Source organism: Megascapheus bottae, chromosome 18, assembly GCF_031878675.1.
Source record: "Megascapheus bottae isolate mThoBot1 chromosome 18, mThoBot2.hap1, whole genome shotgun sequence".
Taxonomy (NCBI): Eukaryota; Metazoa; Chordata; class Mammalia; order Rodentia; family Geomyidae; genus Megascapheus; species Megascapheus bottae.
In genome coordinates, this window is record NC_143526.1 from 20,645,264 (window position 1) to 20,717,352 (window position 72,089).

The following is a 72,089-nucleotide window of genomic DNA, read 5'->3' on the forward strand; positions in this document are numbered from 1 at the left end:
CATTTTCTCCTTTTTATGAAACAGTCTAGATAGATCCATCTTTTCAGCATAACCTCCCAGCCTGTAAGGACTGGATGACAATACATTTAAAATACCTAGGTCCGTCTCATTAATTATTCCCCTGTCTATTTATTGAACAAGTAATAATGCAATGTATCCTTTTTGCCTGTTGATATGCCCAGATCTTTTCCATATCTTAATTAATTTCAGGCACATTCTTCTCAAGAAGACTCACAGCATCCTAACTCTGCTGTGAAACCGAAGGCTTTCATTGCTTTAGATGTAAATACCAGAAGGGAAAAATCACATGCAGTTAAGAGCACACAAAATCTCCAGATCTGACATCTTTCCTGTGATTGGATGGGAATCTTAGGGAAATGGACAACCCATAGACTTCAAGGCATCCTGTCTTAGTTAAAAGAGATACAAATTGCTTCACCAGTGCATCTTCTCAGGGGAGCTTCCAGCATAAAATGCTGAGCTTGCAAGAATCTATCTTCAAGCAGAAACCTGAGGGAGACGCCATTATTTTTCATGTCATTTTAATGGGCTTGCTTTAAAAAGACAGTGGCATGTTTGTGCTGGGTTTCTTAGTATTTTACAGTGGGTTCTGTAATAATTGCGTATGATTACAGAATAAGTGGAACCAAATGTTACTGAAGTATTTATTAGGAGTCTCCTTCCATGTAGTTACTCATTCTTCTCTCCTCTGCCTTCCTTTTTTTGTGGCTCAGAAATATCACTTTTCATTCAATCATAAGTCAACAAATTTTTACAGAATACTTGACATGTGTGGGACTCTGAGGGTACCCTGGAGAAACTGGCAATATATGTATGAACAGAGTCACTGCCTCTGCCTTGAAAGAGGCTTACTTTGAGGCTATGCTTTACCTCTTAAATTATTAATCACTCTCACACACAATGAACTTGAAGACTATTAAGCATCCATCTCAGCATCCTAGTATGCTTACAACAGATGGCTTGTGGCAAGGAGTGGATGCCCAGCCCATTATTGTACGGATAAATGAATACTTCAAAATAGTTTGCTTTTGTATTATAAAGGAACACTCTACTTTTTACTTAACACAAACAGGCTCATCTTTGTGGCCCAGGACTTGAGGATAAAGAATAAAAGGATTGAAGTACTCTCCCAGAAATTCTCATTTCAGGAACATATTCATTCATTCATTTATTCAATAAATACATTATGATTACCTTTCTATATGCCAAGATTGTTCTGGGTCTAATGCAGACAACTGACAAAGCTCATCTACATTTTTAAAAAATTATTATTTTAGTATTAATAATGTAATACCAAATTAATTAATGAACAGTACAGTATTTGACAGTAGTAAGAAATACTAGCAAAATAAACAAACTAGACCTATTACCATTGAGACATAACAAACCAAGGAAGATACTCATTCATTCATTCATTCATTCAATAAATATATTATTGTTACCTGCTGCATGCCAAGATTATTTTGGGGGTACTGCAGACAGCTAATACAGACTAATAGCACTCATCTACATTTTAAGGAGGATAGAATAGAACAAATTAATAAACAGGGCAGTATTTGACAGTGGTAAGAAATACTAGGAAAATCATTGGACCTATTGCCATTGAAACACAACAAACCACCATAACTTGAGACAACCTAGGAAAGACTAAATGTCTCCACAGTGGACTCCCTGTCCACCTTTTCTTCTTAGAACAGCTTCCCTTTTAATCAGTGTTGACTCTATATTTAATGAATGCCATGTTGAAATAAAACATTACCAGATTTCCTGAGTGCTTACAGGTCATGCTTCAGAGCTGGTTTTCCTGCTATCTGAGGCCAAGACGCCAAAAAAATTCCCCCACTGCACTGTAAGCTTTGGAGTGGGGTAGCCTGAATTTGGTGCCAGTTCAAGACAGAAGAGAATTCATGTCTAAAAGTTTAATCTTCTCATTAAAAAAAAAAAAGCTGCAAACGGAGAGAAAGCTCTGTCTCCACTTGAGAAAGAGATTGGATAACGGGTAAGCATTTAGCACAATGCTGAACATAGAGTAAATACTCAGTGAATTATAGCATTCTCTACTTATGCTATCTGAGAAAAAAGCAAATGTTCCTAAAGAGTGCTCAGAATGAGCAAGAAGGGCAAAAAGACTCCATTAGCAGTGACAGGGATTAGCGAAGCCAATACAGTGACTGTAGAAAGAGCTAGATGTATATTTAAGCAAATAGCTGGTACTGGAAACACTGTCCTCAAGAGAAAGAAGAATCACATGTGTTTTTCTGGTGATGGATCCCGGGAGAAAGCACTGGCTGATTGGAGATGGGTGCTGCCCCTTCCCCTTTTCAGTGTTATGTTGCCTGAAAGAGACTGGATGAAAACGAACCACAGGAATTGAGTCTGTCAGCTAGGGGCACATTTTCCTTAGTGGGAAAATAAATACAGAGACAGAGAAAATATGCAGAGACAGAATAAATACATACACAATTTCCAAAGTAGGGTAGCATTTGTCACAACCCAGCACCAAACATGGAGGTCTTGAATGCAGGGCTAGCACATAGAGGAGTGTAATACGTTGTACCTGAATACACTGCACCATTATATACATGAACACAGCTGAACCCCGTGGCTCTACTCAGACCAAGCTCCATACATTACTGAGCAAATATGGATATTCATAGACACCCATTGATATTAACCCTTTCTCTTTAAAATCTTGACAACTTCATGTAGTCTACATATAACACAAAGTGAATATAAAATTTTAAATGGTCAAACAATTCAATTTTTCATCCTGAAAATTAGAATCAAACTGAAATTGACATTATTTTTTCCAATTTCCTTCACAGTATGACCATTCATATTTGATTTCTCATGTCAGTGGAGTGAAAACTATTCCATTCCTCTTCAGAAATAGCATGATTTTTTTGTTGCTACTGATAGTAATGTTATACTGTTTACTAATAGTAATGTTATACACTGCTTTCTCTGTCAACAATGTATGTCCATTTGTTGTTAGAATTAATAGTGACTAATGTACACATCGCACACTTGGGAAAGGTATATTTAAAAATTCTTTATAATATATAAACTTTCAAGAATTACTGACACTGCTCTCATCTTCTTTGCTGTCCCTTGGTTATCTCATATTGGTATAGTATCTCACTTTGTTATCTGATATATTGAATTTATTTGTATTTGGATATTTGAAATTTGATAGGGAAGGGGGGAAAACCAAGATGGGTGGGGGGTGTGGGGGGGGAGGGAAACGGGTACCAAGACATGTGAAAGGGTATCAATGTATGTGAATTAATGCACCTTCTATCTGGCAAATATCATGTAACCCTTTTACTAATTACAATAAAAAAAAAGAATTACTGACACTGGATAGGGAAGGAAGTGATAAGCTCAATTCCTTCTCAAGAGTTTAAGCACAACATAATCAATGTGATAATTCTATTTTTAATATAAACCATGAGCCACAAAGGCCAACAAAATCTTGACAGGTAGAAAGTAAGAGAAAATAAATTTGAGGAATGTGTTTAAAGATGTGTAACTCTCTAGTGAAACATACAAATTACCCCCATAAGACAGTAAAGTATAACTTATAATTTCAAGTGACCCTTGCAGACTACTGTACATAGCATAAATTTAGAATTAAAGCCACAGATCTAAACTGTTCATTAAGATCTTTCACTCTCTAATTTACATGAAACTTTGACTAACAACTGCTTCCTATAATTCTCTGCACTTTCACAGAAGCAGCAACAACTGGGTTTCATGAAGGAGGAGACACTGGAAGGAGAAACAAAGATATTATTTGTTTGAATTGTATCATTTAGGTGCCTGTATTCCAAAGAGAAAATTTCAGTCACTCAGGCTTGACTAATATGAGAACTTTCTGGTTTAAATGTCTGTTTGGCTTGATCAATGGTTTAGCATGGGCCGAGGTATTATAAGGGCTGTGAAATCTTGTAATTCTTTTCCTTCTGTCTCTGTGTGCTGTCCTGATCCTCAAATCTGAGCCTCTTTCTCTTGTGGTAGCATTAACAGTTGCCAATGTCTCTGAAGGATTCCATCTATTTCTGTTTTCATATGCATAAGTGAGACCAAGGGCACAAAATAAGTCTTGACTCTGACATGTCACTCTGACTCTGGTAGACTGATGGAAGAAAAAAAGAGCTCTTATTCTTCTCACACACCTTCTTGAAACCATGTCCTATATTACATGTCTTTGTAATTCTTCTCATCCTGACATGGAGTCTGCTTTCCCCATCCTTTGCATCTGGTCTGGCCTCATAACTTACACTAGCCAAAAAGTATTGGCTTCTGATGAATAAAATCACTCTTTGAAATCGATGAAGTCTTAGTTATCAACTTAAACTCATGAGAACGGCACATTTTTACTCTCTCATGGAGTTCTGTTTTCACCATAAGAACAAACCTTGGCTACCCTGAGAGGGAATGAGAGATCACCTAGAACAGAGATAAATCAAATCAGTGGGGCCCCGGCCAGCCCCCCCTGCAGTCAGCCAACCTCAAATAACAGGAAAAATCCAACCTGGAGCACTTCCTAAATTTCAACCACTTCCTAAATTTCATCAGACCATAGCACACAGACAAGCTCACTTGAAATAGGAAGAGCCACATAGCTGAGGTTTAGGCTCTTAAGCTATAACAAATGCTCATTGCTTAAAGTATCTGAATGCCAAAGTGGATTTTTACATTGCAAGGTTTTCTAAGGTTGCCTGGATTACATCATTCCAAGGCATAGGCTCTCTTTGAAACCACTCATCTCTGCTGTCGGTCCTATTCCGGTGAACACACATGTTTAGACATAATAAGGAGGTAGAGAGAGAACCTTGATGGCAAGGATTATCAGGAAGGTGATGGAAGAAATGTGAGAAGGAAAGATGAATCCCTCCACCATTGCAGGCATACCACCACTTTGTAAGACTTCCCAGATGGGCAATGATGAGGATGACAGAATGCTGGACTAAACTCCAGCTCCAAAGGCAGGTCCAGAATACATTCAGAACAAACATCCTGTCTCAATAAAATGACAAATTACAAACTGCTCCGAAGTTTCAAAGAATTGTTATCAACCTTTCCAGTGCCAATGTTTTAAGTACTAAACATACTGCATATAAAAATATTAATAAACCAAATCCCTTTTAAGCTCATAAGTTCTTTGAAGAGAAAGAACTGCCTGTAATAAGTAGGGCATACTTCCCATGAGTATCTAATATAGGCGTTCAAGGCCCACACATCTTATTTTTTTTCCAGGTGCTTTCTGTAACAAGGGGTTCTTCATGTACTACATATCAATGTAATAAAACTACTAGGTGACTCTGTTTGGAAACACTGTCCAGTGTCACTGCAATACATTTTCTTCAATATTTATGTTCTCAATTTTTTCTTTAAATATAACTAGAAAGGAGTGGAAGGCATCTCTTAAAAAGAAAAATATATGCCTTCACATAATGCTAGCTTGACAGATATAAATGTTATTTTAAAATCAACTAGTGCAAAACCAATAATAGGAGATGGACTTCAAAGGACAGACATCTACCATTAAGTGAAGGGAAATGGTATTGTTTTCCAATTGGGGGTAGAATTAATCATGGGGTATGGGGTAGCAAACATATCATACCCTTCATTTTCTTTGCTATATTTTTTTCTGCTCTTGCAAGGAAAGTGCTAAGAAATGCATGTGCTAGGAGAAGTGATCTGCAGTTCTAAGAAAACAATTTAATGACATTTAACAAATAGTACTTGTATGTAGTCAGTTTTTATTACTAGACAGCATATCAAAGCTTACAGGCAGCCTCTGGCAACCAACGAAAGAAGGTAACTCCAAGGGAATTTGACATGAAAATTGGGCTGATAGATTGGAGAAGAATTAACAGTTAAAATTCTGTGTACATTCAAGGACTCATTCATTAAAAATTAAGGAAAATTGGATTAGATTAAACACCATGGAAAAAGAACCTGTGAATAAAGGCTTTGTTCTTGAACATTTTTCTATATGCTTTGTAGATTGTGTGGCACACTAACAACTTATAATGTTGCCCATTTATCACAACTACCTGTATCCACATCCTTGACATTGCTCTTTCAGGTGAGGCTGTATTTAGGTGTGTTTAGCTTTGGCCAAGGGGACAACAACATAGTTGACAAAAATAGAGGCTTGAAGAGTGCTTATTCCTTTTTTTTTGTCTTGAATGCTTGTCATCATGTTTGCAAGTATAGACCAACCTGTAGGAGACACAGAAAGTAGATTTGAGTTACCCCAGACTAATAGGGTTTACTCCCATTAAAAAAAATTGTATTTGTTAAATTTGAGAAGACTCTGTGACTTCAAAATCTGAGTTATTTCTGACTGTATAAGATATCATCCAAGGGGCCGGGAGTTCGGCGTAGTGGTAGAGTGCTTGCCTAGCATACATAAAGACCCGGGTTTGATTCCTTGGTACCACATACATGGAAAAAAAGCCAGAAGTGGTGCTGAGGCTCAAGTGGTAGAGCTCTAGCCTTGAGAAAGTCCAAGAACAGTGCTCAGGCCCTGAGCTCAAGCCTAGGACTAGCAAAATAATAATAATAATAATAAAAGATACCATCCAAGCATGAAGGGGTTAAAATGCATAGTTACTGTCTAATGCACTTTACATTAATTTGAAATCTGAGTGAGACTGAGCAAGAATAGCTATGGTTTGAGATCTCTTGTAAGTTCAAAGACCAGATGCTAGCAGAAGGCTTAACTAGAATCAGAAGATCTGCTTCCAAGATGTCTTACTTTCAAAGTTGATACAAGAGAGCGGAGGTCTTTGCAGGTTGTTGGCAGAGGCCTCAGTTACTCACCATATGGATCACTTCATAGAGTGGATTCAGATTTCCATCACTCATGTCCAAAACACATCATAGAAGCCATGTCTTTTAGGAAATAGGTATAAATTGACACCAATGTGTGTGTGGGGGGCAGAGAAGCGGGGGGGCTTACTTCACAGGTCAACATATTCAATGTGAAGGAAATCACCCGACGATTTGAATGTCAAGACATTGGGATATTTGGTGGCCACCTGTGGAAGCTGGCTAACAACAGATTTGAGAACTTCAAGTTCACTATGTTTCTTACTAGATGAATCTCTTGCATTTCCTGATATCCTCAGCCTCATCAGATTTCAGCTCCACAGAGTGTAAATTCAATGACCATTCCTTCTACAGTCCATTGGCACATATCAGGGCAGCTCATCTGCCTCTTATGTTCCTGTGAGCAGTGAGCACAGCTCGGTCTTGTCTTGTCTCATGTTTATTGCTTCCTAAAATCTGCTTCCATGGGAATTTCTGCCTCTCCTGACTCACCAATTCCTGGACACCTCTTCTTCATGTATCTGCCATTGTCATCTGAATTTCCATTCCTAGATGCTCTCAGATACCCTTTGGAGTCATAATCTCAGCAGAACATCCCCTTCTTGAGTTCTGATGCCCACTTCTCTGGCTTTTTCTTTATTGTGTGCAGAAGTTGTCTGTACGCTCAGGGAAATAAGCATCTCCATTGTAATCTGTATCTATTTTCCATGGTGTGGTGGAACCCCTACCTCCAACTGAAGTACTCACACTCCTTTAAATTTTTCTGCAGGAAAGTCTGTGAGACTCCTAGTTCTAATCAACCAACAAAAAGCTGCAAATGGAAATGCAGCTCAATTGGTAGAGTACTAGAGCAGAGTAAAAATGCTCAGGGATAGAGCCCCGATCTTGAGTTCAGGGCTGATAAAAAAAATTACATTAAATTAAAACTAAATTAAATGTTTAAACTGAATTTTTGAGTTGATTTTTTAACATAGCAATAACTGATACATTTTCTAACACTGAACTTACATGCTGATTTTTTTTTCTTTTTAAGTAATTCCTGGACTCATGCAAGGCAGGCAAGATTTTTCATTTTCTTGTCTTTCTTAATTTTAGATTCTTTTATTGTATGAAACTTTCCTTTGCAGGTTCATTTTAAATGGAAGATTCATTTCTAACATGTGCCCTTTCTTTTCCCTGTACCTCTCTCTGTCTGTGGCTTTGCACCTTTCCCCTTGATTATCTATAATTTGTTACTAACCTGTCTGACTTTTGTTACTGCCTGGTTGACTGGGGGAGGGGGGTGAGGAACAGTAATGTTTCCACTCAATGTACTCTCCTGACTTGGGAATTCTGGTTTATGTTTCTGAAACATCCCCTTGGCTGCTATGTGAAAGGAAGATCTGGGAAAGCTTGAAAAGCTGTTTCTGGACTTACATGCAAGCAAAAAGAGTTACAGAGAATTGGACAGGTGAGAGATACATTTCCCATGTTAAAACTGCAGGATAAGCTAATGGAATAGTCATGGGTAATAATGAAGAAAGAATCCAGGATAACTGTGCTTTCCCCTTTCTCTTGTAATTTATTCTACCTTTTCCCACATCTTTTGGCTGTTGTTTAATTGTTTCTAAGTAGTTGTACAAGGATGACTCTGTCTTTAGCAGCCAGACTGGAGGTCGAGCCTGTTCTTCCAATCAGGAAGACATGTGGATAGTTTTTTTCTGTTGTTTTGTTGTTGCTGCTGCTGCTGTTTTGTTTATTTGTTTGTTTTCTTGCCATTGGGGGCAGTGAGTAGTCATCAAGATATTTATTCTGGAAATAAGTATTTGGAGGTGTTCATTTAGAAATCTGAAACATGGACAGGGTTGTGGGCTTACATTAAGGAGTCAGTATACATCAGTTTTATTAACAATAACTATTTTAATCTGTTCAGATTCTATGGACTAGGACTGGAAAAACAAGAGCAACAGAGATTATCATTGCTGATGTCTGGGGATTCCTCTGGGAATGAACAGCTGAGCCTGGGAAATCCACCTCCAAGCTGGCTTTTTACGCTTGTGTCTTTTCACAGACTCAGCTAGCAATCTACTCACTCATAGATTGCCATCACTGATGTCTCAGGGTAATCCATCTCTTACAAGTAAACCACAGGGCTCCAGGAATATCCAAGGTCATGGCCTTTGATGACCTAAACTGAGAAGTCACATCAACTAGATCATCACTTTCATGAACCAGCTGAGTTCAAAGGGAATGTACTTCATATTGCACAGAATTTATGATCACGCTTCAAACCTTACATCTTACTCATCATCAATCTTTCTCACTTAGAAAGAAAGCTCTGGGTCATGGAGATTTTTGCCTGGTTTGTTCATTACCATATCATGGTGGATTAGTTATGCGTTTATAGAGAAACAGCATGCAGGTATGTTTAAGAAGAGATTTATAACAGAGAAGTGGCTGATATGATTATGGAGTTAAAAAAGTCTTTACAAATACCATCAACAAACTGATAACCCAGAAAGTTATGAGTATATTTCAGTTTGAGTCTAAAGGCCTGTGACCTGGAGACAGGGGAAAGAGGACAGTTTACAGGACAGTAGAAGTTGAACGCTCCAGCTAAGAAAAGAGAGAGAATTGCCCTCTATCCGTTTGTTCTTGAAGAGGCCTCAATAGATTGGACATTATCTCATCCCTTTTATCCTGTTCCCTTTCAACCCAATTGGACATTATCCAATAACCAATTCATTAGTGAATCTTTCTTCCTCAATACCCTTATTCAGTGATAATCTCTTTCTGAAGCACCTTCACAGATATTCACACAAATATTTTACCAAATATCTGGGCATATTTCCTCCCAGTCAAGTGAATACAGTAAATACACACTTCAGGACTAAAAAAGATAGATAGATAGATAGATAGACAGACAGATAGATAATATTTATTGAATGACTGAATGAGTAAATGAATGAATTATGAGAAATACACAACATGGAAATTCACAGAATGTGTTACAGGAACATTTACAAAGGTTAATTATAAGCTCTTACAAGTATTCCTTTTTTATTTGTCTGTTGGAGAGAAGCACCAAAATTCTTTCCAGTGAAGTAATTGAACCCCTCACAAATAAATCAAGGGCCACACCCACCTGCAACCCATGCTTCTTCAACCTCTGTAACGTGTGAGTCCCCTTTCTTACAGGCCTTGCCAAATAACTAGTAATTGGTTTGTGTTATGTGTCCCTTTTGCACTAAGAAAGTACTTGGGTCAATTTGAAAGAATAGGTTGAGGAAACCATACTGGTCCAAGAAGGCCTCTTATGCTACACAGAGTGATCGATAAAGGGGTGTAATCAGTAAAGGATGTAGACTATGGACCAAAGCCCAAGGATAGAGGCCCTGCTTCCTTTCAACCACATGGCCTGGTGCAGAACACAGAAGGACCAAGAGTTCCAAACTTGAACCTGGCCTTTAAGATTATTATAAAGATGCAGTTATTAAGGAAGGATTCTAATATATATTTTCTTTAGCAGTTTATTAGCTTGATGAGGATGCTGCAACAGGTTTAGCTTAACAGTTTGTATGTTTAATTTATAACTTCCAGTATTTGGAAGGCATATATGGGAATGTCACTGCTGGGTCCCAGTGTGCTGACATAGAGAATAAGCAGTGGAAGAGATGGAAATGTGACATGCAGAAGCCAGAATGTTGAAGACTCAACTCCAATCCACATAAACCCTCCCTGCACTTGCAATTAAAATTTGCTAAAATTAGATTATGTTGCCACTAGGAGAACTGTGAGAATGCCCTAATGAAATCACGATGTATACTTTCAGCCTTCTCCCAGATATGATTAACAAAGATCAAGAATTTAGGATGCTTTCCTACTTAATTAGGAATTTTATGAACTAAGGGCTCTCATTTCTAGAGCTAAGCATAAATATCAATCCCTGAGTTTTAGAGGGTGGATAATTTAAGTTTTAAAAATTCAGGAGCCCGCTGTTTATGAAAATCTACTCTATGTTACCTGATGCCAGAAACTGGGTTAGTCACAAAGCCCGCTCTGTCTCACAGGAGGGTCTAAAACAAACCAGGTTTATTTTCAATGTGTTCTCAGTTGTAAGTTATTGGGATAGGTCCTGCTAGAATTGCAAATTAAATTTAAAGGGAAAATTGTCTCTTCCCAGAAACTACATGGTATATAAAAGCTCTTTGATCCTAAATCTACCATATTTTTTAATCACTTTTTATTATGGGAATGTCAAAGCATACAGAAGCAGATACTGAACTCTAAAACCCAAGCACTTTTCATCCAGTTCAATGATACCAAACATTTCCTTCCATTTGCTTTGTTTCATGACTATGCTACCTATACTCGACTCAAAAAGAATCCTCTTCTTTTCTTTTTAGTTTGTCATTAGTTGCATATTAAGTCTACAAAACAATAGGTTTCATTTTGATGTTTGCATACCTGTATATAATGTAGCTTGATATGTCCCACAAGTACTCTCTCTTGTATCCTCCTCTCTTCTTCTAATTGCTTCCTGCTTCCTTTACCCAAATAGTTTCCTTACTTTTCTTTTCTTTTTTTTCTTTTTTTTTTGGCCTATCCTGGGACTTGCACTCAGGACCTGGATGCTGTACTTGAGCTTCTTATGTTCAATGCTAACACTCTACCCCTTTAGTCACAATGCCTCGTTCAGTTTTTCTTTAAATAAAATTATTGGAGATTAGAGTCTCATAGACTTTTCCCTCTTGGGCTGGCTTCAAACTGAAATCCTCAGATCTCAGCCCCCTGAGTAGTTAGGATAATAAGCATGAGCCACTGGTGCCCAGCTCCTTTTCTATTTTTTTGTCTTAAAAATAACATCTCCGGTCATAAAAGAAATGCAAATCAAAACAACTCTAAGATTCCACCTCACTCCAGTTAGAATGGCCAGGATCAAGAAAACTAATAACAACAGATGCTGGAGGGGATGTGGCCAGGAGGGATCACTACTACACTGCTGGTGGGAGTGCAAACTCATTCAACCACTATGGAAAGCAGTATGGCAGTTCCTCAAAAGACTAAACATAGAGCTCCCCTATGACCCAGCAATTCCACTACTTGGCATTTACCCAACCGTCCAGAAACAAGGGCATACTAAATCCACTAGCACAACAATGTTTATTGCAGCACTATTCACCATAGCAAAGATATGGAACCAACCCAGACGTCCCTCAGCTGATGAGTGGATCAAAAACATGTGATATTTATACACAATGGAATTCTATGCTGCTGTCAGAAAGAACGACATCGCCCCATTTGTAAGGAAATGGAAAGACTTAGAAAAAAATCATATTAAATGAAGTAAGCCAGACTCAAAGGAACATAGGCTCAATGATTTCCCTCATGTGCCATAATCAGTAGAAACCTTGGACTCTTCTAGCAGAGATTTGCAATAGAGAAAAGCCTAGATACATAAGGCCATATAGTATGACGCTAAATGAAAGGACCTCTAGGATATAGAAACAAAAGCCATATAATGAGTGATTGTTGTCTTTAATGTACTATGTTATCTCTCATCTCTTCTGCTGTCCCTTGGTTATCGCATGTTGTTACAGTATTTCACTTTGTTATCTGATATATTGGATATATGCGTATTTGGTTATTTGAAATTGGATAGGAAAGAGGGAATAACAAGATGAGGGTGGGGGTGGGGGTGGGGGCCAAGACATGAGAAAGGGTATCAATGTATGTGAACTAATGCACCTTCCATCTGGCGAATGTAATGTAACCCTTCTATTAATTACAATAAAATTATATGGAAAAAAGAAAAAAATAAGAATCTGGATAGAATCTTTATTTGTTTATTTTTATTATCTCTAAGTAGTTGTACAAGGAGATTGAATTCAATGTATCAACTTATGAGTAGTGAAACTTAATGTCACCCCTTTCTCCTCTATCTCTCCAAACCCTTCCCATCCTTTCAATTTACCTGGTTCCAGCTTCACATATCCATATTGAACATTAGAACTGTTATTTTCCCCACCCTTCCTCTCTCTGTCTGCCCCTTTACTTTAGTGCCCCCACAACACATGTTCTAACTTCCTGGCATTAATTTCCATTGGAAATTAGTTCTTGACTGAAGATGATAAGATTTTTTTCTTCATTTGGATTTTCTTTTCTATTTAGTTATTTCCCCTCTTTATCTTAATACCAGTGTGAGATTCATGTTTCTTCTTTGTGGCATCCAGATTGAGGGAAACCTGCTCTTCAAATGAACTGCAGATAAAACCATAACTCCCTTTTTAGTTCTCACAGCATGCCTGTTTGGCTCCTCCCCTCCACCCACTATTGCACAAATGTTCCTATTGTCAATCAGAAAAGAAAATTGGGGGAGGAGGACGGGAAAGGTGACAGCTACTGAACATACATAGCCCTTCACCGATTAGCACAAAACGACAGAACAGCAGGAAGCAGTTAAAAAGGTTTTTCTGACATGATACACTAAATGATGTTGAGAGTTGCTCCTAATCAGGTGTGCTATTGACAAGACACTTGCTCTGATAATGACCTATGAAAGATTGCATTCTGAGCAAATGGCAATTTGTTTTTCTAACCAGGTCATCCTAGTGAGAGACTAGAAAGCTGCATGCACCCCTGTAAATGACAGGTAGATGGGCAAGTTCACTAACTAGCCCATTCTGTTTATTTAGGCTCCAAGAAACTAAGATCTGGCTAAATAAACATCACCTCTCCCCTTCCACATCCCTGACTCTCTAATCTGCAAGACTGTGATTAATGCAGCCATAGGCTCGTTCACCAATTTAGACCTTCTCTATTCTCCAACATTCACTGAATTTTCTTCTTGCTGAGATAGGAGTGCCCCTCTACAAGACAAACTCTCCCTCAATTTCAATCTTTACTGACGAATATAGGTGAGGGTAAAGCAGGAAATGTACAGTCTGCCCAAGTTCAGGGTCTATCTATACCTAGAGATCAGAAAGTAGCTGAGATTAAGTCATTAAGGTAAGAAATATAGAAAAGAAAGGAGGGAGAGAATCTGTGGCTCTCCGTATGAGACTGACTTCACTCATCCCAGTGAAAGGCAAATCAGAGCTGGAAGAAAACTAACTGTAGCTCAGGTCTGTCTGAGGTGAAGGAGAGCAAGTGCTTGTTCTTCCTGATGAAGAACAAACCTTGCCCATTTTCCAGTTGTAGCATTGCCTCAGGAAACCCTTCTGGAGTGGAATTAGAAATGCACTTGCCTCTTGCTTCATCCCTCGACTTTGAATGGCTTCAGCATGTGATCTGAATTCCAGATTCTGTTTACAGTACTAGAAGCTGAGAAGATACCACGGAAAAGACATCTCTTTACAAAATTTTTGCACACAGTGAGGCAAGCCCACTCAAGTTCCTTTCCAAATCAGGCTGGAGGCCAGTCAGGTCTAATAAAGCCCCTTCTAATCATGGCAGCTGTCCCTCCACTCACAGGAAGCTGACTCCCTTTCTTCCTTCTTTCAACGGCTTTTGCTTCTCAGAAAAAAAATGGTGTAGCAGTCTCTCTGTGTCTCTGTCTCTTCTCTCTCTCTCCTCACACTCTCTCTTTGTCTCTCTCTCTGTCTCTCTCTCACACTCTCTCTCACACTCTGTCTCTGTCTGTCTGTCTATCTGTCTGTCTGTCTCTGTCTGTCTGTCTGTCTGTCTGTCTGTCTGTCTCTCTCTCTCTCTCTCTCTCTCTCTCTCTCTCTCTCTCTCTCTCTCACACACACACACACACACACACACACACACACACTCATGTGCACGACACATACTCCTTCCATAGTTGATTTTGTCTGTAAATATCTGCATTCTAGGTAGGTCACATCCTTGCTCTTTCTTTCTTGAGTCAAAAGCCAAAGGTGATTTCCATATACAAAGAATTTGGTTTTATCGATATAAGTTCTCTCTACCTTTGTAGCTATAAAGAACACCTGAGATCATTTCCGCGGTGTCTTCTGAACTCTGTCTCCACAATGAAACACTAAAGAATAACAAGAAAATCTACCACAATGTCTGGGAAACTACTAGACATTTTCTTGCATGAATAATAAATCTTTATATTGGAACTCATTAGAAATGACACAACTATCCACATCAGGTAATGCCTTCTTAGTGTCACTATGGGAAGATATGGTCCTTCTGAAGACATCAGGCAAAGACTTAACATTTTGAGTCTGGGAAGAAGTTTTACCTGGAGGCCTAGAGCCTGTTCAACTGCAGGCCAGGTTTCTGTTTGTAGTAGCTAACTAAGAAATTGTCATGTGGCTCCCATTCTCACTGAATGATACCACAACCTAAACTATATCTATCATGGATGAGTAGCAACACTAATTGGTGGACATGAAACTATTTAAACAATATCACAATGGTTCTATTTGCACACTCATTTATTAAAAACAAATAAATGTTCCGAGTCTAAAAGATTAAATGGCTTGAGCTGATGCTTGTTTGATTTCTGAGAATATTGTGCAATGAATGCATCTCAAATGTGTGGGAAAGTAGAATAATTTAGTAATTATTTTAGCAATGATGCTTCTGATTAGTTATTCATGGTAACTAAGTAGGATTCCTTAGTAAACATCATGACTTGAATACTTGTGTCCTCTTCCAGATTCATAGGTAAATCCTAACTTCCAATATTATGGTATTTGTTTCAGTGAGGGACTGTGGGAGAGTAGACTCTCATGAACGGGATTAATACTCTAATAAAAGAACCTGAAAGTCAGCCACTGGTGGGCTCATGTCTATAATCCTAGCTACTCAGGAGGCTGAGATCTGAGGACTGAAATTCAGTCAGCCTGGCCAGGAAAATCTGTGACACATTGCCAATTAACCAGCAGAAAACTAGAAGTGGAGCTGTGGCTCAAAGTGGTAGGGTTCTGATTTCCTGATGCCTGAGCCTCTCTTTATCATAGATTGTTCCCAGGATACCTTGCTGGAAGATTAGAAACAAAGCAATGTTGGCCCAGCATAAGGGAGTCAACCCTCACAGCTTAGTAAGTGAAGTCCTTGTCCACAAAGCTTGCCTGAATGTACTGCAATTTGCAGCTGGGTTTTGTGTGCTTCTATCCTGATGGCAGAAGGCTGACATAACTTAATTTTAAGGATGGTGTTTTGAGTGTTAGGTCAGAGGTGAAGAAGAAAGAGATAGGGTAGAGAGGCTTAGAACAGGCTGGACAGGGTTGTCATCAAGACCAGGAATAGGAATGCCAATCTGCATTTGGACACTGGGAAAGGGCCCGCGGCAGAAAGCACTTATCTAGAGGAAGTGGAGTAAGCATCAAGATGGGACTCTGAACTACACTCCAAACAAGAGGAGGCACTACAACCAGCTTATGATAGCCATTTGTTATGTAGGTGGAAGTCAAGTAGAGAGTTGGGATGAGGATACTGATGAGCAGACTGGGTCTCTGGGGGGGTGCAGGGAGACTGTCAATCAGGAGTGAGAGCAACAAATAGAGGTTAAGACCAAGAACTTAGGGAGTCAGAGGCTGGGCTGCTGATGCTTCTGGCTTATAGCTGGTCTTCTGTATCTGTACCTTCCACATTCATGGATACAACTGATCTTGAACAAAAGATATTTGGAAGAAGTTGTGCTAAAAAGAGGTCTGTCTGGACTTCTTTCCCTGTTATTATTCTTTAGATAGCACAATACAATCATATTTACATAGCATTTAAACTACATGATGTTTTGTAGGTGGTATAGAGATGATTTTTAAAATAGAGGAGGGGGGCTGGGTTCAATTCTTCTGTACCACATATACATAGAAAAAGCCGGAAATGGTCGTGCGGCTCAAGTGGTAGAGCTCTTGCCTTGAGAAAACCTAAGGACAGCATTCAGGCCCTGAGGTCAAGCCCCAGGACTGGAAAGAAAGAAAAATAAAAAATAAAATAAAAGAAGATGAGCAAAAATTATAAATACCACACCATTTATATATCCATATATCTTGGCATCAGACAGATGACATGGCATAAGTCTGGAATTCTGGAACCAGTCCTCCATGGATACTGAGGGATGGCTGTATTTCTTCACTCATTCAGATGCTAGTTATGTTGTGTGTGGGAGGAGGGGCATGGCAGGGTTAGAGGGTCACCTCCAGGGTTCACTGGACTGATTTCTGAGAGTGTCCTAAGCAGGGAACAATGTGCTGAAGTTCTAAGTCCACATGAATGTGAAGTTTATGGAATTAGTTCATCCTGGTTTGTGTATAGGGGTGGGGGGTTGGGGGTGGGGGGAGAATTCCTCAAACTTTCTGAAGCACTGGATCCCAGTTCTTCCCAATTCCACATAAATCAAGATGACTTCATACCTCCCTATTTCCTAAAAGACATTCAGTGGGGAACCAAGTCCTTACAGATTTTCCTTTCCCCCCAACAACTGATAATCTAGTCCTAAACCAGGAATGTCTGCCACCTTTGGAAAGGAGTTCCCGGTATTGGCTCCGACACTGAACTAGTGAGGGGCATGTCTAGGGAAGGCATAGTGAAGTGCCAACAACTCCCAAGTCAAGAGGCACTGGCTGGCACACCTGTGTTTACTTGACTAAAGGCAATTAGCTATTCAAATAATCCTGTAAGATTCACATCCCTCGTAATAAAGGTCAAACGTGCTTTCAACACACAACAAATAATTTCCATGCTAAAATTGATTATAATCTCAAGATATATGGAGGAGGGATGATATTCAACATTGCCTCAGACTGTAGGCCACAATAAAAGAGGTTAATACTAGTTTTAGCATTCAAAAGGATTTACTAGTAGTTTAAGATGTATTGAACAAAACACCAGTGGCCTGGGAGTTTGGCCTAGTGGTAGAGTGCTTGCCTAGCATGCACAAAGACCCGGATTCAATTCCTCGGTATTGTATACATGGGAAAAGCTGGAAGTGGTGTTGTAGCTCAAGTGGCAGTGCGCTAGCCCTGAGAAATCCCAAGGACAGTGCGCAGGCCCTGAGGTCAAGCCTCAAGACTGGCAGAATGAATGAATGAATAAATAAATAAATAAAGCAAGCCACTGGTATTAAGTAGTTGTATAATGAGGTTACAATTAATTGTGATTACAGTATCTTAATTAATGGCAACACTTCTATCCTTTTCCCCCAAGGGGGGACTTCTTTTTTCTTAAGCCAAAATTACCCATTCTTCTTGGAATGTGGCTCAGAACCTTGCTCTGTACTCATGCCCTCATTTTGTACACATTAGCTCCTGAGGAATACTAGACAATACCTCAGCAAAGAAGTCACCTGTCATGCTGGACTTTATAAATTTTCACACATCCTTTTTTTAAAAAAAATGTTTATCTTATTAGCAGAACAAAATGGGCTTTCTCAAGGCTAGAGCTCTACCACTTGAGCCACAGTACCACTTCTGACTTTTTCTATGTATGTGGTACCATGTATGTGGTATGGGAATCGAATCCAGGTCTTTGTGCATGCTAAGCAAGCACTTTACCACTAGGCCAAACTTCCAGCCCCATTTGTGGCCTTTTATAGTTTTTTTTTTGTTTTTTTTTTTTGTTTTGTTTTGTTTTACCAACTGTGGCACTTAATGTTCACCTAACGCTATTATCAGTGCTTGAGATATACTTTTTATTTTTATAGTAACCTCATGAGGGGTAAAAGTTCCTCAAGACTCTACCAAGAAACTCTTAGAGCTGCAAACATTTTTGAAAACTATCAGAATATCATACCAATTTGCAAAAAACAAAAATCAGTATCCATAAAAATCTGAGAAAGAAATAAGAAAAAATACCATTCATAATATCCTCAAAAACAAAAAATAAAAAATGAAAAAGAAACACTCAAGAAGAAATTCAACTAAAGAAGTAAAAAAAATCCTCTCCAAAAAACAATAGAATGAAGAAAGACATCAAAGAAAGTAGATGATGGAAAATGCATGTTCATGAATTGACAGAATTAATATCCTGAAAAAAGTCTATACCAAATGCAATCTACAGCTTCAATGCAATTTCTGTCAAATTTCTAATGTAAATTCATAGGAAAGCATTAAGAGTCATTAATAGCCAAGGGCAATCCTGAGCAAAAACAGCAATTTGGGAAGTATCACAAAATACTGTTCTACAGAATCATATTTTTTTGTTTTTAGATTATACTAGAGAGCCTTCATTTAAAAAAAAAACATGGGTACTTGCAAAGAAACAGACATATAGACCAGTGGAATATTAGACCCAGAATAAAGTCCACACAGCCTCAGCCATTTGATTTTTGACAAAGGTGCAAAGAAACCTACACACACACACACACACACACACACACACACACACACACACACACACACAAAGCCTCTTCCACAAACAGTATTGGGAAAAGAGTAGAAGACTGAAACTAGAATTCTTATCTCTCATCTTGTACAAAAGTCAATTAAAAAGGATCAAAGCCTAATATAAGACCTGAACTCAGAAATTACTACTAAAAAAGCTAAAGCAATATAATGTAAAAAAAGCCTAATGTAAGACCTGAACTCTGAAATTGTTACAGAAAAACATGAGGAAAACACTTGAAAATATAGGAATATAATAACTTTTTGAATAGGACTCCACTAGCTCAGAAAATAAGAAAAAAAATTGACAAATCTAATCGAGTCAAATTAAAAAAAAAAAGCTTCTGCATGAGGGAAATCAATGAAGTTCATTAAAATTGTTTTTAGAGAAGCCAAGGGATAAAAAACAGGAATAGGAGGGGTAAATATGGTTAAAATATATTAGATGCATATATGGAAATATGCATATATGGAAATTCCTTTATAGAATTAGATCAATGGCTTATGCCTATAATCCTAGATGTTCAGGAGGCAATAATTAGGAAGATTGTTTCAAGACCCATCCAGGCAAAAAGTTTCTAAAGCCTCATCTTCATCAATAAGGAAAAGTTTGGGATGATGGTACTTGCCTGTCATTCTAGCTACAGAGAACACATAATTAGAATCACAGTTCAGGCTGGCTGAGACATAAATAAGAGACTCTATTCAACGAATAGCAAAAGTAGAAAGGTGCCATTTGCCTTAGCAAGGTTCCAAGTTCAAACCCCAGTGCCACCAAAAACAGAACAAAAAAATCAGAATGCATGTAAAGTAAGATGTTTCATGCCAAGCCAGCAAGTTCCCTTGTTGGTGAATTGTAAGAAATCATGCTTTTCCTTGGTGGATCTCTCCTTTTATCCTAGCATCTTCATTCTCTTCCCTATTTTCTGACCACTTTGATCTTCCTCTCTGGAACAGAATGCCTACATCAAAACCTCTTCAATGTCATAGACTTGATTTATGGATCAAACCTAGATAAGAGCCTCATACAAATACTGTCTGTCTTCCTGCTTCTTCCAGTTCATTGCACTCTTCAAAACCTCAAGCACAGCAGGTACCTTCATTCTTCAACAGGGGCCCCCATACTCTAGCCCCAGGGAGTGCTTTGCCATTGTACTCCACCTAGACTTCTCAAATGTGTACCCTGTCCCCACCCCTGATTTACATCAATCTTCTTCCCCTAGATGATTCTGATGCATCTCTTCATGCCTACTGAGAGCATTTCTTCTTCCACCTCCAAGCTGGCCTACATGTCCCTTTCATCATCTGCTAGAAGGGACAGCGTTCTTCTGTTCTTCTGCTTCCCCTTAGCTACTGGTTTGTTCTTGTAAGCCCTTGTACTCACAAACTCATTTGCTCAGCAACACTCAGTGACCAGCAGACAGCAGACAAGGGAGCCTTTTGGATATGCAATTTCTCAGGCCTCATCTAAAATTAACCAGATTGGAATTTCTGGGGTCATGTTTTTGTTGTTGTTTTTGCACATGAACATGAGAAGTGAGTGAGCCTGGAGAAAATATCCAACCTGACACTCCACACTGCATCTGACTGCTTTGATTTCCCAGCACTCTGACCTGCCTGGGATGAAATAAAAATCAATGAAAGATCAATGAATGAATATGAATAGTAGGTTAATCCTGGAATGACTCATTAAACTTTGCCTCATGGGGAGTTAAATTACGCAGGAAATGCTATAAAAATTCCTTAGTCCATTAAGGCCAACAAATATTCTTAGAATGGGAATTTTTAAGAGAGAATATCTCTGGCAACTTTTAATTTTGAACTGGTTAAGCCTCAATATATTGTCCCAACACAGCAGAAAATGGTGAAATAATTTGAAGTTTAGAGGTTTTTCAGATAAGCATGAAAATGAGTTTTTAGGAGATATCTGATGTCTCAGAAGCACATTTTTTTAAAGATTCAACAGGAGGGCTGTCTGCTTCAAGCTTTGGAAAATTGATTATTTTTTTAGTTCCTTTAAGTAGTTATTACCCATCTTCAGAATATTTTCTGAATAGTGTAGGAAGTAAACTGCAAGTTGTGTAAGCCTAGTAAAGACTGAGCTACGTAACAAAATGCAGCAGATTTTTCTGATAAAACATTATTCCTGCTGTTGCCCATGTATTTGTCATAGTTCTTCATGTTATAACTAACATGTATCCCTTTTTCTAAACTTTCCTTTCAAGATACAACAGCTGATGAAATAATGAATATAAAAAGTCATCTATGAAAAAAATAGCCCATCAAAATTAAAACAAAAGTTTATCTTGTTACACACAGTATTGCCACCTACATAGAGGCTATTAACCATGAAGTAACTTTTAATCCATAGCCAACCTGATCACTACCTAATCAGCTTAAAGAGAAAGGAGCGGCTGAACTCTTAAATGCTAACTGATTAACTATAATCTACATCGACTTGCTGAAAGTAGACTTGACAAAGATTAAATTGTTGCTTATCAATCCTTTAGTATGTGACTTTGCAGGTGACAATATCAAATAGCATCCGCTAGTAAAAAGCCTGTCCATGGAACATTTATGACAAGCAAGGAGACAATGATTATAAGGTCAGAACATGTGTGAACAGAAATATTCTCCTCTCCTTCCCATTGGTCTCCATCTCCTAAAATGGCTTAGACAAGGCAACAGAAAGGGATTCATGTTGGGAGAAGGTAGCCAACTCCTCTTTGAGACCAATGGATAGCTGCTGGGTACTGCTTGCTGGGCATGTAATTCCTCAGTGATGGTCTTTACAATTGCAAAAACATTTTCATCGCATTCACTATGGTGATTTCTTGATTGAGAAACTTTTACACCAGAGCCAGTGTTCATTATGGAAATAAATGAGCAAATTGTGTTTGTGAAATTTTTTTCTAGCATTCATTTTGTTAGCATATACATACACAGAGGGAAAATGAAGTATAGAGCAAGAGTGGTAATTGGCTGAAGGAAGTGTTGAAATGTATTAATTAGGGATCTAAAGTGTGCTATTCTCATACCAAACTCTCCCAAAGGCATTCCAAACAAACTCTGCTCTAACAAAATCAGTTTCTAAGAACACTTGCTTAATTTGGTTCGTTTTACACCGCTTAGTTGTTCAGAAGTGTTTCACACTTTTTTGCTTTCTTCCATGTGGGGACTCCTAGCTGGTGGCGTAGGAGCCCAGGCTGCTTGCCACCTGTGTCTCTGGTGCAGGACACCAAGAGATGCAAGCAGTCTGGAGCCAGAAGACGCCTGGCCCTTCCAGCCTCCACCAGGAGCTGGGGCGTGTCTTAGGATACCATTGACTGACAGTCCTATTCGAGGAAGACCCAACAACTGCCACTGCTGGAACTGTATTTTAGTGAGCATGTTTTCTAAAAGAAAGTTAGATCTGCATCGAGAGTCTGGTCTCCGGAGTCTGTGTTCCCAGGCTCCGTTGCCATTTTATCCGCCTCCTAGACATCCGAGAAGGATTTCGAGTTTGTGGTCTTCCCAGGCAAGTCAAGAATCAAAGGGGAAGAATGTGTGATTTCAGTGATTGGTTGACCTGGAATCCCAGCAATGGAGGAGGGTCTTTCCCGTCTGGCTTGGAACAACAAAGAGATAAGAGCTAAGATTTTCTTGGATTAAAGACTCTCGTGGTTTAAGTTACAACTAGGATGGAGACCAGGAGAATATGGGTGTGTTACATGTATTTATGTTCTTGATATAGTAGAATGGGAAACTAATTGAGTACACCCCCCCCCCCAAAAAAATTCCGAGACCTATGCCTAACAATATAGGAAGCCGAAGCCCTGGTCATATCAGAAACCAGATGTTGTAAAGTACAACACAACCTCTGAACAGGGAGATACAGATACTCCAGCAAGAGTAGTTTCAGGATGCCAGCCAACTACACATTCCATAAGAGAAATATAAATGCACTCATTCACTACCTCTCATTAAACAGTCAAGCTCTGAACAACGCAACTCATTATCATGTTCATTGTTCACTTATGCTTTTGCCTCATTTCTTTTTTCCTTTTCAGGGATCACATATCTGAACACTTCATAAACAACTGCTCTTGTGAAAAACACTGTGTAAAACACAACACCAAAAGTACCAGGGTGATTAAAACAAAAAGAAACTTTCAAGAGAGTATTAAAAATGCTAAGGAAACAAATCTACGAACCAGCTTTATTTTATTTGCATTTGACATGATTATACACATTCATGTGTCTAACAAGATCTGCACTGTTACATTAAAAATACAGTACAATAACATTCAACATGAGGTACTTCATATTTATATAGTTTCCTTCATAAATAATGCTTTAAAAGCTGCTAAAGTCAAGCACGCTGAGGCACAAGTGGCTACAGTGTCTTGAGCTAGCGGAGCTTAGTTAAACACCTTTAAAAACAACAACAACAACAAAAAAGGACAGTTCAGTGCAATAATTATGTAGAAATTAGACCATTTACTTAAATACTATTTTCAGATATGCTTAAAGAATGTTACATAGAACTGCTAGTCTAGTTACCCTTAATTCCCAAGCTGAACAACAAGGGCTGCCAGGTACATTGGGAAAGCAACTACAGCGAATGCCTTAATAAAGCTGTGGTTATACACTACAGTTGTCAGCCTTGTAGTTTAAAATTACCCAAGAAAGCAAAAGCAAGCACATCAGCTTTCATTCCACATTTTGCCAAGAATGCAAGGAAGATAGGATTTAAAAGGAAAAATATCTTATTGTACATATAATTTTTGTTTTCAAATTTTTCCTATAGTTCTTTACACAGGCCAATCAAATGGTGGTGCGTATATTGTTTCTTTCTTTGGAAGTAACAGTAAATAAGATTCAATTCTTTCTTCACCCAGTGTAAATGACCCCCCCATGGCCTTAACCAGCAGTTTTGTAGTACATGGAGGGAATTTCAGCTCAGTATCAAGGGCACTGAAGGTGAGGAGGGGACCAATGATACCACACTAAGGCTATCCACCTCCCCTCAATTACCACACAGGAGGAAATAGGTACCAAATAATTTTCTTCTTCTCTGGCTTAAAAAGAAGTGCCTTTCTAATCAGGTCTACCAATATCATGGTAGCTAAGACACATTCGATGTCTTAGAGAACTACAGGTGAAAAACAAAATGTTCTGTAGGAATATTTTTAATAAAAAATGTACCTTTATCTCAATAGATGCTTTGCCAAAACTATGATCTGCCATTTCTTAAATAAGAAACAATTTCTAGACAAGTCAAGTGTGGAAAGTTGCCTTGGGAGTTCTAATTTATATTCACTAGAAACAACTTCAGATCACCTACACAAACAGACATAGATAATGGCAAAAAGGTGATGAGAACATTTCCCATAATCCAGTGTTCTCCTCCATCAGAGAAGCCAGCCAAAGGCCACCTGCCCTTGTCTAAACAGGGAAAGAAGTGGCCCAAAAGCACAGGGAATAAATATGGGCAATCACTCATCAGGCCTTGCTGGGGCCAGCAGAGGGACTATTCCTGTCCCATTCCTTGCTAGCCAGGCAGGGAGGAGGCAATTCCTGAGTCGGCAAATGCATACACATGCACAAAGGCATGCAGGAACACACACCCCAGGACTAACCCCTAGCTCCAAGCAAGCCAGTTCTGGGCTTACAGAGCAGGAGAAGGAGGTGGCCAGGGACCACACTCTGGGTGGAAGGAAAGCCATCTCAGGAGCACACTGAGCAGAAAAATTGCCCAGAAACACATGGATACTGCACTGGTATAGTGACCATGCTGGAAACACTGCCAGGGTCACAGGCACTAAAATCAATACAAGCCATCATAGAAGGAGAATTTTTTTAAAAAAAAATTTTTCCAATGAGCTTTTCCCTTTGCTGTTTACATTACCCATGAACAAATTAAGAATGCTGGATATGATGCTGATGTGGCGAATATTAGGTATAATTAAGTGTGTCGCTCCAATCATTTTTCAAAAACCCTGCAGGCATCTATTGGCACTTTTAAGATGGCCAGAGGCCAGATTCTAGCAGTCCAGGAACAGCACAGAATCATAATCAACAAATCAGATGGTGTATGGTCAAACATCTGATAAAGAATATTTCACATTAAAAAAAAAAGAGAGAGACATCTTACCACACTAATATGTAATGCTATAAAACTAGTTGTTACTCCATTCTTCTAAAGAAGGTTTGGTCCTCTTTTTATAAAGGTAAAGGGAACAGGAACTCTATATCAACAACTGAAAAACAAACAAACAAATAGTGGGAGTCCAAAATTACCTGGCAAGAAAAGTGTGTCTTTTTCAAACTGTGTATCCCAATGAGTCATCAATTAAACTATTTGTAGTACAAACCTTTTTTAGGGCTCTTGTTTAAAATTGATTTCAGTGTAAATTACTAGGCTTGCAACTGACAATTTTTTTAACTGACAATGTTTGTTACTTCTAAAAGAAGTATTTATATTATAGTATTCTATCTTCTGGACTTTAAGAATATAAATCTGCTTCAGAGAAGAAGTTGTGAGCTGAACCAATATCCAATTGTTTAGGTTCTTACTGTACATTCTGAATTGTGTCATATGTAACAACCATGTGGACTTAGATATTAAATAAAAAGCAGAGCCCCAAAACAAAAAATTTTAAATGAACAGTCAAATACGACTCTTCTTAACATGATGACTGATCACAGAGCAAAACTTCTCCCCAAAATTCTACACAGAAGTTTATCTGCTTTTTTGAAAACGAAGAGGGTCGGTTTAAACATAATATTACTTTCAGACAATCTAATAGTATTGTTTTAGACTCTGTCTATTCATCCAATAAAATCCTTAAGAATTTAAAGTGATTTAGAATCATCTTCCGAGTGACGAAACTGGATGGCCAGCGAAACACCTGGAAGAGAACAAAATCTCCCAGGTGTAGAGACACAACTCTGCAAGTCACAAAGCCTTAGCAAGAACAGGGCTCGACTAAGCACACACTTAAAAGCAGAATGCTGCAATTTAGCCTGTACATAATTAAAAGGTTGAAAGAAATTAGAAACTGCCTACTGCTTCATCATGACAAATGATCTGCGCTGATCACACATCTGCAGCTGAGCTAAAGCATCAAGCAAGGAGGGCCCAGATGTGCACCTCAAGCTCCCACTGCTCGTGCTTGGGGAGTGAAGTTCAAGCATAGAAGATAAGTTCAGGGATCTGTCCTCCCTGTACCCCAGTGCCATTCGTGCTATCTGAAGAGCACTGAAACTGAACAGTCACTTTGCCACACTGAACTTCCGTCATGCCTTCTTGTCCGAAGTAGCTGAGTTCATTGCCGTCCAGTATCACACTGGCTGTGTAGAAGGTGTCTGGCTCGATCTGCACTGGGTACTCAAACCACACAGGGAAGGTATTGCTGGATCCATCTGAGAAGTATTTACTCAAGTTCTGCCCCAGGACAACGCCCTGCCGCTTGAGTTCAATCTTGGCACTGTACTCTGCAGAGCCGCAGCTGGAACCATACAGCCCGAAGCCTGCGATGAACACTCTTTTGTCCACTGCAAACTGGATGCTGTCACAGCGACCCCGGTAGCGCCACTGGTTGCTCCGATAGGCACATGACTGGAAGCGGTGACAGCGCTGGGGGACAAGGCCCTTGCGGGCCTTACTCACAAACTGCAGCTCGGGCTTTTTTGCCGCAGTATACCAGAGGAAAATGTCGTTGGTCTCATTGAGAGTTAATACTCCGGACTGTGCAGCACCGTTTGCGAAGTCGTCGAGGGCCATGGTGGGGATGCGGATCAAGTAAAGTGCCTTTCCTAGGACCTTGCGTTTGTTCTCAATGCTCAGGGCCAGATCTTGTCGCTGGCATTCAACTTCAGCCCAGTTGAGAGCAGCTTCAAACACCACAATTTCTTTGGCATTCAGAGTTTCCCTGCGAAGGATACTTTCTAATGTCTGGAAGTCAATGTCGCAGAACCCCTCGGATTTGAGCGCTAACTCAGCCTGAGCATCGATGACCTCCCAGCAGCGCTGTGTCAGGTCTGGCTCCTCAAACAGACAGCTCTGGGAGAGGAGCACACAGGCATTCTTGGCGCTCAGGCTGGTCTCTAGGAAATTCACACAGGCTCTGGCCAGATGAGGGACGATGTACTTTTTGGCGGCATACAGGGTGGCAAGTACTGTGTCAGCAGCCAGGTCGATCTCATCACAATAGATGTACCTGGAAGAAAGCACATGACACATCACGGTATGCACACCCAGTGAAGAGGTGGGTGGTAAAGAAGACACTAGTTTCAAGAACATTATTTTATGTGAAAGACAGGCAAGTGTGGCTTAACAAAGCATCCGAAGTACAGCACTAACTCTGTGTTTCCATTCTACTGCATTCAGTATTTTCTCCCGTGTGAAAGAAGGTCACCTATCAGATACAAGCAATATTAGGAAAAAGGAAAATTCTATTGTGCACGTTCTGTTAAATTTCATCAAGGAGGAGGCCCACCTCATGTTCAATGGTAATATCTATAAATATAGTTTACTATGACCCTTTCTGTCATTCAGCTAAAAACCAATGCCATGAATACTATGTCTGCAACTGAGTGCTTCTTGATGCTTTTTAGGATTTTTGTTCTGAATATAAAATAAAGCTTTATTTGTTAAATATTTACAAGTAGTTCCAAGATCAATAAATTATCAATCTATGACCCTCAGTGCTCTGTTCTAGTTAACTTTACACAGACTCCAACAGACTTTGAAACTGTTTTTCAAACTCAAAATGTCTCCTTTTCTCCATATATGTTTCTGCACCTTCAATTTTAAAAATATATGATTTCTAGACAGACTAATATAAAGATGACACAGGAAAGTTTAATATTGCTCCTGTGAAGCAAATCCATCTCAGGAATTAGATGTGGTAGCAGTTTCCCAAATGGGTATGTAAAGACAGATATTACCTGCTCTTATACTGTTGTGGCTGATGAAAGAAACACTGACAACTACATGTGTGAACAATATTGGTAACATTTAACTTTCTTTTTTTCTTATCTAAAGCATATAGTACTTAAGTGTTCCTTCAGTTATTTTATTTATTTTTAGTGTAACACATAAAATTTAAGAAAAGAACAACACCTTTTGCAGGATAAAACAAAAGTGTAAGGATTCAAAAAGGAAAAAAGTCTAAGGTCACAAATGCAATGCCCTTTTGCTCCAAGACACCTTTCTCCATTCTACCAGGCTAAGCCAGCTGAGGCTAACAAAGCCATTTAACAATATATCTGCACTCAATTACAGCCCATGTAGAGCACCTAGGCACATGGTCAGGGCTTGGTACCTCTGAAACTACCAAGGGAGTAGATTTTGCCTTTTCTCAGTCAGTGTCTTTTCTAGGAATGCTAGTTACTCACTCATCATGTGGGAGGAGAAAGCCTCCTCACTGTGTCAGCTATGGTACCTTGTCGCGGTTCTCTTCTTATCACTTCGTGTGAACCGCTTACAGAATTTTAAAAAGCTGTTATTACCATATGGTCCAAGCAACATATATGTAAGATAAAAGATCCTTGATGAATGATAAATCAAATGACTTCAGGTGAGAACTCTTGGTTGCTCTCATTCACGTTTCCTGATTAACGCATATGCCTCCAAGTCAGCATTTTACCTGACTGCAGCAGAGTCAAAATACCAAACTAGTACAGCATTCTATTCGACCACAGATCACACTGGCACATACACAATGCTGACTTTAAGGTGTGTGCAACAGGGATGCTGAGAGGTAAAAAGGTTTTTATATAGATGTCTTCGTAAAAAGCAGTGAGGTAGTTTATATTTGTGGACTTTTGCCTTTAATTTCCTTGCCTCCCACTGAGAAAGTTCTAATCAACAGCAGTTAGATTTCAAAACTCCAGTAGGAATAAAGAACTAAATATGTTTAAGTTCTAGAATTGTATCTTATTTTTCAGTAGGCAGTAAATACACAGAAACATGTCAACTATCTGCGAACTTGACCCACTAAGGAACTGCTTCCAATAGACATTTTATGTATTCCAGTGAACTGCAATCTCTAGAGCAGTAGATAACCTCAAGCTCAATACTTTGGGGTTCCAGAAAAACAGATGAAGAAAAATCAAATAAATGTAGAATAATGAGAGTATAATCATGTGGTAGCTAACTCCTAAAGTATCAGCACATGGTAAAGAAGATGATTTCATGCCCTGATGACCATATACAAATGTGAATTTTATATTTCCACATTATCAGTTAAAGGATTTTCTGCATCAATCTAGACGAAATATAATACAGAATTTATACCTTTCAAAAATTCCTCCTGCAGGATCAAGAGTCAAGTGCATCTTATCCTTGAAGAAAAGGATCCAGTTTTGTATGTTATGTACGTCTGCCCCAGTAAAGGACTCAGATTATTTCAACAAATAGTAAAGTTCTCTATTTGCTGGCAGGAAGTCATCAGCGCAAAAAAGACTAGTATTCTCCAGTAACTGGTGATATTTAAATAGGGTGTGTAATTTCTACAATTGTGAAGTAAAAATGTCCCTCTTTAAAGACTTCTTTACATGCCCTAATTTTAGAGAGAACACATTCTATTAATGCCTAGTCTGAAAGTTATTTTTCTTTAATTATAAATCATTAAATGTCAGATCGTTATGCCATTTGCCCTCATATCTTATGCCAAAATGTGATTATAAATGCTTGCATCATTCTACATGCTTTCCACTGAGGGAAGTGTAGTTTTCTCCAAAACCATTTACAAGGTAAGCAGCACCCTCTCTCTCCAGATTTCCTTTAGCATTAGGCAGAACTTACATTCAACTTTGAAGCCAGCAGAGTACAAATACAGCATAAACAAACTCTTCCCAAACACACAAATAATGCTTACTTCAGCATAGCGAGAAAAGCAGCAGGTTCGACATCTGGTATACGGATTTCATCTTTGTCCTCAGCAAGTTCTCCATAAAACATTGCATGGAACACAGAGCTCCCAACAGCTAAGACATACTGTGGAGACAGGAAAATCTTAGTTCATGCACTAAACTGAAAATGTTTTTCAGCAAACATACTCAGAAAAACAACTTAAATCAGTCAGCTTTAGTGGTACCTAAACCTCTTTAAAAAAAAAAAAAAAAAAAAGGAAAAAAAAAGATAGATACTGGCTATCCTGCCAGGGAAGCATGAGATGTTCAGAGATGTTCATTAAACACACCACACACATATACACACCACCACCACCACCACCTCCACCACCAACAACAGAAAATAAAAGTAGTCACTATATTAATTATCTCAAAATCCTGCAGAAATTAATTCCCAGGTCCTCTGCTGCAAAATAAATTTAAAAGATGCTTATCTAACTGATTTCCATGAGAAGGGTAAAATAAGACTTTTCTAAGCTGTCACGATAACTTCCCGTACTTGGAGAGTTAAGAGGGCATGTTTTTGTGTGACACATAAAACAGTGCAGAAGGAAACAAAGAAAAAAAATTAAGCATGTCCAAAGCCCTTTGGAGAGGGTATGTTTGCTCTGCCTGCCATAGGCAAGCTGCCCACATCAAGTTCCAGGCTACGAGGGTCCCTTCTTTGTAAATCTCAGGACTTAACCCAGTCATGCAGCTGTTGCTTACTTTGTGTCCTGGTAACCGCTGAGTACCACCTGGTGGTCCAACCACAAAATGTACATCTGCCATCAAATCATTATTGAACATCACCGCATTTCTATAAACAGAGGCAATTCATTAATTCACAGCAGCCCAGCCATTTTAATATCCCCATTCCTGCCCCAACATACAAAATAGGCAAGAAAGTCAGAGGCTAAGAAATAGTTTAATAATTTCATTTCAAGGCAAAATGACACATAAAGGTTCTAACTAAACAACGGTGTCTGCAATCATGGCAAATACATGGGAAGTAAGTAAAGTTTTAAAAAAAAAAGTTATGCAAACTTTTTACATGACTAAAACCAAAAAAAAAAAAAAAAGGATTTTTTTTTTTCTATGACCCATAGACACAACCCTGTCATTATCTGTTACAGCTTGGGAAAACATTTTTATCTATGAGGAAAACAGCTGTACTGATTTGGAAACAATACAAAGCAGTTTTCCATTACCAGTAAAAAGCATCTGGGAAAAGAGGAAACACAGATTTGTGTTAAAATACATGGCAGGTTATACCAAAGCACAAACTTCAACCCAGGCAAACTTTTTAAAGTAAATGAGCTGGCCTGGCACTTACCTTTCTCTAATTGTGGGATAAAGACCCTGCCAATTTGGGGCCGGGATGAGGTTGTTGTTACTGAGATTCTGCTGGTGGAACTGCTGGACGGTGGTGCTGCTGGAATTGGCTGTTTTTTTACGGGGGAATATATCAGCAGCCATCTTCTTCTTCTTTTTAGTCTTCAAGGTAATTATTTCATAACAAACTGGGGGCAACTTGCTGCTGCTGCTGCTGCTGCTGCTGCTGCTGCTACTGCTGCTGCTGCTGCTGCTGCTGCTGTTACTGCTGCTGCTGTTACTGCTGCTGCTTGCTTTCTTTGAGCTTTTCTTGGACCTGTTCTTTACGGTCTCTGGAAGCATCAAGAAGAAGGTGAGACATTTCATGTTCTTTTCCTTGTCATCTACCATGAGTACAGTATGTCTCTTTTTACAGTGAGATATCCCAAATTGGTTCAAACATCAAGAAAAAGAGGCTAGCCGGAGTTAAGATGTAAATGGGTACCAACAAGCTGGTATTTTGCTTCTTTTCTCAGCCAGGCAAGGTGACCTTTTCACTATGTTGAACAGAAACTGGCTTTAAGTTTTATCCAGTACTGGATCTGTTAAATACATCCCCATCATGATTCCTGTTTCTCTTACTTGCTCATAAAAATAGCCGTTTCTTAGACCACCTGAAAATGCTACACTGAGCGAAGGTGACAGGCAGAGAGCTGTAGTACTTGTTTTCTGAATTAGGTTAGCAAGATGTATTAGAGCCCAGCGAGCGAACGAGTGAGGGAGCGAGCGAGCGAGAGAGCAAGCGAGCGAGCATGTTCAGCCAGCTGAAGTTGTGTGGTGAATGGATCGGAGGAGAGGAGAGTAGGTATTACAGCCCTGCAGATGGAGTCAGACAGCCAGCGCTCTGAGCCAATAGCTGAAGTCACCAATCATGATTGGACCAAGCAAAACAGTGACACCTATTGTAACGTGCATAGTTCTGATATTAAAGGAACAGTGGTTGCATTCTCGGTCTACTGTATATTTAAATAAGATAAACAACACATGAAACATATTTGAAAACAGGAAGGGAGGAGTTTATGAACACAGATTTCTCTTTAGTACAAGGATATTCTCATTTCCTCAGTTCAACAAGCAGGATCAATTAACAAAGGATATAAACGAATATATCTACCCTATATTTCTGGCTTTAAAAAAAAAATCCTTCTCCTGGTAGTGTCTACTTTCAAATATTCCTAACAAAATCCTCTCAACCATGAATTTTTAATGTTGGGGATTAATAGCTGCCAACTCACACAAGCACATTTATTACAGTTTAAAAGGAAAGCATTGCTTTTTTCTCCCCAAGTTAAATTCTAGTGCAAAAGAAGAAAGCTAAAGCTATGTATTCCACTTACTTTCCAATTTTTCTAGCTCCTAAAATGATCTTTGACAGAAGTCCCAAGTCACAAAACATTGTTAATTAGGATTAGATTATACCAGCACACTTAGCTGCACTGAAGCGTAAGACAAATTCTAGCTGCAAAAATAACATTCAAATGAGACATATCTGGTAATCAGTGTTTAAAGGCTATAATTCACTAAAGATATGTCAAATGGGGCCCTGTTCAGGATCTCAAAATCCAACTTAACTGTTACTGCTACATTTAATCCTGTTACAATGTTAATGACTATGATCCAGGACTTCTAAAGCAAAACCCAATAATAAGGCTATTTGAAATGATAAATGTCTGTCTGCTGCCTAGTTAAAACGCAAACAGATAATCTCTGCTTTGAATCAGAATAATAAGTCCTCTATGGTTTTCATAGATGTGAAAGCCATAATAATTCCTAGAAAAAAATTAAAGCAAAAACATCTGCTGTAGGTTCTACCCATGCTTATTAATTTGTAGAGGGACTAATGAAGAGATTTATTCTAATCCATACCCCTGGATTAATACTCATCTGTTTAACACACAGTAGCCCCTCATCACTGATCTCTGTGTGATCTATGTGGTCTCTTCCTGATCACAGCCTAGTTTACTGTACAATATTCACAGTAGATAGGAGAGGACTCAGCAAGTGAGAATTGTTGTTATTATCGTAAGTAACAGTCCAATAAAAACAGAACATTCTTCCTATCTCTAGGATCCTGTCACTAAACTGAGCCGAGGGCCACTAGCTCTTTTTTTTTCTTTGCCATATTATTATTGAAATCATTTGCAAGTCACTGCAAAGCATACCATGTAGACAATCACAATTTTTAGAACAGTTTTACCTATTTTCATTTTAGATGGACCCTAAGTGCTGTTTCTTTATTAAAATGAGTAAATGTGATTACCAATTGTAGGACTAACAGACACATCCTATATGCTTTTTTTCATTTTTTCCCCCAGTCCCTAGGGCTTGAACTCAGAGGCTGGGCACTGTTCCTAAGCTTTAAGATAGCACCACTTGGGACCCAGCTCCATTTCCAGCTTTTTACTGGTTAACTGGAGATAAGAGTGTCACGGACTTTCCTGCCCCAGCTGGCTTCAAAGGAGATCACTAGATCTCAGCCTCTTGCCATAAAGTTACATCAGAATTATATATTAATCAAAAAGTTACCAACAGAATTTCCTCTCACTTAGATCCATCTTTTTTGCAGGCCTTCTACCTTCAGTAGTTGTATATATTCATCTTAGGGCCCACAGAAATGAGTTTTAAACTAAAGAGACTTCATGAATGATAGCTCTTGTTTCACAAAATGCAAGAAGAGGTAATGAATGTTAAGCTCACAAAGCACAGTCAGTCAACACCCCACCCTGAAAGGAAGATCTGTTTGTCTCATTCACCCCAATTTTCTGTCTTAGTAATCACCCCATATCCTTACATAATCTTGTTTACATTTTTGATCTACTGTAAAAGAAAATGTATGTGTAAAGGTTAAGGAAAGGAAACATGCCAACACAATCATATAACCTATAATCCATACTGTAGCAGAAGCATATACTACAGAAAGAAATAGGAAAAAGCTTTCAAAGGAAGGAGTGGGCTATAAGGAAGCTGCTAACATACAGAAGAGACTGTCAGGGTAAATCAAAAGTAAGAAATCCAGCCCTGTCATGGTTAACAGAGTTCTTTGTTCGCAACCAACAATGCTGGCAACTCTTGTTTAACTTGCTTTAACTCTGGACTCCTTGTCTGAACTTGTATACGGCTTACTACCACCATGAAACTCAACTGAGGTGAGGTTAGCTGAGGTGTAATCAGGGTAAGGCAGATGAAGAAGTATCTAGTAGTTCAAAAAATGATTCACAGAATGCAACAGAGGAAAGGTGGTTAATCGGATGATAAGTGACAGTTTAATGTTCTGTTTTTATTTTTCTTTTCAATACCAACAAAAGTTCAGCTAGTGATCTAGCAGGCAAAAAAATAATTAGCAACTAAACATAGGATGTCGTTAAAGATAGTAGCTAGTGCAGGGAAAACATATTCTATGCTTTCTATATTTGGAGACAAATGCACAGAGTCAAGCATTGGCAGGATATACATGAAAAAAAGCAAGAGTTAAACGACCTTAAAAGTTAGTTACTTAGTATCTATAAGCCTCATTTTCCTCATATGCCAAATGGGGTAATTTATAACAGTTCAGGTTTACTATAAAAGCAAAATATATGCTTGTGAAAGCACTTTGATAAAAGTTGAAAACACTCAAAAAAAGTTCTATTTGTATCAACTGTATCTATGCAGGAAACAAAAACTAATCTAAGTTCTTATCCATGTATTCTGTCCATCTGCACAGCTACAGACTTTTTTTCATATATTTTTATTGTAATTAATAGAAGGGTTACATTATATTCACCAGATAGAAGGTGCACTACTTCACAAGCATTAATACCCTTTCTCATTCTTGGTCCCCATTTCCCTTTCCCCCACCCCAGCCCCTCATCTTGTTTTCCTCCCTTCCCTATCCTATTTCAAATTACCAAATACGCATATATACAATATATCAGATAACCAGGTGAAATACTGTAACAATATGAGATAACCAAGGGACAGCAAAAGAGATGAGAGATAACATAGTACATTAAGGACAAACATCACTCATTATATGGCTTTTGTTTCTATATCCTGGAGGTCCTTTCATTTAGTGTCATACTATATGGCCTTATGTATCTAGGTGTTGTTCTATTGTAAATCTCTGCTAGGAGAGCCCAAGGTTTCTACTGATTATGACAAATGATGTTTTATCTCTGCTTTAGGCTCGCTCTAGTCCTACTGGGGGCCAAACAGCAGCCAGGTGACTGTGAATCATGTTCCCATTTTGCAGCTGCTTTGAAGATTGCGTAACTGAATGAAGATTCCAGTTGTGCTGCCTTTTTGTTTTCTTTTTCTTGGTATCTGGATTTGAACTCAGGGCCTTGTGTTGCTAAGCAGATGCTTCACTGCTATTCATGACTCTAGCCCTTTCTGCACTGTTTTATTTGGGGAGTCATCTCTCACTTCTCGCCCAGAAGTGCAACTGGATCATGATCCACTTATTTTAGTCCTCCAGCAGTAAGTGGGCTGACAGGTACACACCACGACACCCCATTTGTTTTTTCCATCGGGACAGAGGCTTATGATCTGTTGGAGGGCAGGACTTAGAACTATGATACCACTGAATTCAGCATACTGGATCACAATGACCCAGGCACTAGCATGACCAGCTGTGGGTTGTGACAGACTCTGTTAAAACTTTTCTGCATAAGCTGGCCTAGAATTATCATTCTCCTGTTCTCAATTTCCAAAGTAGTGTTCCAGCTGTCCGTTTTGAACAAGTTCCATACCAATGTCTACATGTCCTAGTATTTTTTTGAACTCTGCACTAAGAGCCCCCATCCTAGCTAGGTCTGCACCTATGTGGTCTTCAAAAAAGCTCCATGAGGGGCCGGGAGTTTGGCCCAGTGGTAGAGTGCTTGCCTAGCATTCATGAAGACCTGGATTCGATTTCTATGTATACATAGAAAAAAGCTGGAAGTGGTGCTGTGGCTCAAGTGGTAGAGCTCTAGCCTTGAGAAAGTCCAAGGGCAGTGCTCTGGCCCTGAGCTCAAGCCCAGGACTGGGGGGGGGGGGGGGAAGCTCCATGAGGCTACCTGTTGGCTGATGCCTTAGAGTATCTTTTAGCCTAGCCCACAAGCAGTCCATCTCATAAATTTACAATGCCAGAAGTGTGGCCTAGTAGTACTTGCCTAACATTCATGAAGCCCCGGGTTCAATTCCTCAGTACCATATATACAAAAAAAGGCAGAAGTGGTAACTCAAGTGGTAGAGGACTAGCCTTGAGAAAGCTCAAGGACAGTGCCCAGGCCCTCAGTTCAAGCCCCAGGACAGGGGGGAAACACACACACACACACACACACACACACACACACACACACACACACACTATCGATTCAATTGGATTTCTTAATGATGACCCAGAGTTTGAATTTAGTCTCGAGTGATAAATAACCTACTGGTTTCCATGGTCAAAGTGACCTTCAGGATTGTCTAGAAAAGTCATGTTTCACTAAACCACTACCCTAGAGCCACATGTAACTCTAGTTAATCTTGAATTATTGCTTAAGTTCCGGGGAGGGGATGTTTAAAGTAAGACTAAAACAATTCTCAGAAGGCAAGAATGATTATTCTTTTTAAGAGTCTATATGGCATTAAACATGTTATTTGATTATAGCTCTTTAAACACACCGTGTCCTAGTGTGCATTTTTTTCTTTGGACTACTAAACAACTCATCTAAATCTCAAATTTTATGTTAATTTTATGTGATTCTGTAAAGGAAAATAAAAAATTTATTATAAGATACTACAAATTCTTTTGTAAAGTGTAAGATACTTTGGTAAAAAGGTTTAACTTGACATCTTATATATTTTAAAATAATCTCAGTAAATTTCTTCAAATCTAGTGTTAACTATTCTCCCCCAACTTGAGGTTTTAAGAATTAAAAAAACAATCTATGTAGGGCCAGGAGTGTGGCCTCCTTGTAGTGTGCTTGCCTAGCATGCACAAAGCCCTAGGCTGGATTAGTCAGTACCATATACACAGAAAAAGAAAAAGACAAAAATGGTGCTGTGGCTCAAATGGTAGAGCACTGGCCTTGAGAAAACCCAAGGACACTGCTCAGGCCCTGACTTCAAGCCCCAGAGCTGGCAAAAAAAAAAAATAAGTAATATATAACAAATGATTTATTTGACAGTTTAAAAATATGAGTATTATATGCAACAAAAACTGTATGTGTGGATATATGGTATATTCTATTAATTTTAAATCTGACCACAAACACATGTATATTTTTTAGTATCTATGAAGTTGAGGTGCATCTTAAAATTTATGGTAACTAATGAATATTAGTTAGGCTTTCCCCCAATAATACAGAAAAAAACCCAACATTTCTTATAAGTAATGGCACCTTACCATTAGTGAAATGAGATAAAATTTATATAATTCAACAGAAAAAAAATCACTTCTTTAGGCTGGTTAATTATTCCGTTAACCGGGTAAGACGATGCTCAGAATTCTGGCTGAACTACATTAGAATAATTGAGATTTCATCAAGTAGTCATTTGATAAAGTATATAATCACAATTCTCAACTGAGACTGCTACTATGACAACCGTTAATATGGAAAATCTAGATGGAAATCTCAAAATGAAAACTTCCATTGCCAGAACTGGTAAGAATTCCAGCATTAATAGAATCCATTTTTCGTATTTTCTCATGGCACATAATTATTCATGTACACAAACTGATTAGTAGAAGGTTGAAACTCTGAGAATTATTTGCTAGAGACACTTAGCATTTATCAAGACAAGAATAACTTACAACAACTTCATGTATATCATAAATGTGGAGGTAAAAATGAATCTTTAGAAGATAATATATGTGGCCTAGTGGTAGAGTGCTTGCCTAGCATGCACAAAGCCCCGGATTCAATTCCTTGGTACTGCATACACAGAAAAAAACAGAAGTGGTGCTGTGGCTCAAGTGATAGTGCTAGCCTTGAGAGAAGGCCCAAGGATAGTGCCCAAACCCTGAGTTCAAGACACAGGACTGACAAAAAAAAAAAGAGATAATACACGCTTTCATTAAAATGTTAGTTTAAAAGTGAAAAATGGGTAGCAATGATTGTTATGTAATGCACCTTCTATCTGGTGAATATAATGTAACCCTTCTATTAATTACAATAAAAATATTAAAAATTGATAAATGTTATCCTATTATAATAAATCCATTATATACTATTCTTACTAGGTATTTGAAAACCATTTATCAAATGGAAAGATCAGACTTCATGAGGTCTCTGAAAAACTCTTAATGGGGTACTCTTCTTATCCAACGGGAGATTCAGACATTAGAAATGAAAGCTGTGGAACTACCTCACTCTCAGCCATAACAGTAGCTTTCTCCAGGTCGTTTGTTTGCTTTAGATGACAGAGGACAAATAATGTGTTCTCGTCAAAGAAAAAGATACGCCCAAAGATGCTGTTTACTTTGGCTTGTGTTGCTTTTTTTTTTCCTTCTGATATTAAGAAGATAAGCATCAAAAACATCTCCAAAGTCAAATCATTAAATGTGTCATTCACATTTAAACAAAGAACATCTTGCTCTACTTGGGAAAGGCATCCCGTTCCAATGAGTACATGGAATGGGAAGAAAGATTCCAGACAATTCCCAAGCTACCAGATAGTCTACGTCAGTCCTGATTATTAGTGAAGCTCCAAATGTCATAACCAGATGTACTCAACATGAACAACGCTTGGAGACAAATTCCTACAATCAATAAAACCAGGCCCTAACACAAGCCACCAACACATGCTGCTCCAATGCAGGAGTGGAGAATGTCAAGGTGGAGGGCCACATAAGGCCCTCAAAATCATTTGGTCTGGCCCTGCCAAGGTAATCATAGACAGGACTCCAAATTCAATATATTTGGGAGCATTTTTTCAGAGCAAAAGTCAAAAAAGTTGGGTCCGCAAATGTGATGTTAAAAATACCCAAATGACACTTGGAGGAAAAGAGTTTCCTCCTTGCCTTGGTGACTCCAGACATTGATATTTAAAAGCTCATGTTCTATCCTTGGACAAGCCTCTCCCTCCCACCACAAACACCTGAATAATATAAATTATGTTATATTTTAAACTGTTCTGTGGAAAGGCCTGGAAAGATGTTCTCTTATTTTAGCAAAGCCACACTGAAAAGACAAGTTATAATTTTGTTTCCACCAGCATTATGAGTATATATTTACAATAAGCTCAATTAATGAACACTTAATGAAATGTTTCCATCTTTATAATATATGTAATTAGGAATGAAATGCGACAAAGATCTAAAACTGTGAAGACTGCTATACTGAGAAAGATCTAAGAAATTCTGCTGGGGGGAAACATGAAATTAGAAGTGGGTACCTCTTTAGTCTGGAGCTGGTAACTCAAACCTGTAATCCTAGCTATTCAGGAGGCTGAGATCTGATGATTAAAGTTCAAAGCCAGTATGGGCAGGAAAATTAATTACCAGAAAACCAGAAGTGGAGCTATGGCTCAAACTTCCCGTCTTGTCTCCAATTCCAGTGTATCTGGGGATTGCAGGCCTCAGTACCATTCCCAGCTTCACTTTTAGTTTCTAAGTTCTAACTAACCTTTAAAGTAGATGTCACCACATGAAATACAAACCCTAATGGTTTCCCTCATTTGTAATAATTAGTACACATCCAGGACTCTCCTAGCAGAGGATTACAATAGCTTGAAACCTAGGTAACATAAGGTCATATAGGATGAGACTAAATGAAAGGAACTCTAGAATATGGAAATCAGAGCTTTATCTTGTGTGATTGTTGTTCTTGTTTCTTTTCTTTTATTTGCCCTGTGATTTAATCTCAAATTGTTATGGTATCCGACTTTGTTTCCTGCTATATTGTATATACATTTATTTATTTATTTGAAGTAGGAAAGGGAAGGGGGGAAAACCAGATGATTGGGAGGGGGGTGGAAAGAGGAAAATGGGGACAAAAACATGAGAAGGTGTATCAGTGTGTGAGAAGTAATACATCTACTACTGGCGAATGTAACTGTAACCCCTCTAATACATTTCCCCGGCAATAAAAAATAAATTAATATAAATAAATAAATAAATAAAAAGAAATATAAACCTTAAATAAAAATATTAAAATGAAAAATTTCACAATGAACTCAAAGTCTGTGACAGGCTATCATAGAAATCAACTATTGGCTAAAGCTCCAAGGTAAAACCTGCTCTAAATTTAAACTAAAACACTGGTCTCTGCTACTTTTACTAGCGTTAGAGTAAAAAATTACCTAGGGATGTTCTGAAAGACAACATATAAAGGTGACTGTGCTGCAAAAGTTGGCATAATCTTAACTATAATGACACCAAGTAACCTTGAGAAACTTCCACTATTTGTGAGGAAATAAGGACCTGGCATGGGCCAAGTAGTTCTTTGTTGCTTATACTATTCCAACAAAAATGGAAGCTGAGGAGCTTCTATGCTTAACTTGATTTCATATATCAGAAATGAGAAAAAGTATTTCAAGTAAAATTCAATCCTAACAATATAACCCCCAAGTCATTTTCTTATTTTGTTTGTTCATGATTATGTGCTACTATTTTTGTAAGGTAACTCAGTTGAAAGAGAAGCTACGTTTTTGGGAGGTCAAATTGGAAATCTTTATTGGAAAGCTGGTAAATGCAGGTAGAGCCCTGTCAGAAAGGCCTGCAGCCCCACAAATTCACATAATACCATTAGAAAACTCAGCCATGATAGCTGCAGAGAAAGAGTAGAAAAACAATACCAATAAACCAAATCAAGTCCAATGAAGAGCTAAAGTGGGATGCCATATTGACTGGAGGACAGGCAGGAGCCAGGAGACACAGGACATGAGGGATGGCATAAGGGCATTGGAGCTGGTCTATGCCTAGTGTCAGGGTCAGCAGGCAAAGTCACAGGAAACTCAAGAGTGTCCCTAGTTCAAGGCACAGGACTGACTGATCCAGTAATCTATCATCCATGTCCTCATCTTGCCTCTCAGAATTCAGGCACACCCATCACCAGAGAGGTGATACTTCACTTTACTCCACCATGAAGACAAGATAGCACCAGTTAACCCAATTCCCTATCCACCACGTGGCCAAAATGGCGGCACCTAGACCCAGCCTCCCCATTGAATTATGTAAATAAAGCAGTGCCTGGACTACTCAGCGTTATAAAATAAAATAATCTAATTGCTCATAATGCAGTTTTCAGGGCTGGGAATGGGTCTTAATGGTAGAGTGCTTGCCTAGCATGCATGAAGCCCTGAGTTTGATTCCTCAATACCACATACACAGAAAGAGGTGGAAATGGTGCTGTGGCTCAAGTGGTAAAGTGCTAACCTTGAGCAAAAAAGCAGTTCAGGGACAGTGACCAGGCCCTGAGTTCAAGGGGGGGGAGGGGATATCTCCAATACGTTTCATTTAGAAAGTAAAGGAGTATTCATATGAAATGGGGAGATTGGATCTGGTCTGTGACATCATCCAGGCCACAGAGCAGATACAGTGTCTGGTATCTTGTTGTAGTGGTGGGGTAACATGAAGCCTCCACCTCCCAGGTGCTGGGTGTGCTTGAATCACTGGAGACAGGGGTGGAGACTTGGATAATAGGTTACTAATCTGTCAGTTCTATGCCTGGGACTCAGTTTCCTGTAACCTCTCCTCCTGACCTAACCATACTATTTAGGCCCAGACCAGCTCAGGCTCCATTATGCCATGCCACTTGTCTCCATGTTCATGTACTGTCTCCTGGCTCTTCTCCAGCCACCATGGTGTCTCATTTCAGCTCTCTATTGGAGCTGATTTCATTTGTTGATAGTTTCCTAACAGTGTTAAGTGTACATTTGCTGCTGCCAGTCTTTACGACAGGAGTCTACTCCAGCCTTTCCATTAAGACTATAAGATTTGATCCTTCCAAACATGGCTTCTCAGGCTGGGTGCCAGTGGCTTACACCTGTAATCTTAGTTACTCAGAAGGCTGAGATCTGAAGAACACGGTTCAAAGTCCCGGCATGAAAGTCCGTAAGACTTATCTCCAATTAACCGCCAGAAAACCAGAAATGGCACTGTGACTCAAGTGACAGAGCAACTAGGCTTGAGCTAAAGAGCTCAGAGACAGTGCCCAGGTACAGAGATCACACCTCATGACTGACTAAATAAATTAATACAATTTAAAAAGTGGCTTTTCTATATTCTTGTACTACACATGGAACTGTGTTCTTAAATTGGATTTACCCCAGCTCTGTATTATATAACTAGAGGCACACAGCATTGACAAATGGACTAGAACTTTAATGAGCAGACTAAAAACATTGAAGTCAAAATACATCTTCAAAAAGTAGCAACTCAACTGTCAGTAACTTAAGTTGAAAAAAATAACACAAAGAAAGCAACCATTTCTCCAGCTAATGTCTACACAAGATTCATGATAATAAGGACAACTGGAACCAGACCAAGGAAGAACAATCCCCGAAAACAGATCAAATTTACATCTGAGTTAGGTCTCTGTGCATAGGATTTTACTTAGGCAGCTGTATGAATGCCATGGTCTCAAAAAAGAAAAAGAAAAAAAGAGACAAGAAATACTCATTAAGTGGCATGCAGCCAAATCTTAAATGCGTTCTGTGATGCTCTTCCTGAAGAGCCTATCATATGAACTAAGGGTGAACTTGCATGCATGATAGAAGAGAACAGACTAAACATCTAGCTAGGAAAAAGAGAAGCATTTTCTCCCTTTTCTCAATGACAAAAAGCCAGGCTTTCAGCAATGCATTTTAGATCTCCACGACCTCACTGACTTGCTATTAAGTCTTCTGCCTTCAATCCCCATGCTACAAATGGCTTGTTCCCTGCAAGTCTCAGTGCTTTTCTTTTCCCTACACACCATCAAAAGCTTATCCATCCTTCCAGTTCACAAGAGACTTCATGTAGGATGACTCCTGGTACTTAGGCACTCTCTATGCACAAGTGCTGCACTCTACAAATTTTACCTTGCCTTTGTTGCCTTAAAGTATTCATTCTCTGAGGACTACATATCAAATCTCCTAGGAGAGCTAACATTGCCTCCACCTACTCACTTGTTTTTCATTGGTTACTTAACAGGAAGGTTCAAGCCTAAAACTTACACCTCCAATGAGCAATTTAGATTGTATTTGAGGTAAAATGGTTCCCAGACAGGATCCTACCATATTTTTGCAAGCTTAAGCTAGGTGTGGTGGCAAACAACCTAGACAGCTATTATATGTAACCTGGGGCTCTCCTGGACATGCCTAAACACAAATGTCAAATTATCATAATGCTTTATCTGGCATCTAATCCAACTGCTTTAAGATTCAACATGAAGCAAGCCCCTGCATGTGCACAGAGTAAGGCTTTACTTCAACAGAAGTCTAAAATGTAATGTAATACAGACATTTACAGGAAAGCGATTATAGATTAACCGGGAAGAAGAATCAGTTACAGGATAAAACTCCTTTATCAACCAACCTTAATTCATAGTCTAGTATATTTATTTATATCACCAGTAGAAATTTCCAGTGATTTAATGAATTGGAAAGGATGATAAATTTTCAGTAATTCACATGAAAGGAGGAAAGCAGCTATATGAATAATAAAAAAAGATAATTAAAAAGACTTTTTATGTGGCCCTGAAATTCATCTGTACTTAATATTGAATGGATAAATTTCCACTACATTAGACACACCCAATCTTCAAACAAAGTAATAAAACAGGCTTGTGTGCACAGGAAAGTTAAAAACGACTTTCCTCCCCCACAAACAAAATCCACTGCCAGGATGGGCTCTGTCTCACTTCAGATTACTGAGAAAAAGTATGCACAAGTATACTACTTACATCTCTGTCTTGCTCTACTCTGAAGAACCAGTGTTAAGCAATCAGGTATTTGAGAGGAGGAAGGAAGGAAGGAAGGAAGGAAGGAAGGGAGGGAGGGAGGGAGGGAGGGAGGGAGGGAGGGAGGGAGACCTTGATCTATGGGTCTCTAAATTTATGAAAACAAATTTTAGCCAAATATATTAGTGCTGTTGAAAAGTAAGACTCTAAAACATTGGGCTGAAAGTATGGCCTAGTAGTAGAGCTCTTGTCTAGCATGCATGAAGCTCTGTGTTCAATTTCTTGGTACTACATATGTAGGAAAAAGCCAAAAGTGATGCTGTGGCTCAAGTGATAGAGCACTAGCCTTGCAAAAGCACTGGGAACAGTGTCGAGGCCCTAAGTTCAAGCCCACACTAGCAAAATAAAATAAATAAATAAAACATATTCTTTATGTGTCTGGCTTAAAATTAAGTGTTGTAAGAGCTGTGTATTGTCCTAATTGACGTATTTCAAATAGACAACAGAATCCTTCAGCAATGTCTCTCCAACATCTGGCAGTAGTGATACATAACTAAAAGCATTCACTGGAGACATTTCCCTAAAACAGAAGAGACAGGTTTTTGCCAGGAGCTCCAAAATGAAGACTAGTCTGTAGCCTAACTCTGTGACTGTTTTTCCCCTTGATGCCAAACCAATGGACCCTCAGCAGCTGAAGGGAAGACATGCCACACTGCCTGAAGAACTGAAGCACATAAGAGAAATGTGCCATCCTATGTCACAAAAATTAATATTAGCAGTGAAAAAGCGAACATTCTGCCTGGCCTACGTTGCCATTTGACATCTTGGAAGTCTATTTCAGAAATTTCACAGAAAATAAAGGGCAAGATTTTATTAATTGATATTGTACTTGGAGAGCCTAAGAAACAAATTCAAATGAGCTTGAAGTAGACAACTACCCTCGAAACTTCTCTCTCTCTCTCTCTCTCTCTCTCTCTCTCTCTCTCTCTCTCTCTCTCTCTCTCTCTCTCTCTCACACACACACACACACACATACACACACACACAAAGCCTGGCGCTGTGGCTCACGCCTATAATCCTAGCTACTCAGGAGGCTCAGATCTGAGGATCAAGGTTCACAGCCAGCCTGGGCACAAAAGGACCTGAGACTGTTATCTCCAATTAATCTCTAGAAAACAGGAAATGGGGCTTGTCTCAAGGGTAGGGTGATAACTTTGAGCTGAAGAGTTCAGGGACATCTAGACTCAGTAGGGTGGTAGCCTTGAGCTAAAAGCTCAAGGACAGCGCCCAGGCAGAGTTCGAGACACATGACCTACAAAAAAAGAAAAAGAAGAAAAGCAAACATCTCTCTGAAAATTTGCTTTCTCCCATGAGAAATAGCAATATTTGCCATTCTCCCATAGTAAGCATCATTGCTAATGTTAAAGAGAATTTGTTTCACTTTTTTAAATTAAACAGAGTCTACTTCTCTCACCAGTACTATTTTAATAGCTATGTATATTCTATATACCCATAGGGTATAGAATCTGCTAGTACATAACATCAAAACTTCCTATAGTCAAAATACAAGAAAATGATTTGGTGGATGAAAAGTTCAGGTTCAGAGTTTGTGGAACCCCGAAGGAAATGGTTAAATTACCACCTATTGGGTTTTTACTTTAAAACAGTGATTTACTACTAAGGAGCCAGTGTTCCAACACATTCTCAGGGTTAGTCTTTAAAAAAAAATCAGAAATAATTTTAGTTGGATTCTGGTCTTCAAACTCAATAAAAACCTGTAAAATTAAAATATTAAAATACAGGTTGCCAGAATTTTGAATATTTTTCTTAAAACCCAATCTAAACAATGCTGATACTGACATTCCTGACTGATGAATTTGACTTGAAAGGGTAGGAAATGCCTGGCCCATGAGCTGCGTAAGATCTGTGAAATCAATTGATGTACAACCAGACAACTATGTATGTGTCTAGTCGTCTGCCCCCAGCCCATCTGCCTTAGTAGGACTCTACTGATACTGTATGGCCTGCCCATCATGTCACAAGAATCCAAATGTACCCTTAAGTCTCATTCAGAGGATATGCCTGAAGCAGTTTGCTCTCTGAGGATTGACATTTTCTAAAATTTGGGGGAGAATTTGAAGAATTACTATGGGAAAACTGTTAGGAAACAATCCAAAATGCCAGGTAAACAAGTGGGGCTGTCACAGAAACACTTAGGAGTTGGTAACGAATTAACTTAAAAAAAAAAAAAAACAACCTAGCTATACAACATGTATTGTGTATAAACTGAAGTCATCTGCAAAGGGGAAGTCTTGCCATGAGACAGCACGTGTGCCCTCTCTCCCCAGCTGGCCACATGCAGATAACATACAACCCACTTTCCCACAGATGTGCTCCAGCTTCAAGCATTTAGGATCTCCCAAAACCCCAGGGGAAGGTAAACAAAAGCACCCTGTCTGCAAGGCAAGGTCAATCTATGCAAGAAACAAGAACAGTACACAACAGCTGCTTGGAGCCTGAACATGCACCTAGAACAGGAGATGCTTCTATGTAGCTTCTCATCTTTTTAATGTTGATAATAAAATTTGTGTGAGTGCAGGGAGGGAGGGGGGGAAATTATCCACTACAGATTTTAATGAATTTCTAGGTTGTATAAGAATGTGGATCATACATTCCTCAAAAGCACACTCAATGTTTCCCTACACAAAGGTATAAAAAAGGATAGTGGTCTATCTTTCTCTATTCACAAAGATCTAAAATAGGAGTTGAGAGCCAAATCAGACCCTCAGTATTGAGTAGGTAACGTTGGCTGGCTGGTGTTTCATAGAGAAAACTACTGCTTCGAAACAACGCAGAAAGAGATGTGCAGAAGACGTAAAGTAGCAATTAAAACAAAATGAAGGAACAAAACTTTCCACAAAGGCAGAAATTACAGGCGTAGCTGAACAAAGTGTACAACTATAAAAAACAAGGTGTGTTTTCCAAATGGGATATTCATTAATGGCCTTGACGACAGGAAACACTCACTGTGATTCATCATCGGCAAGGGAGGTTAGTGCTTTTCATTCAGTCCTAGCCAACAGTACTGGCTATTTAGGACAGTATAAAAAAATAAACTTGCAGGGTCGGGAGTTTGGCCTAGTGGTGGAGTGCTTGCCTAGCATGCACGAAGACCCGGGTTCGATTCCTCAGGACCACATACGAAGCAAAAAGCAAGAAGTGGTGCTGTGGCTCAAGTGGTAGAGCCCTAACCTTGAGAAAATCCAGGGACAGTGCTCAGGCCCTAAGCCCAAGCCCACGACTGGCAAAAATAAATAAATAAATAAACTTGCAACAATGTTTTTTTCAAACAAGTTAGTCTTCATAATAACAAAACATAGATCAAAAACAAGTTATAGGGGCTGGGAATGTGGTTGAATTCTTGCCTAGCAAGCATGAAGCCCTGGGTTCTATTTCTCAGTACCACATAAACAGAAAAAAACCAGCAGTGGCACTGTGGCTCATGTGGTAGAGTGCTAGCCTTGAGCAAAAAGAAGCTCAGGGGCAGTGCTCAAGTCCTGAGTTCAAGCTCCAGGACTGGCACCCAAAAAATAAATAAATAAACCAAGTTATATTCATCCAATAAATGTATTTAGAACAAAAGTGCTGATGAACTTTTATTTCTATAAAGTATAGTAATCAGAACTCAAATATCTATACTTCCTGATTAAATATGAGGGCTGCTTGTGTTCATACACTATCCCCCAAAATTAAGCAGAGAACACAGATGTAAGAAATTAGATGTAACTTGAAGAAATAGAATGTGAGAAAAAATTTCACATTTTTGTGTTTCAGTATCAGCTATCTGTTTCATTCATTTCTAGATTCATGCATTTGCTTATTGTCTAATCTTTAGTGTTTCATCTTTAAAATGATCATCTGTTAATTTATAAATGCCATCAGTAATTTGCACAGCAATTTCAGCAGTACAAAACATACAAATATTTCTTGTTTTATTAGGAAGGAAAAAAAAAAAGAAAAGGATACCCGGTCTTATAAATTAGCACAGTTTAATACTTTTAATGATGACGCTTTAACCCACACAAACATTCTCTATGTCATCATCTACATTACAGATTACGCATGTTCTAGAACTTTACTTTGCTGATGAATGCTAAATCATCCATGGTAGATTCATAAATGCCCAAGGATTATGCATATACATACTGCTTTCTGAGAAATTCACTGGGAAGAAAGACAAGGAGAAGACTATTCATTTCAAAAAGTATCTGCACCAAAAAGAAAAGTAACAACAGCAACAATAGAAACAGATCATCATGGACCTTCTAGTATAGCAAAGGTCAAGGAGAGAAGCAATTTACCACAACCAAAATCAATATATCTTCTTAATGATTTAGAAGGTAACATATGCTATAGAAAAAGAAAAGGCAGAGGAGAGCAAGCCCAGAGGGCAGACCTCACTGACATGGTGCTATTTTAGTGATGACTTGAAGGGGGTAAGGGAGATAGATGGCTATGAAAATATTTGGAGGATGGTAGGTAGAATATTATGACAGGTAATATTAAAGGAGAACCCAGAACAAAGACTTAAAAGGGGAAGGTGCCCCCTGTTTTGTTCAGAGTTATCAAAGACTTAAGAGTGGAGAACATGACAGGGAGAGAAGTAGGAGCTTGGGGTTCATAGATTCCAGATTGTGGAGGACTTTGTGAATCATTAAAAAGAATCAGACCTTCACCTGATCAACACAATAGGCACTGCAAGGTTTTCAGCATAATCTAATATTTTTAAAAACCTACTTTCAGCCTGGGGGTGGAGGAGCAGTTTAGTGGTAGACTGTTAAGCTATCATGTTCAAGGCCCTGCGTTCCATCCCTAGTACCACAAAAAAAAGAAAAGAGGAAACAAAACAAACAAAAAAATCGAGATCCTTCTAGGTGGTAGATTGATTAAGAGAAATCCAGGAGAGGGAAGCAAAGGAGACCAATTTTATACTTAAGAGGTCACTGCAGGATTCCAGGCAAGAGTTGTTCAATGTTGGCAGTGCAGGTGGGTAGAATAGTTACATTTGGGGCTTATTTCTGAAGGAGAGAATTTTAAACACAGATCAGAGCTACAGCAGCATCTGACTTGATATCTTGAATGTAGACTGGGAGAGAAAGAGGAGAGGATGACTCTAACATTTTTATTATACATAATTTGGAAACTGAGGCAGGCTGCATGTTGAGCATATTTGCAAAGAAGGGAAATTTAGTTTGGGTCCTGGTTAAGTTGATATTTGACTTATCAGGTGAATTACTCAAGGAAAAAATAAAAAGCAAAACACTTAGAGCTATCTGAGCTGGGAGTTTAATAGTTACATGGCATTTAATTAAATCCTTGTGAGTTATCTGTAACAAGAGTCTGGTAGGACCTGAGGTGAGCCTTAACCTATTAAAATGAATAGATTGGTGAGCATAGAAAACTAGCACACAACTGAAAAACAACCGAGAAAAACAAAGTATCAGACTAGGGATGGAGTAGAAAGGCAGGTGTTTGATGACCTTGAAACCCAAATGGAGAAAGTTTATCAAGAAAGAGGGTGACTAATTACACAAGATAATGTCAACAGGGAAGGATGAGAAGTCACTGTTGAATTTAGCACTCATTGTGTTTTCCTTCAAAAGAGCACTGACAGTTTCCTACCCCACCTTACCCATCGTTATTGACTGAATTATGTCATATTCGGTAAAACACGATTAAAGACTAAAAATGATGTTATGGTGTCAATCGTCCAGGAACTGAATTTATTTTTCTAAAGAATTTTTCACAAGGGCTTGATTCAATTTGATATTAAGGACTTAAATTAGTATTAGACCAGTCAAGAACTATCCAGATCATTTGCTAATATTTTATTTCCAACTGTTAAGAAAATTTGAAATATCCCTAAGTAAATTGGAAACAAAAGGATTCCTTTCATCCTGATGATACCAGCAAACTAACCTTGCACTGCTCATTTTCCTATTACGATAAAGAACACAAGTTTGCATAATAACACCATTACTTCTTGATAATATTCCAGAAGCATTTTATAACATTACAGAACTCTAAGTCTACTGCAAATTGCCAAAAAGCCAAAACAGAAGGTATAATTATTAGAAAGTACAGATACATGTCATTATCTGCAAATGATTACATAACTAGGCAATCAAAGAAAATAAGCTGCAATACTTTTAAGAAGAGCCAGTTAAAAATGTACAAAACCCATCAACAGTATTAGACAAGCAATAGACAAATAGATGAACACAGTGCAAAAGCAACAAAAACTTAAAACACTGAAAGAACCCTAACAGGAAATGTTAGGACTTAAGATGAAGAAAACAAAATTCTGTTGAGCTAGATCAAATATCCAAATAGCCTTTGAGGTCCTTAATAGAAATACTAACTACAGGTCCTTGTGGGGGAGGGCAGAAAAGGATCTGGTGGTTTAATTTTAAGGATTCATTTTCAGAACCTTCTGGATTAAGAGGGCATATTTAACATACATACCCAATTATACGCTTTTCCTACTCAAAAGCTCTAGTAAAGTGAAATATGAGAGAGATCTTTCTAGAAGACAAGAGACCTGAGGACTGAAAAGACTATAGTGGAAAGTACAGCAAAATCATGAAGCAGAAAGTAGGTAGAGTGGCAACTGTCAGAGTCAACCCAAGAACACTACACCAGCAGTGAGGAAAACTGTACTTGAGTCTACTCACTGCAGTAGTGAATAGACAGCAGGCCAAAACAAAGTTGCTAAAGATTGAGGCTCTAAAATCCCTAGAAGCCCTCTCCATTTTCTCCTGCACACCAGAACCCTGCAAGACTGGATCTTTGTTATTCTAAGAGTAAATAAAGCAGGGAAGTTGTTCAGCGACTACATAAAATGGATCTCAACCAGATTCCTTCCTAAACACTGGAAGCCAGATCCCTTTCCTAGGAGACAGGACTAAACCTTCATTTTCCCCAACAATCCAATAAGAAAACCCCTACCATGGCCCAACTGAAAAACTCAGTAGAAACACTGAGGCTGCTGTTACAGATGCACACCCAAGTCCAGAGGAGAAAGAAGGGCTGGAAAAGCACTCACTCTACAATTAAGTCTGTTAGATTTTGTAAACTGCATATTTTTTCATCTAATTAAAAAAAAAATCAGGAAAATAACAAGACTGGAAATTAAGAGATTAATGTATAGATATATAAGACGTTATACAAAAGCAGATTTTAGATAATCAAGATCTTAAAATACTGGAAGGGAAAATCTGCAAGCAGTTGTGTGAAGGATGAACTCTTTAACCTATAGTGTGGCAGAACTGGCTAATTGGGCTTAGTTATAATATAAAAATAATACATACCTACCTACATTTATAGAATTTGTAAAAAAAATCTGATATAGTTTTTTTGCTTCATTTAATTCATCTAAATATAATGTTTAATTCACCTAAGTATAATGTTTATAAGGAAAACCATAAAGGACATCAGAGTTACTTAGCCTTGTAAAAATAAAAACTTGTCCTTTTGGAAAACAGCATGACAGAAATTAAAAGAACAATAATGAGTTGTGGAAAAGGAAAATAAAATAATAAAAAAAATCCTCTATTATGATAAAGCTATAGTTCTGATTACACAAAATAGATATTTCATATCACTTAGAAAATAAAAGTATCATGCACAAGATACTAGGACAACACCCAAAAAGAAAAAATAAAAGACCAGCAAATTATTAACTTACTAGTTACAAAAACAACCAATTCAAATAAAAACTTTCTTTTTAATAGAAAACTAGGAAGGAGTAAGTACCAGAGGGCTGACACATTGTGGTAGACCACAAAGAAGCTAGGGGTGATGTTGCAGCTGGAACAACCTGAAAGCCTGCCTCAGAAGTCAAGAGTTCACTTCTGCCCCAGATATTCTGTGCTATAAATCTGGCTAAAGAAATCAGATACTTTCAGGGAAGGGCATTTATCTCAGTCCGAATGTCTATTAATTAAACCTACATCTTTGCCAATCCTTGTTAGCCTTATTCTATCTCACTAGAACTTTATAGTGCAAGGACATTACCTTTACTCCAAGAAAGAAAGATTAAATCATTAAAGAATTAAGGTCATTTAGAACACAAGATATGGCTGAATATAAGCTTTGAAACCAAAGAACCTAATATAATTTTCTCAACCAGTATAAACTGAAAATTATTAACAAAATAGAAGTGTTAAAACAGGAAACTAGCTAAATTAAAGTGTGCATATCCATCATTAAAAATCTATTTCCAAAAGACTTAAGCAAAACATTGTGCTACAATATTAAATAAAAGGGGTAATTTGAAACTACATACAAGATTAATATTGCAACTTTATTTCTAAGTATGTCTTTGAAGCTAAGACTCATGGATCAAGTGGAAGGACCTTCTGTTCAAACCACAGTACCACCCAAACAAAACAAAACATAAAAAAACACAAAATATGACTTTTTCTTTTAAAGCCAAACACAAGTAGGTTATCTCATTAGCAGTAGTTACTGATTTCTGGATGATATGACTGGCTTTTATTTATATAATGTTTTTCAGTATTTCCCAAACTGTCTAAAACAAAGATAAAAATGCATTTCACTCTACACTGTTAAAATCCCATACACAACAGTTGCTTAATTTAAGAAAAGAAAAAGTACTCCAGTAATTGCATACTAATGCAATCTTAAGACTCGGTTGCTGCATAACTAGATTGAAGGAGGCACCACCCTGAGAAGACTCAATGGGAATCTTTCAATGTGTGACGAAAACGGGGAAGAGGAGGAGCACAAGTACTGGAACTACATGGTCCATCATAAGACAAATCTACCAATGTTCCCTTCCCATTATGAAGTGGGAAAAATTAGACACATGGAAGTGTGTTTGAACATCAGTTAACAGGGATTTAACTACAACCTTAAAAACAAGAGATAAGTGGATGGGGGGGGGAATAGAAGTGAGTGAAAACCAGTTTCTATACACTGCCAAAATCACTGGAGTTCTGAAACCATTCAGGAAATTGCCTGAATTGTGATTTATTTGTACAGAATAGCTTGAAGACATTTACAAAACACCAGAATTATGTTAAGTAAGATATTTGTGTACTATAGTTATTCAGAAGTTTTTGAAAAGAAATTTGAAATTTTGATTCTGGATGTGTGGGAAGAAGTGAGCAAAGTGCTTAGAAGGTGTCTTTCCTTTGTTATTCGAAAGGATAATGTTACAAGTGGTTTAACTTTTGTGTAAAGAATCTGGTCAGTACACCTTCTAGGAACAGAAGCTAAAAAGTTGATTTTTTTTTTTATTTTGGCCACAAATTATCAAAAGATTTTTGACAATGTTGTGAATCTTTCGCTTTTTTAAACTGCTTACACATACAATGTCTTGGAACTTTGGAAAAACAACGCATACAGTTCTTAGGTTTCTGTTGAGTGACAGGAAAATTTTTAGGAACAAAACTGTTTCCACCTCATATTGGAACTTTGTCAAGCAAATCTCCTGAGAACAAGGGGTATAAGAAATAGTCCAGGAAGGAAAATGTCCATGCAAGCCCCAGCCACAGCATCGTTAAGCGACTCTGTAATTACCTTAGAAGAAAACCCTGGACGGAATGAGCTCATCCTTACCTGTGCCTAGGCCAAGAAGGGAACGAGGTTGAAAGAAAATCTTCAGAAAAGGAAGAATCTTATTTGGAAACCCCAATGGGAAGTCTGGGAGGACTCGTTGCTATGGAAACCCTGTAACCCTTAGATTCTGACGTCACTGACGTCAGAAAAAGATTATTCCGGTGTCTGGGGTGAGTCCGACAAGGGAGCTGGGAAGGTTGAGAGAGGAGTGGAGGGAGGCTTCCAGGGAGAAATCATCTGGCTTGTGTGCCAGAAATCAAAGAAGGCAGCAGGTCAGTAGCAGAAATTCGCAACACCCCTTACAAGAGCATCCTGGGAGCCACAGTGTTTTTTAGCTCGTTTGAACCATCAGAGAGGAGAGACCCTCCCCCCCCCACACCCCAAGCCTCCTCTACCCTGGTGTGAAACAAACCCTCCTTTGTAAGCTCTTGTCTCAGAGAAAAGAACTAGTTTTTTTTTCTTTTTTTCAACCCGTGACTGGCAAAGTGTAAACTGTTCTTCTGTAACACTGAAGTCAGCCCTAGTCATAGGTTTTACATTTGAATCCAGCTGTCTCCAAAGTGTGCAGCATCCTCAAGTACCTGAAGCTCTTTGTAAAAAAAAAAGCACACATGCAAGCAAGCAAACTATTGTGTTTTCATTGGTCTGAGGTGCAATCTGCACCTCCCCCCCCAAAAAAAAAAATAAAAATAAAAGTTTTAAAACTCCCATGCAGCCAAGTTTGGGAACTATTGCAGTACAGTGTTTCGGTGAGGCAGGGCGGAGTATGTTAAAAGGAAGGCGCGCCATGACTTCTCGGGGGGCCTTTTCCCAAACTAAGAATTCGCTCCGTTTGCTCCAACGCAAAACTCCAAGACAATGGGCCGGTGGAAACCCACAGGAAACGGCACGCAGCGCGTCCCGACAGTACTTTCCCTGAGATTAAACGAAGGAAGAGATCTCTTCCCCCAGAGGGCATCAACACCCCCGGTCACCAAACACCCCAAAACTTCCACATCTACGGCAGGGGAGAAAAAAAAATTAAAAGAAAAAAAGAAAAAAAAAGAGAGAGCCGCGGCGGCCAGCTGAGCGGAGGAAAGCCAACCTCCGAATCAGCCCATCAATCCATCTCTCCATTCATCAGGGTCCCCAGAGATCCCACCACCCGCTCCTCCTCCTCATCCTCCTCCCCATCAGCGCCCCGACAAAGTTACTTTGGGGGAACTTTTGCTCAGGTTCCCAGCCGCGCGCCCCCACCGGGCTCCGGGAGAAAGGCTGGGGGGGGGGCGCGGCCCGGGAAGCCCGGTCGCCCGGCAGGCAGCTGCGGCCGCGCCCCCCCCACCACCCTCACCCCACTGCCGGGACCCCGGCCCCGTTCCCGGGTCGCCCACCCCGCGAGCGCCCGTGCGGCCCACGGCGGCCCGGACCCCCGGGGCGCGCTGCCCCGCTCGTTCTCCCCAGGCTCTGGGGTTGACCGGGCTCCCACATTGGCCACCCCCTCCCGGACGCCCCACCTGGAGCCCATTCAAGGAATCCCGACTTCAAGGCCAGCGCCTCTGCGGCCCAAGCGAGGGGATTCCCGGGAACCCCCGAGGCCGACCACCCATCCATTCACCACCCGTGAATGCCCCCAGCCCCGGCCCGGGTCCCACAGCGCGCGGCCACTCCGGCCAGCGGCCGGGCGCGCGCGCCCCCCTTGGCCCGATCGGTCCGGAGCTGCGCACGCGCGGAGGAGCCCTCCCGCTCGCCCGCGACACCCCGCACTCACCGCCCGCGCTCCTCGTCGCTTGGGGTTCCGCTGTCGCTCACCGCCTCGGCCCGGTGCCCGCTCCTCAGGCCGCGGCCGGAGGCGGGGTAAGGGTGTATGTGTGTGGGGGGTGCACTCAAGAAACCAGCACCCCGGCGGGCTCGGCGGGCACCCGCACGCAGGGCACGCTCGCTCCCCGGGACGGAGTGCGCGCTCCCGGGCAGCCGGAGAGGCGGGGCGGCGCGCGCGGAGCGGGCCCTGGATACGGAGCATGCGCCGTGCGTGCACCCCCTCGGTCTCTGGGTCTCCCCCTGAGCAGTGGGTGGAGCTAGGCTCAAGCCCCGCCTTCTCTGACAGGCACCTTGGCTCCCATCCTGCACCTGCAGTTTTCTTCTGTGGTTCTCAGGTCCAGGCGAGAGCATTAAACTTTTATGGAGTAGACTGACCGGATACAGGGAATTCTCTGGAAATAGGGGGCGTAGTACATTTCGATTGAGGACTTCTTGGGAAACCCTTCTTTCTGCCCTCTGCTCCGGTGGGTTAATAGGTTAGGTACTGCGTGAAGATCTTGCAGCCACTAAGTCTGGAAAGCCTAATAAGGCCGAGAATAATAGGTAATACACTCACTTCGGAGTCCACCCGTTTTAGCTTGCTCGCCAGCAGTGCGGGGAAGGAGAGGATACAGGCTTCCTGGGGCCATCCTGGAAACCACAAAGGCTCAGTCAAGTGGCACTGCCTCCAGGAATAGGGGAACCTCTGAAAGGAGCCACGTTTAACCTATATTCTTCACAGCAAAGGGTTAAGACGGTGCCTACCCAAACAGTTAAAGCGCATCCGGAAATAATCTTTAGCGCTTAGCCCATGATTTGAGCTTTATGTATACCAGAGCATTTAAAAACCGTGGTCAGAGAAATCGGTGGTGGTTTAAGTATAGAATGTGGGAATGTAAAGACTTTAGAATTGAATACCATAGTGTGTATTCCAGGTAAAAAGCGGTAGAGGGCTGGGAACGTGGCTAGTGTCTGCCTAGCGTGCATGAAGCCCTGGGTTCGATTCCTCCGTATCATAAAAACAGAAAAGGCCAGAGGTGGTACTGTGGCTCAAGTGCAGAGTGCTAGCCTTGAGCTAAAGAAGCTCAGGGACAGCACCCAAGCCCTGAGTTGGAGCCCCACAACTGGAAGAAGAAGAAAGAAGGAAGGAAAAAGAGGGAGGAGGAAAGGGAAAGGGGAAGAAGGAGAAGAAGGAAGAAGAAGAAGAAGAAGAAGAAGAAGAAGAAGAAGAAGAAGAAGAAGAAGAAGAAGAAGAAGAAGAAGAAGAAGAAAAAGAAAGACAGAAAGAAAGAAAGAAAGAAAGAAAGAAAGAAAGAAAGAAAGAAAGAAAGAAAGAGAAAGAAAGAGGAGGAGGAGGAGGAGGAGGAGGAGGAAGAGGAGGAGGAGGTGGAGAAGGAAATGGTGGAAGAGGGAGGAAGAAATTCAAGTGTAGTTATCAGGAATGGAAAAATACGACAAAGTTTCTGGATATAATGAAGCACAAGATGGCTTCTAGCTCTTTTGTATAACTTTTTATTATGATAGGCACCTACTTATTAGATTGATCATTATCCTTTGTAAATATTAATCAGTACATTAATGAGATTATAAAGTATATATCCACAGTTATGAAATACATTTTTTAACTAAACTTAGATTCTGGAAGAGCATATTTCAGTTTAATTGAACAACTATCAATTTGAAAGATGTGTACATAGAGATAGATGCCTGGGCTTTAGGAAACTAACTCCTTTTGCAAGGTACAAATGCTCCATAATATACTTTCTATTAGTGTTGTCATCACTTAATGTCTTTGAGCCTTAACATGCCCATCTGTAACATGGGATCATACTAGTTATCCATGTAGTGGTTGAGTCTGTGGTCAACTTTGGCTACAAATGGCACCCAGATAACTAAATATTATTAATTCTACAGGTTTCACTGAAGATGAATTTTCTTTGAGATTAAAATTTAAATAGATAGACCTTGTGAGCTTACAGTAGCACATTATCTTCCACAGTGTCAGTGGAAGGAAAGGCCTAATATAAAAAAAGATTGACCCTCCTCTAAGTAAGAGAACAAGAAGAAATTCTATGTCATAGATTGAAGTTCTTCCTTAGTTTTCAGGGCCAAGATGTTGGATTTGCTAAGGCTTCACAATCATAATGGATAGTTTTATATATATATAATATATATATATACACACACACATGTATATGTATATACATGTATATGTTTAATATATACATGCATACATATGTAATATATATGATACAGTTATATATAAATGAATATGTACATACTTATGTATATGTGTGGTCATATTGAAATAAATATAGCAGACTCAAATTAGAGTCATTCCTACTGAGGTTCCATATTACCAAAGTAAAACCTAAGTTGTTTACTGAACTTCCAAGAAATACATATAAAAATAGGGGTCAAATATTAAACGCACAAGATTTGGTTATAAAGAAGTAAACTGAAACAAGAAATCTTTTATTTGTTTTATTTGTTCCTATCCCTCCTGTTCTGTTTTTCTGTCTCTGTCTTTCTCTCTGCGAGCCCCCCCCCCCGCCTATTTAGCTCATTGGACGAGCTGGATGCTGCTTAGTTCATGAGTCATTTATAAAAGCCAACCAGATTTCTGAAACCCAATTGAAATTTTGTTTTTTGACATATATGTATATCCAATATGTGTAGTGTACATTTATATAATTATGCCATGCTGTTTCTATTTCTCTGGAGCGTTCTGGCTAATATAGCTTGGAAGTTTATGAAAATAATACAAATTTATAATAATCTAAAAAAATATTATGATCTTTAACTTGGTAGGTTTATAAAAAATCAATGTGAGTAAAGAACCTCATACATAATGTAGTCTAGATGAAAGGCAATTATTATTGTTCATGAATTAATACCAGAGGAAAAAGCTAAAGGAGAAGAGAAAATGGATTATGACACTTTAAAATAATATTCTCAGGTTGGGAATGAGGCTCAATGGTAGAGTGGTTGTATATATTGTATTTTAATTACTAAAAGTACATGTCCTAATGATCCATGGATTACAGAGAACTGTATTTAAAAAAATCATAGAAAGCAGAGATATGAAATCACAACTGAAAATTCTATTCCAAGTTGGATTATAGTTCAATCTCCTCTACCTGCTAGTAGAAAGGAGAAATCTCGGAAAAACTTCCATCTGAAATGTTCTCCAATCTCACAGAGTAGTTACATGATATAGCACTTAACTAATGTCAGTGTTTTCATTGGGTCTCTTCTGGAGTAGTTCATGTCTATAGTAAGTATGTAAAATTGGTTAAAAGATTCCATTTAATCTACATATATTTCAATTTGTTATATACTAGGCAACATCCTCAATCCATGGGGAATTTGTGAAATAGCTAAAAAAAAAAAAAGGAATGTAAGTATAATCTAAGGCGGACTGCCTTAACAGGAAGATAAATGAGGTGGCCAGTTGTATCACAGTGGGGTAGCTCATACTAGAACCGCTCTCTCCTAGTCAGGGTTCTACTGTAGTTCCCAACTTTGCATATTTTTGTGTGGTGAAAGCCCAACCAAACGTTTGTACACACCAAAAAAATTATTTTAAAATATTTCTAATTGGTTAAGTATTAAAAATTAACATTCTCGTTCCATTGGCTCTTTAGTTCTGAGTTTATAAACTACTGGAAGAGAGGAGAGAAAAAGAAGAACAGAACCCATTCAGATTTAGAACCTGTCCTCTGTTTTTGCTTTGTTGTCCTGACCCTTGTTTAGAGGGGATTTTACTTAAACAATCATAACTGAAATATTAATTCCCACCTTATTCCTCCAGGTCAAGCACAACAACAGATGTGATCATGCACTTGTCCCTTGGAAAATCATTCTCGCCTAGACTTAGCTAAAAAATGCCCCATTCCACTCCGGGCCTACCCACAGTCTCTTGGACCACCAGAAACAACAGCCCGTTTTTAAGTTTTCTGTTTCCTTGTTAAGACCCATATAAACCCAACCCCAAATCCAGTCTCTCATACAACTTCCAAGCCTGTGGGAAGGTCTGCACCCCTCTTTGGCAATCAACCATCCTAGCTTGTTGAAGTTCGAGTCCAGTCTATTTCTTTTCCATTCTCCTCCATATTCCTAACAATAATAATTTTTTTGCCAGTCCTGGGCTTGAGCTCAGGGCCTGAGCACTGTCCTTGGTCTTTGTCAAGGCTAGAGCTCTACCACTTGAGCCACAGCAGTACTTCTGGCTTTTTGCTATGTATGTGGTATCGAGGAATCGAACCCCAGTCTTTGTGCATGCTAGGCAAGCACTCTATCACTAGGCTAAACTCCCAGCCCCACAATAATAATTTTTTAACTTGGTATTTACAAGAAAAGTACATGAAACTGATATGCAAATAGCCAGAGCAAGGCTTGGGCTTATAACAGAACAATGAATTAGAAAGAATTACCAATTGAACAAAAATGAGCATTGAATTAGTTGGGACCAATGCTATTCTGAAGCATGTCTTTTCATTTGGAGTAAGAATGAAATATCCCACTTATCAAGGAAACCAGTGCCAGGACTAACAAAACAAATGATTTCAGGAACATACACAGCATTTTACAAACCTTAATATAGTCGTGATATTTTATTATGAAAGTTTGTGAGTACATTTATTTCATGAGTTTTGCCACAGCCACTGGGAAATAAATTCAAAACCAATTCTGTGGTAGAAAAGAAAGAGTTTTAATAAAACTGAAAGGGATGGCCTCAAGCCATGGATGATAATTATCATCTAATGAATAATAATGGTAATAATAGGAGATGTGAAATAAGTTAAAATGCATCCTGGGCCAGGCTTTAAAAAAAAAAAAGAAATTACAAATCTTTGGAATGGTGCCTTACAAATTTAACCAATGTGCTGGCGGTAAATGGTTTAAAATTAAATTTAAAGTACAATTAACTCTACACTATTCATATTCAGGTCTCTCCTTTCCATGGCCTCTATTTTTTTAAATAATATTACTGAATAAAGGAATCCATCCAGATCAGTGTCACCACAGAATGTTTATTAACAGAGAATGACAATGTAGGTGCTTCTACCAGAAGAATATTTGATTCTAAAAAGATAAATATTTAACAAAATGTCTAGCAAACAGTATTATTCTTTATCAGTTCTATTTCCCCTTTTCTTTGATATGTTATCCCATTAACAAAATGGGATTGAAAGAAATACAGTATTTCACGAAGATGTTGCATACCCATTTTTATACTTCCTGTAGCTCAGTTCCTACATAAACTTTCCATCACCAAAACATTTAAAATATTAAATGGACTAGATGTCATAAAATACAAATACTGTAAATTATTTAATATGAACAACAAAATATAAGGAACTCTGTTTTATAGTGGTTTTTTTTCCCAAAACTGAGCCTCCTGTTTTCATGAATATAAACACACAATCCATTGGGCAAGTAATTATGTCAATATTAAAATATTTATAGGTATTATTTCTAGCTTAGTAGAATATATGATACAGATGAATAGAGAGAGAAGGGAGGGCAAGTACAGTCATAATATTCACTGTGCCTATTTGAAACTAGAACTAGTTAACTAGTTAACTTGAGGGGGTGAATGAATGTAGGAGAGCCTGAAAAGAAATGGAAGGCTGGGAATGTGGCTTAGTGGTAGTGTGCTTGCCTAACATGCATGAATCCCTGTGTTCGATTCCTTAGTACCCCCCTCCCACACACACACACAGAAAAAGACAGAAATGGAGCTGTGGTTCAAGTAGTAGAATGCTAGCCTTGAGCAAAAGAAATTGGGGGACAGTGCCCAGGCCCTGAGTTCAAGTCCCAGGACTGGCTAACATAAAAAAGAAAGAAAGAAAGAAAGAAAGAAAGAAAGAAAGAAAGAAAGAAAGAAAGAAAGAAAAAAAGCTTGGGAGTTTGGAAGGCTTTCTTCCAACACAAACTCTCAGAATTCTGAGAATTTCCTGAAAAAGTCAAGCAGTCCTGGCTTGACAGGAATTCAGATTTCTATCCTTGGTGTGCTGTTTACTGTTTAGCTCTAGGTGCCAAGATGAGAAAGTCAAATCTACAAAATATTGTCACATGTGGATGCTTATACCTTACTTTAAGCCCATACTTTCCTATACAAAATACAATAAAAACTTTGGTGAGTGGAATTTAGGAAGCTGGCAGAAGGCTACAGGTCCTTTGGTACCCCAAACCTCAGTTCGACCATCCTGTCTCTATTATTGCCTCCATCCCCGCTGAGGTGGTTTGTGGCATCATCAGCTAGTTCTGGTGTCCTCAACTGGTTGGGACAGAGATGGAAGAGATGCATTCTAGTCATAAATGGACATATTAAATAGAAATCCCTTTGTACAACTACTCAAAGATAACATGTATATATATATATATATATTTATACATATATATGCCACAAATCCAAGCTAAATGTGCCATTTAACATTTGTTAGGAATCATACATTTAAAAATAAAACAGTTGGGCCGGCCATGGTGGTCCATTCCAGTAATCAACACGGAGGATGAGGCAGGAGGATCACGAGTTCAAGACCATCCTGGGCTACACCTTATTAAAAATAAATAAATAAAAAACAGTAGGGTGTCAGTGGCTCATGCCTGTAATCCTAGCTACTCAGGAGACAGAGATCTGAGGATTGTGGCTCACAGTCAGCTCAAACAGGAAAGTCCTTGAGACTTCTCTAATCAACTATCAAAAAGCCAGAAGTGGAGATGTGGCTCACTTGCTTGCTGTGAACAGAGACAGTCAGGAATAGTGCCCACGCCTCAGTTCAAGTCCCCAGTATCAATCGGAAAAAAAAGGATAAATGGTTTTTTTTGTTTTGTTTTGTTTATAGTTTTGAGATAGTGTCTTGTTTTATAGATACAGCAGCTGGAACGGATTAGACAATTCTAGAGTGGCCTGGAAATAGTCTGACACATGCCAGGACCACACATGTGTACTGCTGTGCCCACTGCCACTTCTGTTTTTTGTTTTATTTTATTTTTATTTTCTGTTTATGTAGTATGGTGGAATTGAACCCAGGGCTTCATGCATGCTAGGTAAGCACTCTACCACTAAGTCACATTTCCAGCTCTATTTTGTTTCTTATTAAGCACTCAGTTAAGACTGGCCACATTTCAAATGCTTTCTAGCTACACATGGCTGGTCATTGATCTAGGGCTCAGTCACTGGTTTTCATTTTGGGACAAACATCAGATAAGAAACCAGACAGGGACCGTGAGTTTAGCCTAGTGGTAGAGTACTTGCCTAGCATGCATGAAGACCCAGGTTTGATTCCTTGGTACCACATATATAGAAAAAAGCCGGAAGTGGTGCTGAGGCTCAAGTGGTAGAGCTCTAGCCTTGAGAAAGTCCAAGGACAGTGGTCAGGCCCTCAGCTCAAGCCCAGGACTGGCAAAAAAAAAAAAAAAGAAACCAGACAGTTGTTTTTTTTTCATATTTGTGTCATATTCTCAGGATTCTAGTATATTTGTTCTGGGTACCAATTAGACATTAAAAAATTAAAGCTCTAAAGATGATTCTAAGATATAGCAAAATTGGAAATTAGTATCATTTTTGTGGGTTTTTAACACATAATCAATCTTTGACACTATGAAACAAGTAGCAATTGTTCTATGTGCTTTACTTTAAACCCTCAGCATTTGCAATAACACTGAATTATACTAGCAATATACCAAATACCATACATGGACTATGTTATTAACAGCATATTGTTTACTTTTTCTCTCTTTTTTGTCTTGTTGTCTGAAAGTGTAAGGGAGACACAGAAATAGAGGGACAAAGAGCAAACAAATGTGGCAATAGTACAAACTGGACATTATGTTAAAAATTAGGCCAAATAGTATGACACTAAATGTAAGGACCTCCAGGAGAAGAAAACAAAAGCCATATAACGAGTGACTGTTGTCCTTAATGTATTATGTTATCACTCATCTCTTTTGCCATCCCTTGGTTTATCTCATATTGTTACAATATTTCACCTTGTTATCTGATATATTTTATATGTGCTTAATGGGTTATTTGAAATTGGATAGGGAAGGGGGAAATCAAGATAAGCCGGGGGGGGGGAGGGAAATGGGGACCATGTCATGAGAAAGGGTATCAATGTTTGTGAAGTTGCACACCTTCTATCTGGTGAATATAATGTAACCCTTCTATTAATCACAATAAAACAAATTTAAAAAATGAACTAAGCAACTTGTGAGTGAGATGGGAGGGAAAAATGGGGGGAAAGCAGGTAAAGGGTGACATTGTCCAATAGGAAATGCACTCTTTGCTTGACATATGTAACTGTAAACCCTCTGTGTTTGTTTAGCATTTTCAAATAAAGATTTTTAAAAATAATAATTGTCAATAAAGTTCCAATGCTTTGGCTGATCTGGACATGAGTTCAAATGTGGTGTGGATGATCCTAGGTTATAAATAAACCTCAGTACTTGATGTGGGCTACTGAATTGTGATACTTCAGTGTAGGTTCTGTTAGGGAGGTTCATAACTGAAACTGAAGTATGATAGACTCTATGGAGAGCTTAAATAACACAATTCTTTAGAAAGACTAAGGCAAAGCCCAATAAAATACCAGGAAATGGGTACTTGCAAGAGGTGGGTGGGGCCAAGGGAAAAAGGACAGATGAATGAAGGGGGATGAGGGAAGTAATCGAGAATTCAATTATTCAAATTAAGAAAAGTAAGAGAGAAGAGGTAGGTTAGAAAGGAGCTGAAAATGTTGAAGGGATGACACATATCAAGATGCATTATATACATAAATTGCTTTGTTACATGGCAAGAAAAAAAGTCCAAAAGATTAAGAAATGTAAGGGAAGGTATGTGTTGGGAGAGTTGGATGAGAATGCTGAAAGGTATAACATCAATCAAGATGTATTGCATTCACAAACTGCTTTGTTGGATGGCGACTCTAGACCAACTACTTAAATATAATAAAAATGAAGAATTAAAAATGATATTGATAGATTCATAGGAAAATTTTATCTACGTGTATGTAGGGATTTACAAAAGGAATGTCTCCCTAAATATCTGTAAGTTCTGGGTTTACATGAACCCCTCGAAACAGAGAAAGACTTTTATCTAAAAAAAGCAAATGAGTCTTTAGAACTGATGGGAGATGTTATAATTTATTTGGGTCAAGTGATCATGCTTTAGCCTCTCAAAGCAGCTTGTACATGAGGTATATACCGTTATTCCTGGCCAATGGGAAAATTACCTTGCTAACCTAAAAGGCAAGTTGAGGCACATCAAATATAAGAAACAGACTTGAAAAAGAAGGGCCACTAGAGGAGAAACAGGAATTCTAGTTGTCCAAAAAAAGCAATCCCAAAATGTTATCCAAGGCATCTGGGTTTTTATAGCTAAAATAAAAGAACAGGAAAGTTCCAGGGAGCCAATTGTTACAATTGCATTGGTCAACATGAAAAAAAAAACAGGACGTCCTCAATCTCTTACGTTATACATTCCAGGTTAGAATCGCAATATGCAGGAAATGACTTTTTTACCGAGGTTATTTATCAGCTTTATGGCGTCAAGGAGTTTACAGAAACCTGCTATGCTGGGTCAAAATGACCTAAATGACTTTAGTTCCATGCCTTGTGTTTCCCACGAGGCTGGAAATCATATGACTTCATTGTTGTGACATTTTAAGTCCTTTCTCAATTTTTTATTGCTTTCCTGCAATCTATTGGTCTGGTTGGGTTCTGTTTCTGGGGAGGTCTCCACTAATCTCTCATGGACTACATCCAGCTTCCACATTTAAAGGATGGGCTGTCTGGAGGCCACTTGTTCTGAGACAGCCTTAGATGAGACAACTCAGCTCTGCTCTATGTGGTCCCTGTTGGAAGGTACCCAGTGAACTGACAACAAACCTGGGCTAGGACCAGTGGGCAGTGAAAGATCATGTGAAGGAGAAATACACAGACAGGTTTTTTGGGTTTTTTTTTGGTTGTTGTTTGTTTTTTTGGTTTTTTGGGTTTTTTTGCCAGTCCTGGGGCTTGAACCCAGGCACTGTTCTTGAGCCCTTTCAAGGCTAGTGCTCTACCACTTGAGCCACAGCACCACTTCTAGCTTTTTCTCTGTATGTAGTACCAAGAAATTGAACCCAGGGCTTTATTCATGCTAAACAAGCACTCTACCACTACGCCACAGTGACAGCCCCAGATACAGCCAGATTTTTAACATCTGACGGTATCAATTTGCTACTGTCAATTTGTTCAAAGTACTTCACATGGGTAAGCCCAGAGTCAATGTGGGAGATACTACCAAAGGCCTAAGCAGAGGAATTAGGGCTTTCAATTTATCATGCACAGTGTTCTATCCAAATAGTCCTATCCTGTGTTATCCTCTTCACTTCTATTTCCTCTCACTCTTGAGAATTCTCTTAATGATTGTAATGTTGAATATCTTCCCTTTTGTGTTAGCTGGATTTCTCCTTCAAATTTTTATTAGAATCTTTAATAAATATACATATAATTTTTGGTGCAAACATTTTGACATGCATAAAACCTTTGCAAAAGCTTGATTCCATGGATAAGTTATAATAATAGCAGTAGACATTTGGCCACAATTCTATTCCAATTTCCAGAAGATTAAATAAATAGATGTTCATATTCCCCCTTGATCATTATCCATTCAAATGTGCAGTTCACATGCTTGTTTCATGTATCTCTTTCACAACTGACAGCTTCATTCCTCCTGAAAAACCTTTTCTGGTTGAATTTTTGAAGGCATTGAAGTATTACACATAGTAGATATTTAAACCCAGAAATTACAGAAAATGGCATTGTATTTTATCAATTGGCAAGATGACTAAACTGTGGTGGAAGAAAGAAAACAATGTATTTCTTTTTCTAAGATTCCTTATTTTGAGTGTATAGAGTGTATAGAATTTGTTTTCCTTTCCCTTTAAACAGACATTGTAAATTATTTGTTGCTAGATTATAACTTTATATGGGCAAATTACAGTTCTTAGCACTTTGAATTACCATGCAGCAATTTGTATCCACATGAGGAAATGACAAAAAAAAAAACCAGACTAAGAAAACACCACCTACTTAGGTTCTGCTGTTTGCCCTTCAAAAAGGTTTATTACTGAATAAATCCTCATAAGGAAGAAAAGACTTAACTTTCTTGAGTGTAGCTTGGAGATTCTGACTCTCCCAAGGTCAAGCCACATGGCTTTGAGGAGCACAGGACCCAATAGGTTGGCAAAACACCCATCAGACTATCTTTTGGTTTTCCTCAGAACCAAAATCCTGAACAGAATTCAAGTGAAAATGGCTTATTTGGCAGTGACCCAAGGAAATACTGGTGGTGAAGTAGGGAAATGAAACGATGAAGGAGAGGCAGCCAAGTTACCCCTCTGCGCAGCTAGAGCTGTGGGGACTCTGAGAGCTGATGGAACTGGCACAATAGAGATAAAACTGATGAAGGGCCAGAGTTTCTGGGATCATACGCAACAACTGCCATCCATCAAGAAAACTGAGTAACACACTATTCTGGCCCAGAGAGCTGGAATCATTAGCCACCAATTTCCATTCATCAAATATTACAGGTTGCTCTCAAAAACAAAAAACAAAACAAAACAAAAAAACCATCAATTCCTCAGCATCTTCATTTAATTCCTGCTCATGAGCAAAATGTGCATCTGGAGCTAGGGGAAAGGGAAAGGAATCTCTATAGCTGGAGATTAGAAATTTGGTCTTGCACTTCACTTATATGGGCAGGACAACACCCTGTGTCCAAGACACACAGAGACGCAGAAGCTCTATGAAGTCTATACACAGGCAGACCTTTGTACAATTACTTAAAGATAATAAAATTAATTACTTAATTAGAAGAGTCTATCTAGATTATGTTTTAAGTCATAAAAGTAGAAAGGGAGCCGGATACAGGTGGCTGATGCCTTAATCCTCTAATCCTTGCTACTCAGTCAGTGCAGGTCTCCGTATTTTGGTTTGAAAATTGCTTGAGACTCTTATCTCCAATAAAATGTTCTGTGGCTCAAGTGGTACAGCACTAGCCTTGAGCACAAAGAGGATCAAGGACAGCATCCTGGCCCTGAGTTCAAGCCCCAGAACCACCACCAACAACAACAAAAGTACACACACATACAAAAATCAAAACCAGAGGAGATCCATCTAGTGCAATAGTTCTCAGTTAGAGGAAATTTAATCTCTATTTTGCTGTTGTTGTTGGTCATTGAACTCTGGGCCTAGGCATTGCCCCTGAGCTCTTCAGCTCAAGGCTAGTGCTCTACCACATTGAGCCACAGCATCATTTTCGGTTTTCTGGTGGTTAATTGGAGATAAGAGTCTTAAGGACTTTCGTGCTGGCTTTGCACCACAATCCTAAAATCTCAGCTTCCTGAGTATCTAGGATTATAGGCAGGAGCTACCAATGCCCAGTGAAGTTTAATATCTTATTTCAGCCTCTTACCCCTTAAGGTGATATGTGGTTATGGTCAGAGGCATTTTTAGTTCTGGATGTCACAGATGAAGAGAAAATGCTATAGGCATGAGATGTTTAGATGTCAAGGTACTGTAAACTCTATATTTTGAAATTCACCTAAAGGCCCCAGTGTTAAAGGCTTGTATCCAGGGTAGAATCATTGGATGTTAAGACTTAGTAGGGCATACTTGGATTATTGGGTTACACCCTTAAAAGAGATTATCAAGTGTTGGCCCTCTCTTTTCTCACTTTTTCATCCTGGCCAAGAAGTGAAATAGCTCTATTGTATTTGTCTGCCAGGATAGGGCTATTTCACTCCAGGCACTTCCAATATTGCAAGCCAAAGCTCATCTTCCCTTCTGGTAAATTTATTATTTCTGATATTTGTTACAGGGATGGAAAATGAACATACTATTAAGCATCTTAGAAGCATAGGAAGATATGTCTTCTCCAGAATAATTGAGCATCCTCAAAGTTTGGCTGTGATCTTGTGGAGAAACTCTGACTTCCTAAAAATACCATCAGCAGAAGAACTGGAAATTGCAGGACATACATTTCATTTTTCCTCTCCTAATCACTCTTTCCTATTGATTGCTAAAGGTGAGTCTAAGCTTGTTAGGAGACATAGAAAGGAAACTCATTACACTTTTTTTTTGAAACTTTACTAAATTGACTAAGAGAATAACAGTCTGACCTTTCTGAATGTTTCTAGATGCTGAGCACTGGATTGAAATGCTAATCGAAAGAACCAACTATTACTGATTCATAGCACTATAGCAAAAGGGCAGCTTCCTTTTGATGTAGCCAGTCACAAAGGAGAGAATAGATACTGTAACTCAGTGATTAATTTCTGGAAATGTGGTTGAACGAATCAAATTATCTATCATTTGATGCCATTAAATTTGAGTTCCTGCATTATATGTGGACCTTTCGCTTTTCAAGCATTCTCAGTGTGTGAAATTGAACGTGCCATTTACAAGCCATCATGCAATTTTCTGTTTTCTGAAACAAAGGCAACAATCTGGGCACATTAAAGACCATTATATAATTGGTGAACTTGTTTTTTCTTTTTTTAAATACTTGATCCAAAACACAATTACTTTCATTTGCCAAAGGGAGCTATTACTAAACATAACTAACTCATTTAAAATTTAAGATAGGCCTGGAGTTTTTCCTAGTGGTAGAGTGCTTGCCTAGCATGCATGATGATCTGGGTTCAATTCCTCTGTACCACATACATAGAAAAAGCCAGAAGTGGTATTGTGGCTTAAGTGGTAGAGTGCCAGCCTTGAGAAAGCCCAAGGACAGTGCCCAGGCCCTGAATTCAAGGCCCAGGACTGGAAAAAATTAAGATAAAACCTGTTTGGTTTTGTTCTGATAAGAATACTTTTATGTTTATATATTCTCATAGCTTTCATTTTTAACTAGCCATTGACACACTTGATTTTTAAACCAACTATATAGATAACAAAAGAGATAACAATACCCACACTCTTAAATTCAGGGAGCTAAAATCCAAAGATCAGAATGTAGATTGGCAACAATGGCATTAGGTGACAACAATTTCTAAGGAAACACTTTTGGGGACAAGATAAACAGAAGTTATAACACTTTCCAAACAAATTATGAAAAAAATGGTTGCTCTCATGGTTCAAATGGTATTAGCGCCTCTTTAGTATGTTCAAGGTCTTGAGTTCAAGCCCCAGTAATACACACACACACACACACACACACACACACACACACACCACTTTCCTTTCTCTACAGGTTCAGGCTGACCCATATTCTCCCTTTTAATAGTATATATTCACTTTACCCACTTCTGAATTATTCACAAAAGGCATTATATGGTGTGCCCTCATTTGTGTCTTCTTTTGCTATATTTTGTTTGTGAATATCATTCAAATTATTGTACATTGTTGATTCTCATTGTTGTATACTATTCCATGTATGAGCAGTTCAAATCATTCATCTGTTTGATGAAATGGAAACCTATTTGTATTGTTTCCAGTTTTTCCTATTTCAAATAATGATGCTAGGAACTTCCTTATAAACATTTAACAAAGTTACGTATTTCTATTGAGTTTTTACCTACAAGTAGAGTTGCTATATCAGACAATATGCTTATATTCTGCTTTAGCAGATGTTGTCCAACAGTGTCTGTCCTCTCTCTCTCTCTCTTTCTATCTCTCTCTCTCCATATATATATATTATACAATACTATATATATACACATATGTGTGTATGTATACATACATACATACATACATACATACATACATACATACACACATACATACATACATACATACTACTAGAAGCATTGTGGGAGAGGGCCTGTTGATGATTTTATTCTTCAACTAATCTTCTATCATCTGTTCCTTCTAATCAGAGTCTTCACATTTTGGAAATATTTTGTTTCAGTTTAAATTTCAACAGTAGTAACTCAAGTAATACATCACAACTTTTTAAACCATGAATGTTTTAAATGCTAAGATGTTGTGTATCTTATCCCTACCTACATTCAGGGCCTGAATACTTGCTCCAGAGTCATGTATTTATTTGTGATTTTCCATTGACCCCCAAAGGAACTTTTTTTAGGAGAATGTTTCTGTTTACTTCATTACATTTTGGTGGCTATAGGGAATTCTGTCCAAGAACAGAATTACAGATGCTAAACCCTCTAATTGAGTACTATTTCTATACCAAGAGGAATTTTTCTCAGTGATTCAAATTCCTGCTAAACTCCAGGGACACTAAGAACCTTCTAATGATTCAGGTTGACCTGACAACAGGGATCTTGAATCATAGCTATCATGATTTCCCCAGTAGGCCTGGATTGCTTTCTTTGCAAAGTTTCCCAACAGACTATGCACAAACAAAACAATTAGCATGGTTTGTAGAGCTTTATGACCACACACCCCCTTCTGTCAGGAAAGTGCCTGATTCAGACATTACCTTGAGATAGACCAGTTCCATTCCACTGTGGATCAAGTCACTTCTGTCCTGGCCACTTTCTAGGCACCTGTCTTTCTGACCCAAATTCTAAAGATTCATGTGCTCTTGCTGTCAACCCAGGACTATATTTCTGTCAATAAAATGACATCCAGCACAGTCCTGGATATTCCTGCCTCCTTTTTCAGTTTGAAAGTTCTCATGCACTGAGACCAGATTGTCCTAGAACAAGCAACAAACACAATATTCTCTTCTATTCTCATTTGATAGGAGATAAATTCCATGTGTTACTAAGAAATGTTTCCTTATTACTTACGCTCTAAAGTATTACCTCTGTTCCAAGAAGTAGATAAGTTGATTTCAGTTAGTGCCTCACCCACTGTTAAGCTCTCTTTCTCTTTTTTTTTTTCTCTACCAGTCCATCGATGTTGGGTAACTTGGGATAGTGTTATTCTAAAAAAGAATAGGAAGGAAAATTTGGAAATTAAAAACAATGAACTATCCATAATGCAAAGACAATATTTTCATTTATATTACAAAGCTGTAAAATGGATAATCCCCCCTAAAATAAGGAAAATGATATACTATCTATATGAACCATCTTCAATGCTTCAATGCAGGATATCCTACAGAATAGCTGCTATCTCTAAGGAAGGATTGCTATAAGAAGGAAAATTAGAGCAGGGCACCAGTAATTCACACCTGTTATCCTAGCTACTCAGGAGGCTGAGATCTGGGGACTGTGGTTCAAAGTTGGCCTGGGCAGAGACTCTTAACTCAAATTAACTATCCAAAAATGGGTGGTGGTGCTGTAGTTCAACTGGTAGAGTGCTAGACTTGAGACAAAAAGCTCAGGAACAGCATCTAGGCTGAGTTCAAGTCCTACAACCACCACCACCACCAACAAAAAACCTCAGAAAACAAAACTCAAAAACCAAGAAATTTAGTATACCATCTTCTTTAGGTCTAATTTTGTTTTGATTAATTGGGTGGATTTTC

General features: G+C 38.8%; 1 protein-coding gene across 2 annotated transcripts; it reads right to left on the reverse strand.

The window, feature by feature from the left end:
• Positions 1 to 26,130: 26,130 nt before the first annotated feature.
• On the reverse strand, positions 26,131 to 53,969 carry Btbd3 (BTB domain containing 3). Of its 2 annotated transcripts, XM_090351987.1 has the most exons (5): positions 53,882 to 53,969; positions 31,366 to 31,696; positions 30,759 to 30,849; positions 30,017 to 30,135; positions 26,131 to 27,352 (listed from the first exon to the last, which is right to left on the reverse strand). In XM_090351987.1, exons 2-5 carry the CDS (start codon positions 31,506 to 31,508, stop codon positions 26,320 to 26,322), a joined length of 1,386 nt encoding a protein of 461 aa, XP_090208113.1. In that variant the 5' UTR covers positions 31,509 to 31,696; positions 53,882 to 53,969; the 3' UTR covers positions 26,131 to 26,319. The 2 variants fall into 2 exon arrangements, with proteins under 2 accessions (XP_090208113.1, XP_090208112.1); XM_090351986.1 differs by lacking the exon at positions 53,882 to 53,969 and having other exon boundaries at positions 31,366 to 32,197.
• Between the last annotated feature and the right edge of the window lie 18,120 nt (positions 53,970 to 72,089).

Bases quoted from the DNA above. Each gene is read 5' to 3' on its own strand.
- Btbd3 (XM_090351986.1), bottom strand. From the start codon at position 31,754: ATGGTAGATGACAAGGAAAAGAACATGAAATGTCTCACCTTCTTCTTG. The intron at 30,136-30,758 runs GTAAGCAACAGC...CTGTCTCCACAG, and splicing joins AGCGGTTACCAGGACACAAA to TATGTCTTAGCTGTTGGGAG. The intron at 27,353-30,016 runs GTAAGCATTATT...GCTTTCTTCCAG, and splicing joins GCTTTTCTCGCTATGCTGAA to GTACATCTATTGTGATGAGA.